Below are 72,089 nucleotides of genomic sequence, written 5' to 3'. Positions count from 1 at the left end.
TTTGTCTGTAGTAAGGTGAATGTGATGACTACATAATCAGTTTGAAAGGTGAAAATTCAAAATCTACAATTGAGAAATATTTACATTCAAGTATTCATAATGGCTTTCTATCCTAATTATGCAGATATTGTTCATTACTATTTATCAAATTATGGTATTTAACATTTATTAAACACTTATGTGCTAGGTGCTGGGCTAAACACTTTACATGTATTATCTTATTTTATTCTCATAACAGCCCTATGACCTTGAGCTTACTATCCCCATTTTACAGATTGGGAAACTAAAGCTTGAGGATTAACTCATCCAAGATCATATGAAAATAGGTCTGAGCCAAGATGCAACAAATGAGTGAGCTGGGTGCTCTAATTACAATAAATGCCAAGTCATGTGTGTTGACTGTTTAAAAGCAAAGGCACGCCTACAAAGACAAGCCTATAATATAACCTTTGGCTTATAAAAGGCTTTTACATATATTATATTGTTTAATCAAATAGGCCTGTAAATTATATATTTGCATTCAGTGAATTTCTTTTGGTTTCAACAAAAATCAATTATAGCTAGCTTATGCTTAAAAAGGAAAATTTGGAAAGGATATTGGTGCTATTCATAGAATCTAAGACAAGAACTGAAAACTCAAGCCTTGGGAAAAGCAAGAACTACTCCCTGCACCCCAACAATGGGAGGTCATAAAAATGTTCCTGAACATAAACTTGTCCAATAATCCTCAATTTCTGAGACACCGAGTAGTTTCAAATTCCCGGGAGATACTATATGATTGACTGAGTCTGTACCAGGAGGTGGCTCACATATGTCAATCATGGCCAGAGGGGCAGGACTGTGTAGCACAAAGGGGACAACTGGGGCCACCTCCAGGATCAGCACCTTCCAGAACAGAGACAATCCATGTGTGCTGTGCAACATCTGTTTTTTTTTTTTCTTTTCCATAAAAAAGGGACATCCTATTCCAGAGGCAAAATCAAGCCTCTACTTCATAGACCCTGCTTGCAACTTTTGAATGTTTTCTCCTCCCCATGTCCTCCTCCTCCTCCTCTTCATTGGTCTGGGTTTTAATGAATTCTTCAGCACTAAGTGCGAAGCTTTACAAATAAAGAAATAAAGCTCAGGAAGGCTAAAAGGTTGTCCAAGGACATTCACCTCATTTGTCCAGAGCTGGGACTCTTCTCCATGTCTTATGACCACAACCCCTTCTGCTTGCATTACAGGATCAAACACTGTTCAGTACACCAATATTCTGTGCAACAGGTGACCCGCTCTAGAGCAAGGAGCATTGGAACAAAGAATAAAGAACAAAGCTTTAACATTAAGCCATAGAAAGAGTCACCAATGGGAGCACTTCCTGACAAAATGTCTGGCACTGAGTAAATGCCCAGTAAATATTTGTATAATAATGCATGACTTCGTGGGATGATTGTGGGAATATATTAAGGAAGCAACATGGAAGAGGTGGAGGGATAAGAGACTTTCTTTGTGTGTGAGTGCCTTCCTTCTCCACTTTGATTTTTCGGTTGAGACTTAGAAAGACTGGACTTGATATTTCCGTGTCATAGTCACCATTGGTGTGAAACAAAAGACTTTGTCCAGATTGTCTTGGCGTAGAATTAACCCCTGGTCTTTTGCAGAATGTACAAGCATTGACCAGCCTCTAAAGAGTATCCAGAGAAAAGATTTATTGAAACGTCAAAAAGAGAGAGAGAGTTCTGTTTGGAACTGGCAGAAGTTTTTTTTTTTTTTTTAATTTTTTTTTTTTTTTAAAGATTTTATTGGGGAAGGAGAACAGGATTTTATTGGGGGAACAGTGTGTACTTCCAGGACATTTTTCCAAGTCAAGTTGTTGTCCTTTCAATCTTAGTTGTGGAGGCTGCTGTTCAGCTTCAAGTTGTTGTCCTTTCAGTCTTAGTTGTGGAGAGCGCGGCTCAGCTCCAGGTCCAGTTGCTATTGCTAGTTGCAGGGGGCGCAGCTCACCATCCCTTGTGGGACTCGAGGAATCGAACTGGCAACCTTGTGGTTGAGAGGATGCACTCCAACCAACTGAGCCATCCAGGAGCTCAGCGGCAGCTCAGCTCAAGGTGCCGTGTTCAATCTTAGTTGCAGGGGGCACTGCCCACCATCCCTTGCGGGACTCGAGGAATTGAACTGGCAACCAATCGATTCCCACGTGGGAATCGAACCAGCAGTCTTTGGAGTTAGGAGCATGGAGCTCTAATGGCCTGAGCCACCGGGCCGGCTGGGAACTGGCAGAAGCGTTGCCAGGGCAGTCTGAGAGGGAGAGCTGCAGAGACAGGGGTAAGAGAGAGATACTGGCAGAAGTTTGCCAGAGCAGTCTGATGGAGACTGATACAGAGACAGAGGGGTAAGAGAAACATACTGGCAAATGGAGTTGTGCCAGGGTAGAACCCAAAGGGGGACAGCTGCACCGATGAGGAGTGCTGGGGTTTTACATTTTTCCATGCAGGATGTAGGGTGCTTGTCAGCTTACAGGGGGGCTGCCATTAAAATTGTCTTCTCCTGGGAGCTGTCCTGTTCCCATCTATGATGGATGTCAGTTTGCAGGGGGTTGCTGTTGTGATTGGGAACTGTTCTGTTCTGTTCTCATCTATGATGGATAGAAGGTGCTTGTCAATTTGCAGATGCAGTGCTAGCCAAGGGAGTCAGAGCCAAACAGTTAATGTTTAAGCTCATTCCTGTCAGCTCACAAGCCTGTTCCTGTTAACTCTTTGCCTGTCCCATCCTGTCAGCTCACAAGCCCTCTCCCATTAACTCTTTACTTGTCTCATCACAGATCACAGGTACTTTTTAAAAAGGATTTTCTCTCTAAGCCACCTGAAACCTGCCTGTGACCAATGATGCATTTACCATGAACCTTAAGCTTCAAGCCCCTCACTCACACTGGCCCCTCTCAAGACCCTGGGAAGGGTTCTAGCAGGATTTTATGAACTCACTTGTCTCTGTAAAATTTTTCCAAAGTGGCATTTTATTTGATTAATTTTTTCAAAAACATATTATCTTTATTAGATATTTAAGATTTAAAAATTATAAAGTCAACCTAAGAACAAAACATATAATATAAATAAGTTGTTTAATATCTGTCAGGCACGGCAGTAAAAAAACAAACAAAAAATAATTAAGAGAAAAGCTCTATGTTTAACTTTTCCAAGTATGTTATTTTAACTGCAATCAATTAAGACTGCTGTCTCTTTCCATCCCATTTTCCCCTTCACACACTTCCCCTCTTGTGTGATAGTGTGGAATGCTGTGCTCATTCCTAGGATTCTCTGAAGGGAACTTAGTTTGGCAATACATTTAGTTTGGACTTCCTATAATATATGAATAAGGTTGGCAGTTACTTCCATGTATGGTAAGCTATTGCTAGCCACCCAAATGTGGTAATAGCTTCCAGAAGGCTCTAACTACCCACTGCACCAACTCACCTGCATCATGACATGAAGGTGCAGGGCCAGGGACTCTAGCTCAAGACAAATGTGACCTGTGTGTGGCACCCAGCACTAGGAGTATGTGGGAATGAGGGAAAAACAGGTTGGAAATGTTTACGACCAGAAGTAGTCTGTGGAAAACTTGTCCAGTTATTAAACTTGTAAAACTGCAAGCAGAGGATTTGGTTCTAGTCAATGCCTACCCAAACTGGAAATTCTCTCCTGTCAGGAGTATACTTGATAATCCAGCAATACAATAATAAACATACTGTACATTTTTTTCTTTCTTGTTGAAAATTGTGGTGTATTAGTTATCTAGGACTGCCATAACAAGTATCACAGACCGAGTTGCTTTAAAATAGAAATTCATTTTTCTCACAGTTCTGGATGCGAAAAGCCCAAGATCAAGGTGTCAGCAGGGTTGGTTTCTCCTGAGGCCTCACTCCTTGGCTTGTCTTCACATGGTTTTTCCTCTCTGTGTATGTCTCTGTTCAACTTTCCTCTTCTTATATGCAGATCAGTCATATCGGATTAGGGTTCCATTTTAACAGCCTCCATTTTAACTTAATTACCTCTTCAAAGACCATATCTCAGGGGTTGACTTCAACATATGAATTTTGGGGGAACAAAATTCAGACCAAAACATATGAGAAATAGAATGTATCAGAAATCTCGTGTAGCAGAACTGCTTAGAAAATCTGTGTGTGAAATAACATGTTGTATGCATCCTAACCATCAATAATAATAAAAAAGACAAATTTTGGTCAACTATGCTAGAAAGAAGACTGACTTATCTTTCTAAACTCTCCATAGAAAATATGACAAAATTGTTGGCATATGAAAAAAACAATCAAATAGAATACAACAAAAACTGCAAGACAAAAAATGTACAGAAATTTCAGGCAATTGTTTAATAAAAACAATGTGTTACTTATTTGGAGTTTTTTATATTTGTGGTATTATACAGCCTTTTAAAATGTGCAATTTTTAAAATTTCTTTTCTAATTCTAAAAAGATATGCAATTTTTCTAATTCTAAAAAAATATGCAATTTTATGACTAAATTGATATGTCTAATATTGCATTATTTTACTCAGAGGAGGACCACAAATTGTATAACCTTCAGGCCCCACCAAACCTGGATCCACCTATCTGTCACACAACTCAGTCAATTACCACATGTATTACCCTTGGAAAGAATGGTCATTTAGACCTGTTACACACCCTCTCAGAAGTTTCACCTGCACTGTAAACTTTGTAAGAGATTTCTAAAACATCGTCTAAGTCAACCCTCAATTTCTTTCAAGAATCATTAACTGTGGCCCAAAGAGTAAGAAAGAAGTGACTGGAAGCCTATGAAATGTTTCTGCTAAAACATCCAAAGAGGAGCTTCTTTGAATAAGTTGATCTAGTTTCAGGGAGCAAACCAAAGCAGCTGGCGAGAGCGCTCAAACTGCTTCCTGGATGTGGGTTTCTTAGAGAAGACCTTTCTCTATTAGCTGCTTTGAAACCACAGTCTTCTCCCAGGTAGAAGCTATATGGTCAAGAAATGAACAAAAGCATTTAAACAGAGAGTGTGACAACAACATGGTGGTTGAGTCTCAACTCAAACATCCATAGGCAGCTGGAGGGCACAGGAACCCTGAACAGGTGGCAGAGTTCTCGGGGCTCAGGGGACACTATGGGCAGTGCCCACAGCGTGGAGGGATGGCTTGAGTACTGAGGTCCATTTGATAAAAGAAATTTCACTACGGGTGACGTCATCAAAATGGTGGTGCGAGGTGAGCCCCTGGAAATCTCTCCTGGAATTTACAACAAATCGAACAACTGTAACTTCACAGAGGACTCCCTGCACAGCAGACAGGCAAGACGAAGAGGCTCACTACTGAATTCATCTAAAGGTGGGCAATTGCGCGAGCAGGGGAGAGGGAAGGGAGAAGTGCAGAGACGGAGCCATGTGGACGCAGGACGACGACCTGGCTCAGTGCTCTGAGCTCGCTGCTTCCCACAACTACCGCAGCTGTGGGAGAGGGAAGAACTCGGACTGCTAGGGCTCTGCTTATGGCCCACAGGGCTGAGGTGGCAGCATATAGCATGGCTGAACCCAACGCTCACGGCAGAGACCTTGGAGCAAAGACTGAGGGAAGAAGGCTGAAAACAGTGCTTTAACCCTAACTGCTGAACAGAGAATGGAAGCCATAGGCACTGAGACTAGCCGCCCCCTCCTAACCCCCTCAGAACTCACCCCGCCCCCACCTGCCCAGTGCTAGAAGCGGAACAGTACCAGTGTCAGATCAAAAGAACAGAATATTTGCAGTTCTGAGAACTGTGGTCTGCAGACACACATTCGCAGCCCAACTGGTTCCGGCAAACGGGAGGGAGCTGTGGAAGCAGGACTGTCTGTGGTGCTGGTCGCTGCCATTTCTCTGGGCCAATTCTCACAACTCACCCCACCCCTGGCCCGACCTATCTGGGCGGATCCCTGCAGGAGTAAACAGAACTGCTGAAACATATGGGCTCTGATTCTGGTGCAGGAAGAGCTTTGGAAGTTCAAAAGCTCTCCGCATCCCCACAGGGTCGTGGTGCTCTATGACCCAGGTGAACTGTTAACAGAGAAGAAGCCCGACTTCCAGGGAATCCCCCCATTGTGTGAGAAGCTGGAATAATGCAGAGAAAACATAACACTACAGTGTGAGAGAGAGAAAAAGGCTGCAGTCGGAGAGAAAATAAAACATTCTATCAACACATACTCGAAAACAAAAGAAAGACCTCTTCCTATCAACCTGTTGCACAACCCACTCCTGGAGATGTCTAGGAAGAGAAATAATCATTAATAACCAAGGCCACAAGACAGTTCAGAAAGAAAATGAAAAGTCTCCAGAAAATGAACTTAAAGTCACATGGAAATATGTGACTTAAATGACAGAGAATTCAAGATTGCAGTTCTTAAGAAACTCAACGAGATGCAAGAAAACACAGACAGGCACAAATGAACTCAGAAAAACAATCAAAGAGCAACATGAACATTTTACCAAAGTGATTAAAATTTTAAAAAAGAACCAAATAGAATTTCTGCAGATTAAGAACTCAATAGAAGAAATGAAGAATGAAATAGCCAGCTTAGGTAGTAGAGTTGACCAGATGGAGGAAAGAATCAAGGACATCGAACATAGAAACCTGGAAATGACACTGATGGAAGAAGAAAGAGACTTGAGACTTAAAAGAAATGAAAGAGCTCTACAAGAACTTTCTGATTCCATCAGAAAGAGCAATATAAGAATAATGGACACACCAAAGGAGAAGAAAGAGAGAAGGGAACAGAGAGTATATTCAAACAAATAGTCTATGAGAACTTCCCAAACTTGTGGAAAGAACTGGAAACTCGAATCCAAGAAGCAAATAGAACACCTAATTACCTCAACCCCAACAGGCCTTCTCCAAAGCACATTGTGTTGAAGCTGTCAAAAATCAACGACAAAGAAAGAATCCTCAAGGCAGCCAGGGAAAAGAAGACAGTAACCTACAAAGGAAAGCCCATTAGATTATCATCAGATTTCTCAGCAGAAACTCTACAAACCAGGAGGGAGTGGAACCAAATATTCAAACTATTGAAAGAGAGAAATTATGAGCTATCCAGCAAAGATATCCTTTAGATATGAAGGAGGAATAAAGACCTTTCCAGACATAGGGAAGCTGAGGGAATTTTCTAATACACGACCTGCACTACAAGAAATACCAAAGGAGGCTATTCGACCACCACCAAAAGGGACAATCAGTGGCAACCGAAACATAAAAAGGGAGAGAGTAAAGGTCTGAACCAGAATATGGGAATGGAGAAAGTAGGCATGCTGAAGAAAATGAAATACTCTAAAGATAAAACATTCTTTTACATAAACTTAATGATTTTCACTCCAAAAATAATAAATCCAGAGGTGAAATATATACTGTAATAAAAGAAGAAGCAGAGGGAAACATCATAGAATACCGCCACACAGAAATAACAGACAACAACAAAAAGGCAAAGAAAGAGTGGAGACACAATCTTACCAGACAACTAAAAATAGAATGATAGGAAATCCTCACGTATCAAAAATCACCCTAAATGTAAATGAACTGAACTCACCAATAAAAAGGCACAGAGTAGCAGATTGGATCAAAAAACTAAACCCAACTAAACCCATATACTGTCTTCAAGAGATGCATCTCAGCTATAAGGACAAGCATAGACTCAAGTGAAAGGGTGGAAAATGACATTCCAAGCAAATGGTATCCAGAGAAAATCAGGTGTAGCTATACTGATATCAGATGAAACAGACTTCAGGGTGAAAAAGGTAACAAGAGACAAAGATGGACATTTCATAATGGTAAAAGGGACTATACAACAAGAAGACATAACAGTCATCAATATTTATGCCCCCAATCAGGGAGCACCGAAATATACCAGGCAACTACTAACAGAACTAAAGGGAGAAATTGACCAAAACACAATTATACTAGGGGACCTAAATACATCATTGACAGCTATGGATAGACCATCCAAACAGAAAATAAAGAAAGAAATAGCAGCCCTAAATGACAGATTAGATGAAATGGACATAATCGACATTTATAGAGCACTTCATCCTAAAACATCAGACCACATTTTTTTCTAGTGTACATGGAACATTCTCAAGGATAGACCATATATTGGGACATAAAACTAACCTCAGCAAATTTAAGAAGATTGAAATCATAACAAGCACATTCTCTGATCACAAGGCTTTGAAATTGGATATCAACTGCAAAAATAAAGCAGGAAAACCCACAAATACAGGGAGATTAAACAACATACTTTTGAAGAACGACCGGGTCAAAGAAGAAATTAGAGGAGAGATCAAAAGATACATAGAAACAAATGACAATGAAAATACATTCTACCAAAATATTTGGGATACAGCGAAAGCAGTTTTAAGAGGGAAATTTATATCATTACAGGTCTATTTCAAGAAACAAGAAACATCCTAAATAAATAACCTCACGTTACACCTTACTGAACTAGAAAAAGAAGAACAAATGAAACCCAAGGTCAGCAGAAGACAGGAAATAACAAAAATCAGAGCAGAACTAAATCAAATAGAGAACAAAAAGACAATAGAAAAAATTAATGTGACAAAGAGCTGGTTCTTTGAAAAGATTAACAAAATAGACAAACCGTTGGCTAGACTCACTAAGATAAAAAGAGAGAAGACACTAATTAACGAAATCAGAAATGAAAAAGGGGAAGTTATCACGGACACCACAGAAATACAAAGGATCATCCAAGAATACTATGAAGGACTATATGCCACCAAATTCAATAACCTAGAAGAAATGGACCAGTTCTTAGAAACATATAGCCGTCCACGGCTGAACCATGAAGAACTGGAAAATCTAAACAGACCGATCACCAGTGAGGAAGTTGAATCAGTCATCCAAAACCTTTCCAAAAGCAAAAGCCCGGAACCAGATGGCTTCACTAGTGAATTCTACCAAACCTTCAAAGAGGATCTAATACCAATCCTGCTCAAACTCTTCCAAAAAATTGAAGAAGAGACAGTACTCCCTAACTCATTTTACGAGGCCAACATTACCCTGATACCAAAACCTGGTAAGGACAACACAAAAAAAGAAAACTACAGACCAATATCTCTGATGAATACAGATGCAAAAATCCTAAAAAAATCTAGCAAATTGAATGCAACAATGCATTAAAAAGATTATTCATCACGACCAAGTGGGGTTCATCCCCAGGGCACAAGGATGGTTCAACATATGCAAATCCATCAAAGTGATACATCACATAAACAAAATAAAGGACAAAAATCATATGATTATATCAATTGATGCAGAAAAAGCATTTGACAAGACACAACATCCATTCAGGATTAAAACACTTAATAAAATAAGTATCGAAGGAAAACACCTTAACATAATAAAGGCCATATATGACAAACCCTCAGCTAATCTCATAACTAACAGTGAAAAACTGAAGGCCTTTGCTCTATGTTCAGGAACACGACAGGGCTGTCCCCTATCACCTCTGTTTTTCAACATAGGGTTGGAAGTCCTCGCCAGAGCAATCAGGCAAGAGAAAGAAATAAAAGGCATCCAAATGGGGAATGAAGAAGTTAAATTGTCATTTTGTGCAGATGACATGATGCTATATATAGAAAAACCTAAAGACTCCCCCAAAAAGCTATTAGAAACAATCAACGAATACTGTAAAGTTGCTGGCTACAAAATCCATGGACAAAGTCCATTGCATTCCTATATACTAACAACGAAATCTCAGGAAAAGAAATAAAAGAAACAATTCCTTTTGCAATTGCGGCAAAAAGAATAAAATACCTAGGAATAAACTTAACGAAGGATGTGAAAGACCTATATGCTGAAAACTACAAGACATTCTTAAAAGGAATTGAAGAAGACACAAAGAAATGGAAAGACATTCCATGCTCATGGATTGGAAGAATCAACATAGTTAAAATGGCCGTATTACCCAAAGCAATACACAGATTTAATGCAATCCCCATCAAAATCCCAATGGCATTTTTTAAAGAAACAGAACAAAAAAATCACCAGATTTGTTTGGAACCACAAAAGACCCCAAATAGCCAAAGCATTCCTAAGAAAAAAGAACAATGCTGGAGGTATCACACTCCCTGACTTTAGCTTGTACTACAGGGCAACAATAATCAAAACAGCATGGTATTGGCAGAAAAACAGACACGTAGACCAATGGAATAGAATTTAGAACTCAGAAATAAAACCACATATATATGGACAGATAATTTTTGACAAAGAAGCAAAAAACATACAATGGAGAAAAGACAGCTTCTTCAATAAATGGTGCTGGCAGAATTGGAAAGCCACATGCAAAAGAATGAAACTGGACTGCTATCTGTCACCATGTACCAAAATTAATTCAAAATGGATTGAAAACTTAAGCATAAGAGCTGAAACAATAAGGTGCATAGAAGAAAATGTAGGTACTAAACTTATGGACCTTGGGTTCAAAGAGCATTTTATGAATTTGACTCCAAAGGCAAGGGAAGTAAAAGCTAAAATAAATGAATGGGACTATATGAAACTTAAAAGCTTCTGCATAGCAAAAGAAACCATCGATAAAATAAAAAGGCAACCAACTGAATGGGAGAAGATTTTTGCAAACAGTGCCTCCGATAAGGGGCTAATATCTAAATATACAAGGAACATGCAACTCAACCACAAAAAAAAAACAAACAACCCAATTGAAAAATGGGCAGAGGACCTGAAGAGACATTTCTCCAAAGAGGACATACAAATGGCAAATAGACATATGGAAAAATGCTCAACATCACTAATCATCAGAGAAATGCAAATAAAAACCACAATGAGATATCACCTCACCCCAATTAGAATCGCTATCATCAACAAGACAAATAGTAACAAGTGTTGGAGAGGCTGTGGAGAAAAAGCAACCCTCATACACTGTTGGTGGGAATGCAGACTGGTGCAGCCGCTGTGGAAGGCAGTGTGGAAGTTCCTCAAAAAATTAAGAATAGAATTACCGTATGACCCAGCAATTCCTCTCCTGGGTATTTACCAAAAAAAATCTGAAGACATTTATCCATAAAGACACGTGTGTTCCAATGTTCATTGCAGCTTTATTTACGGTGGCCAAGACATGGAAACAACCAAAATGTCCTTCAATAGATGAATGGATAAAGAAGTTGTGGTATATATACACACAATGGAATACTATTCGGCGGAAAGAAAAGATGAAATAGGACCATTTGTGACAACATGGATGGATCTTGAGATTATAAGGCTAAGCGAAATAAGTCAGACAGAAAAAGCAGAGAACCATATGATTTCACTGATATGTAGTATATGAACCAAAAACAACAAAAGAACAAGACAAACAAATGAGAAACAAAAATTCATAGACACAGACAATAGTTTAGTGGTTACCAGAGGTTAAGGGGGGTTTTAGATGAGGGTAAAGGAGGTCAAATATATGGTGATGGAAGGATAACTGACTCTGGGTGGTGAACACACAAAGGGATTTATAGATGATGTAATACAGAATTGTACACCTGAAATCTATGTAACTTTATTAACAATTGTCACCCCAATAAACTTTAATTAAAAAAAAAAGAAGAGAAAAAAAGAAGAAAAAAAAAGAAACTTCACAATGGAGCCTTTGTGTTTAAGCAGCTTAGTAGCCCCATTATATCTGAGGCATGGCACAAAGTCTTTACATGGAAAAGGGAGATTGACCAAGTAAATCATTTTGTCAGAATCCAAGTAATTAAAAGTAGTGATAGAATTTGTTCCTTCCTTGTTTGGAAGCCTTAAAATGATGTTGCAGGGTATATGGAAGAACTCAGGATGGAGGCAAGAAACTCTTCTAGACACATTCTGCTACAACTTTTGTGTGTGTGTGTGTGTGTGTGTGTGTGTGTGTGATCATAACCATAACCCCAAAATTTCCTCTCTCTCTCTGTCTCCCACTCCCGTTCCTAGGCAACAACTCACCTATTCTCTTCATTATAGATTAGTTGCCTTTTCTAGAATTGTATGTAGGGGAACTCATAACATGTAATCTTTTCAGTCTGACTTCTTTCACTCAGTATAATTATTTTGATATTGTCCCACATTGTTGTGCACGTTGATGATTCATTCGTTTTTATTAACTCAGTAAATAGAGATAAATGAGCAATTAGATAGTGCAGAAAATGCATTCAGGAACACTTATTTCAGAGCCTAGTATAAGCTCAGTGGAGATTCCGCCAGGTTGCCTATGCCATGTATTTATTGGTCATATGCTAAGTGCCAGGCATGAGTCTGATAGTAGGAAAACAATGGTGAACAAGTCACCACTCCATTCTCAAGGAACATGTAGTCTGGTGAGCGAGAATAAGTTTTCGTGGTGAAAAAAATCAGAATTTGTGAGATCTAGAAGGATCTCCTAAATAAAATAAAGATTAAATTACTTTAAATTTACCTTTGGTGATAAGCATATTTTATGATATTTTTATATTTTTGTAATAAAAAGAGTGTATTAGTTATCTGTTGCTGCATAACAAAATCACCCACAAATTTAGCAGCTTAAAACAACCAACATTTGTTAATGCATAGTTTCTGTGGGTTAGCAGTCCAGGAGCAGCTTATTGGGTGGTTCTGGCACAAGGTCTGTGTGAGGTTGAAGTCAAGCTGTTGGCTAGTATGACAGTCACATCTGAAGGCTCAAGTGATGAAAGAGCTGCGGCCAAACTCACTTACAGCATTGTTGCTGGGCCTCACTGGCAGCTGGTCAGAGACTTCAGCTCCTTATCACAGGAGACTCTCCATTGGCTGAGTGACCTCAAAGTGGTATCTGGATTATCCCAGAATGTGTGAGCTGTGGAAGCTGCAGTCTTTTAATAACCTAATATTGGAAGTGACATTTCTTCACTACTGCCATATTGCATTGGTCACATGGACCAGTCCCAGTTAACAGAGGAAAGGGACTACATAAGGGTGTGAATGCCAGGATGGGGGCCATCTTGGAAGCTAGCTAACACAAGAGATAACTTTGAACAGATGCATTTATTTAGCCATTGTACTGAATTCTGGAGTGTGTTCTGTATAAATGAAGTTTAATGTGACTAAATATGCCAAGAACATTACGGCTTTTAATATGACAGATTGATGGGAAGTGATAGGGTGAATATAGTTGCCATACATTACATTCATCCCCATTTATTTATTATTTACATGTCATGGATTTTTTTTTTTTACTAGGACAGTTCCCTAGTTACCATAGCAACAGTTCAGAGGTAAATTTCACTCAAGCACAAATGCAGTGTGAGAAGCAAAATTAAAGAGACTTGGAACAAAGAACAGAAAAACTGTCTTTGTTTTCACAAATGGAAGCAGTTGATTTTAAATTATGCAATCAAGGTCAAAGAGAAAGCCTCAAAAGATTATGAATGGCTTCTTTTTAAAAAATATATAATAGGAACATTTTTAACAATTAGAATCTTGATAGAAACTACTCAGAACATCCACAATACGTATTTACATTATGCAGAAATTTGAGTATGAGGCTGGGATGCAGTGGGAAATGGAGGAGGAATGAGAGATGGTAGGTGGAATAAAGGAGAGGAGACATGAGAAGGAACTGGTCCCGACAAGATCTCCTAAATTAATTTGGTCCAATGTTTTGTTACTGGTGTGGTTTGTTGTTTCACCTAAGTTGACCTCTCAATGTGAAAGACATTTTCCTTCTATCTTCTTCCCAAATATGCTTTGAAAAATATGAAACCAGCACTTCCAGGCTCTCAAAGGAAATACATTTTGCCAGAGGAGGACATTCAGATCTCTGAACAGACCTCCAAGTTCTCTCTCTCTCTCTCTCTCTCTCTCTCTCTCTCTCTCTCTCTCTCTCTCTCTCTCTTTCTCTCTCTCTCTCTCTCTCTCCCTGTTCATTTCATATTAAAAGGAAGGAAAGAGATCAACATAGGCCATGTAAATTAGGTTCATTGGGAAACAATCTTTGCCATGCATAAATTTAAAAAATATGTCTCAGGAAATTGAGGTAGGAACTTCTAACTGCCAGGCTTCCAGATTCCCCTGCATGTTCTCTTAGCAAGAAAAGGACAATTAACACTCTCTGACATGTTCATTAAAGTTTCTAGCTATCATTGTGAGTTTGTCAATTTCTCTTTGCAGTTATGTCAACTTTTGCAATTTAGGCTACATTTAAAGGCATACAAATTCACCACTTTTACATACTCTTGTTAGAGTGTTTTTTTATCATTAGTTAATGATTTTTTAAATCCCTCTTAGTGCTCTTATATATATATATTTTTGAAACTAACTTTGCTATATTACCTTTCTCTTAGTAATAGTCATTTTGGATTAGTAAATTTTAGATTTTTTTTTTTTTTTTTTGCAAAATCAGTTACCGGATTTTGTTTTGTATCTAATTTGAGAGACTCTGTTTTGAAATAGATGACTTTAATCCATTTGTATTAATTGGATTACTGATATATTTGGACTTATTCTATCATTTTCTTTTGTATTTTCTATTTACCGTGCTTTTTCCCTTTTCTTATTTTTTTCTCTTTTTCTGCCTTCCATTGAATCAAGTTTTCTTTATTCCTTTTTTCTTCTATAATTTTTGAAGTTAAACAATAAATTTCTATTCTCTTTGGTTATCTCATTTTTGACACGCATTCATAATTTATATTCTAAATAAAGCAAAGAACTGATTAACGTTTGTCTTATTCCTCAAAAATGCCAGGACATCTAATTCCCCTTCCATCTTCTGTTATTGTTGTATTAAAACTTCATGCTTTTAGCTTTCATTCCAGAGGAGTTATGATCAAAATTTGAAGAGCCTGTTTTTAGATAAACCTACAAGCAGATTATTCTGATATCTTTGTGCAACATTGCTTCCTGCATTCTACTTCAGTTTTGTGGATTTGCTTTTCTTCTTGATAAAGTACATCTTTTAGAGGTTCTTTGAGCAAGAAATCACTAGGTAGTAACACCTCTCAGATTTTGTTCATTTGAAAATGTATTTATTTTACTCTCTATCTTGAATGATAGATTTGCTAGTTATAGATGTCTGAGTTTTCAATTAGTCTCTCATCACTTTGAAGATATTATTCTGCTGTCTTCTGATACTTGTCATTATAAATGAGAAATCTGGTTGTCATTTCTTTGTAATAATCTGTACTTTTTCTTCAGCAATTTGTAAGATACCTCTTTGCCTTGGCTTTTTCTAATGTTATCTGTATTATTTTGTTTTTGTGTTTGTTTTCCTTGGGATTTGGCAGAATTTCAACATAAAGAAGTCTGTCTTCAATTCTAGAATCTCAACTATTTTCTACTTGCCTTAGGCCCTCCCATTTTTATCTATTCTCATCTCCTGAATTCCCATAATTATAACAGCGTTTCCCATTCTATCTTCTATGTCTTTCACATACATTTTCGTATTTTACATTTCATCACAAATGTGTTTTATTTCGGATGATCTCTTCAGCTGCATCTCCCAGTTAATCATGTATTGTTCAAGCTATCTCTTAAAGATTATTATTTCAATGACACATTTTCCTTTTCTAAAATTTCTATTTGGGTAATTTCTAAGTCCTATGTTCTTTTTTTCTTTTTAAAAGAAGGTCCTATTATTGCTTTATATATTCCATTACTTCCTTGTTTAAAAGTTGTCATTAAAACAAACAAATAAACAAACCAAGCTCATTGAAACAGAGAACAGATAGGTGGTTGCCAGAGAAGGGGGTGATGGAGGGGTGAAATGGGTGAAGGGAGTCAAAAGGTATAAACTTCCAGTTATAAAATAGATGTCATTGGGATGTAGTATACAGCATGGTGTCTATAGTTAATAACACTGTGTTGTGTAATTGAAAGTTGCTAAGAGAATAAATCTTAAAAATTTTCGTCACGAGAAAAAAAAGCTTGTAACTGTGTGGTGACTAGTCTTACTGTGATCATTTTGCAATGAATACAAATATTGAATTATTATGTTGTACACCTGAAACTAATATAATGTTGTATGTAAATTGTATCTCAATAAAAAACTAAATTAACGTGATCCTAAAAAAAGTATTTTCTCAAAGTATTTTCCCCTAGATAGTATTAATTACAAAGGGAAAGACAGTAACTTTAGAGTGGAAAATCCCAGCAGACACAACCCATAGACCAAGTGATCAAGGTTGATAGGAGTAATAAGACATAGTGACATCATGTACCCCTTAATATAACGTATTGAGGAGGAACATCGCTTCTGTGATATTCATGCCCAAAATGCATTATCTTAATCTAATTATGAGGAACATTAGACAAATCCAAACTGAGGGGACATGCTACAAAAGTAACTGACTAGCATTCTTCAAAAGTGCAAGGTTATGAAAAACAAGGAAAGACTGACGAACCATCAGGAAGTGGAAGAGACTAAGGAGACAAGACGGCAAATGCAGGGTGGGATCTTGGATCAGATCACGGACTAGGAAAAAATAGACAGTAGGAAAATATGAATGAAGTTTGTAGTTTAGTATTGTGTTATATTAATGCTTATTTCCTAGTTTTAAACACTATAAGATGTGAACATTAGAATTTGAGTGAAGAGTGTACAAGAATTCTCTGAATTATTTTTGAAATTTTCTGTAAATCTAAAAGTATTTTAAACAAAAAGTTTTTTGTTTTTGCATTTTTGTTTTGTTTTGTTTTTTGTTTTTAAATGGAGGCAAAATGTGTAGTTGTGAAGAATCTTCTGGCAGGAAAAAAGCTAATCATCGGGGTTGAGGCTGCTTGTGAGAGAGTGCACTGTGATTGTCATTTTCCTCTTCCTGCAGCTTCCCAAGCAGGACAGTTTCTTCTTGAGTTAGGGAACAATGAAGAGTTACCAAGGGAAAAGCATTCATTAATAAAAGGTGAGCAAGAGAGCTGTGGGATTTAGAATCTCTCATTTGGGGTGTTAAAACTGAACTTGAAAATGCAGCTGTGTGATGAAGCTTCTGAAAATCCCACCGCCTCACGCAGGCCACTTGGGGAGTGGGAGAGAAGAAAACAATAAAGGAGGAAAGAAAAGAAGAGAAGCACATTCATGGGAAGCTACAGCTAAGTGATTTGCAAGAGCTCTTTAAGGGCGGGGATACCATGAGAAAACATGATTTAACTTAACTGCTTGGTAATTGCTAAATTATAGATGATAACATAGAGTTTTAAGATAACTGCCTATAATTTAGTATTCAAAACTTTAAAAATTTTGCTCTAAACTCAATACTATATTTTTATTTCGTAGCATAAAAATATTCATGTTTAATTATTGTACTAAAATCCTCCGTTTTTAGTTTGTCGTAAAAATATGATTGAACTAAAAGGCGCTCGAAGCTTAGTTAACTGCACATGCTTTTGTGACAATGCGCCCTTAGCCAAGGTCTCCTCACCACCCTCCTGGTGGGGGCTAACCCGAAGAGAAGGCAAAACCTGTGCAACTTCATGCAAGTTGGTTTTGTGAATCTGCAGCTATAAAAAGACAACCAACAGCACAGACCAGAAGCCTGAGTAAAAAGGAGAGTTTGCTGTCCATTTGGTCGTTGAAAACATTCTGCTCTTTAACTCTCTACAGTTTTGTTTGTTCACGCTGAGGGGAGCAGAATTGAGAAAAGAAGCAGTGGCAAGTCCAATCTTCTCTCATTATCCTCAGCAGCCTGGGAGGATGGAGCCTTACACAGAATTCCCCTACTTTACTAAGGATTCTTGGGGCAGCCTCTTTGACCCCACTGGAATCTACAGAGGGTATTTTCCCCCCAAATAAGACATGTGTATATACAGATAGCTGGTCCTCCTCTGAACTCCATCAAAGATGGACCCCCCTCACTCAGTGGAGAGAGGTCCCAAAGAGAGAAGAATCAAGGAACTCAGGCCAGAACCGCTAGTTCATGAAATGGGTTGTCTTTTGCCTCTGGAATAAAATAAGTAATTCCATGGATCCATGAGATGCAGACAGAGGACATCAAGGGTAACACAACGACAGCTCTAATGACCCTTTCAGAAAAAAGAGTTTCAAAACTGCTTTGAAGGGTGGACTAGGTGCTGGTGTTGGTGCTTAACTTCCCAAGGGGAGTATTTGGAAGGAGACCATAGTGATATTCAGCAATGAGGTGTGTAGCATTTTTCCTAGGATAAGTTCACGAACTTGATTGTCTGACCTTTGTATATATAGAGGGTGCCCCAAAAATGTACACACTGTTTAAGAAAGGAAAAAACTGTATTAATTGAAATACTCAATATATACTGATAACAAAAGATGAATACAAGTCACGTTTGACTTCTGCAATTACAAGAGGTGCTCAAAGTGTTTACCATCAGTGTCCAGACACTTCTGATTACAGCGAACTACTGCTTGAACATAGATAACATCTCTTAAAATGTGTATACATTTTTTTGGCCCACCCCAGAAATATACCCAGGAGACCAAAAAATGACTTGTATTCATCTTTTGTTATTGGCACATATTGAGTATTACAATTAACACAGCTTTTTCCTGTCTTAAAATGTGTATACATTTTTTTTGGCATCCTCTGTATATGGTGGCTGCCCCCAGTATGGAACTTTTTGGAGGGAATAAGGTTGAAAGAAGTTTTCTGAGAGACTTACTCCACGGTACACTGGAAAGACCCTTGGTGGGGTGAAGTGGTGGGGGGCTCATTTGAAAAACAACAACGAGCCTGTAGCAAAGTTCTTCATTATTCTTTGGGCTTATATTCTTGAATTCCATTCCATGCAGAGAGTGAAACTTAGGAGCTCTGGAAATTTACATCAATTTACAAATGATGGCCTCCGAGGATTCTTTCAAATCTAATATCAAAGATTGTATGCTTTCTAGAGGACAAAGCTAAGACCATGCAAGCAGATAAAGGGAAGAATGGAGACCTTTACCTGAATATTTAAAGCCCTTAAATTCTGCTCTTAAAAGAGGTGGGTACATTGAACAGTCTGGATTAGACCAGTTGCCCATTTCTACACCTTGATTTCATCAGTCTCCCATCTGTTTACTACTTTCATAAACAGACATCACTTTTTTCTCTCTCTTTCCTGAGGCTTGGCCAAGAGCAGGGGATGATGGGAGTTTGTGAATTGAGCCTTCAAGGCTTTCATCAATTCCTCTTAGAAAACCTCGATTTCTTCCCTCAGAGTCTCTTCCGATGCCCCAATGTCTACTGATGCTCAGGAGGAACCACGGCTTCTCTCCCCACTTCCCTCCCTAATTGGCCCAAGCATTATTATTATTATTATTATTATTATTATTATTATTAGTGTTAGTGTTATTATTATTCTTTTTGAAGTCACTTTTTAGACTGTTAAGCATGCAGGAGAGAGACAACTCTTACCGTGTTTTACATTTCGGGCTCTTTTCCCATGACTTAGAGATAAGTTCATACCCCTTACTGGAATTAACTGTTGGGTCAGTTATTCCTCTCACCCCTCCTTCCCAAACTTCATGATATTCATATTGCAGAGGAGCTTCCATAGAACCGGAGCACGCCTGGATGAGTTTACAAATCTTCCCAGTCATGTTTTCCCAGCACTTACTAAAATGAAATGTGAGAAATGCTGGAAATATCTAAGGCCATAGAGCATTTAAGACCTTCTACAATCTGGTCCCAATATACCCTTCTAGTCTTATTTTCCCCACTACTCATTCACTTTGTAAATATCAATTAAGCAGTTCTAAGTGCCAGGCATCGAGCCACATGTTAAGGTTACAGTGGAACAAGAACAACTAAACCCGTGCTTTCATGAACCTATAGTCTAGTAGGAGAAATAAGCACTAAACATTAAATACATAAATAATTGCCGTTGTGAAAAGTGTTACAAGAACTGTGACATAATAAAAACTACAGAGGGTGCCAAAAAAAGGTATACACATTTTAAGAAAGGAAAAAACTGTATTAAATTGTAATAATATATACTGATAACAAAAGATAAATACAAGTCACGTTTGACTTCTGCAATTATAAGAGGTGCTCAAATTGGTTACCATAAGCATAATTTTAATACAGTTTTTTCCTTTCTTAAAATGTGTATGCCTTTTTTTGGCACCCTTTGTATATGGTGTTGTCCCAGTTCCCTGCAGAGTTTCAAAAATCTTTGGCATTTCCTTTAGTGACAGGAGTGCTTTTGTTATGCCAATGAGGTGATTCATGGTGAGCCCCTAGATAGTGTTAGGATGGGGGCGGTCACCAGAAACACCAACCAGCTGATTAGAGGATTGGAAGTTCAGCTGCTCAACCTCAGGGAAAGGAGGAACGTTGGAAATTGAATTCAATTGGCTGGCGAACCATTTAATCAGCTGTGCCTAAGTAATGAAACCCCAGTAAAAACTCTGGACACGAAGACAACAGGCTCAGTGGAGGTTCCTGGCGGGTGAACACATTGATGTGCTGGGTGGAGGGGGGTGGTGGTGACATCCCCAGATTCCATGAGGAGAGGGCACAGAAGCTCTGAGTCTCCCTGCTCCAACTTGTCCTTGCCCTGTGCCTCTCTTCCTTTGGCAGGTCCTGATTTGCATCCTTTATAATAAAATTGTATCATAAGTATAGCACTTTTCTGAGTTTTGTGTGTCACTCTAGCAAATTATGAAAGTTGAAGGGAGGTGGTGAGAACTCCTGAATTTGTAGCTAAGTCACAACAAAAGTGTGGATTGACCTAGGGACCCCCAAGGTGCAGCTGCCATGTAAAGTGAGACTGTGCCCTTTAATTTGTGGGATATGACACTAACTCCAGGTAGTTAGTGTCAGAATTAAAGTGACTTGCAGGACACCCATTTAGTGTCAGAGAATTAGCATCAGAACAAGAGGAACTAGCCTGATGGGAGGATTAGGAAAGGCTTGAGATGTGGCATTTTAGCTGAGACCCATGGATGAGGGGGAGAGGTCAGGGAATCCTACTTCTTCAGTGCTCATTCGTGCAGGTCTTATTGCTGGAATTCCTCTTCCCTTCAGTCTATGTAACTCCTACTCCTCTCTCTAGACCCAGCTCAGGCTCACCTTCCATTTACTTTCTCTGGCTCACCTTGACCCCATAAGTTCCCACCCACACGCCAGCTATCACGGCCCTCCTTGTTTGCTTTGCCCATTTGGTACCCATGAGTTATTCCTTTATTGATGTGTCTGTTTAGTTCAAAGGGTAAACAACTTGGATTCAAAGGCCATGCCTTCCACACAGTAATAATGGCAATAGTTAGTTATATACATAGCTAAAGTACGTTGAGTACATAATTTGTATCAGGCCCTATTCTAAACCCTCTCCATAGAGTGCCCTATTTAATCCACACAATACATTTTTATGAGGTGGACGTTAGTATTCCCATTTCAGATGTAAGGAAACTGAGGCTGGGAAAGGCTAAATAAGGTGACCAGGTTTTCACAATTAATGAGAAGAGAGCTGAGCTACTAGGGCCAATTCATGTTTATGAGAGTTAAGAGGGCTCTGTAGTTACAAACAGAGTTGTTTTTCTCATCCTTGCAGCATCTTTCTTAATGATGAAGGTTGCATCAAGGCAGTTGATGACAATCTAAAACTTGTCTTTCCAGTGGTCCCGTAGCAGAGGTAACAGAAGAAGAAGCTTCTAAAGGTCAGCCATTCTTCTCAAGTGGTGAAGCCACCTGTGACAACACCAGAACCCTCTGGACCCTTGTGCAGATGTCAGTTAGTATGCACTGTGTCCCAGGGTCAGGGTGGGGAAACCACACGGGGCTGCGAAAGTCTTCCTTCATTCAGCGCTCTTCATTCCACAGATCTGCGGTAAGGGCCTTCTATGTACTAGAGGTGGAAATACATACAGGCTGAACAAAAATCAGCCTGGCCCTTACGAAGCTAACAAGCCAGTGGGACAGCAGGACAAGTGAATAAGAAATCACAAATGCAGTAACAATTGCTTTAAGATGGTAATTATGGGGTGCTAATGCCGGAGCCCCTTAGCCCATACAGTGCCTTTGTATGAATTAGGAAAAAGCTTCCTCTGAGTGGACCCAGGGCTTGACAGACAGGATTTATGGAGTGGAGAGGCACCTTACCTTTGGGAGGTAGCAGCACCTACCCCTCTGTGGCACCAGGACACAGAGTGCCGGGCTGACTTTCAGCTCCACCCAGGCCCTCCGCTGCCTGCCTAGGAGCAGAGCACTGGTTCTGCAGGAGCCTGGAGGCACCCACAGCCCAGACTAGCCGAAGGTAGGCCTAGCGGACATGACAGAGTGAGGGGGCTGAGAGCAGGGCCCTGGAATCAGAGCTAGGATTGGGCTCAAGTCCTGCTATTTGTGTGAGCAAATAGCAAGCAAATTCACTACTGAGCACATTTTTTCCATCTAAAAATGAAAAAGAAAAAAAAAATCATGATGCCCCCCTATTAGCATTATTTTGAGGATTACTTGAGAAAATGCTTATAAAGCCCCTGGCATAGGACACACATAATAAACCTTAGTTCTCATTGTTTTTAATAAGCTGAGACTTGGAGGATTGATGACACCTGAAGAATACCCAGGAAAAGAAAGGGACTCTATGGAACAAAGCCAGACCCTCGCCATGCCCATGTGTCAGCTGGGAGCAGTCCCTGTCCAAGGCTTGCTAACACTTCTGGAAGCCGTCTTCCTCACCTGGACATGACACTCTTCCAGGAAGGGACGGAGCCCTAGCACCTGCCATCCTGTCTTCCAGAGAATGCAGGAAATTCTTCCCAGCCCCAACATGAGATTGTCAGTGAATTCTGAGGTCAGCCATACCTTCAAATTGAACTCAGCTGAGATCAGGTGCATGGAGAAGACGCAATGGCAGGAGCCAAGTAGCAGCTGGGAGAGACCTCGCTCCCCACACCGTTCCTCCTGGCTGTGGTCAGTCGAACTCCCTCCAGGCGCCAGGGCATTCTTCTGAATTAAAAAAACAAAACAAAACAGAGAGAGAGACTCCAATAGTATATCTGCTGTGTGTGTGTGTATGTGTGTGTCAGTGTGTTTAAAGAACAAGCAGGCTCAGAAGTGAGCCGGGAGTCACTTATTTAGACACATTCTTGTACAGCGGTACCTGAGATAGTGCACTAGTAACCAGAGTCTTTGGTGTGTTGGGATGACTTGTGACTGCTGAGCAGGCCCTGTAGCCCAAGAGTTGATTAACCTTTAACATGAGGGACTTCCTGCCCCTTCCAATTTCTTCTTTCACCATACTGCTGTGGGAACAGAATCATAAACAACTTTTCCTTAATAACTTCTCTATACTGCCTGGAGGGATACAGGCCCAGGGAGCCTAGCCTCTCAGATCAATAGAAAGTGAGTTTGAAAGTATTTAAGGAAACTTGGGTTAAAAATTCAATTTTATTCACATACAATAATGCATATATTCCCAGCTAAGAAAAAATCTGCTCTTTCCCAGTGTGGGGACAAAGCCCCAGAGAGCAGTTTCCAGGCTCTCGGCCTCACGTGGAAAGGTGCGGGCTCGGGTAGTAGATGGCCGTCAGCTGTGGCTAGTTGGCCGTCAGCTGTAGACGGTTAGCCAATTGGCCACTGATACAACTGCCGCGGGTGCGCTGGGGAGAGGAAGTCGGTTGGTTGGCAGAAAAGCGGACAGCAGGTCGCACGTTGTGTGAATCCAGCCTCCAGTGAGACCATAGTGGTGTGACTCCCCTACCTATGGCTCCGTGGGTGCTCCTTTTTGGCCTAGCCACATCCTGCGTTCTTATGTGGGGAGTGAGAGCTGAGACCCCGCAGGCCGCCCATACAACACCCAGCTTACAAGGCCACTTTGGATCTTGGAACCCATTCCCCCTTCAGCACTGTGACAGACTACTGCTGTGAGTTCAGGGAGCACTGTCAATGTTTTCCCGTTATGAAATACAGTGAGCCCACCTGTTTGCTGGAAGTAAATATACATGGTCTGTATGACAAACATGCAGCTTAACTTAAAACACCTGAAATCTGATGAATCTTTCCTCAGCTTTGTAAATTTATTCTATACCAGGCTCTGTGCTAAATGATGGGCCACAACAATGAACCAAATAGATGCAGTGCCCACATCATGACATTTATTTCTAATAGGCAGCAGACAGGTATTGCCAAGGGGCAAAAAAATATGAGGTGTGATCACAAAATATGACGAATGTTTACATTTTAAAAAATGTATTACAGTAAAAGACACATTGCCATTAATCCCCCTCAAAATTCTTCCCTTCGCTTCAAACACGTTTATCCCACTGTTCTTGCCACTTTCAGAAGCAGTTCTGGAAGTCCTCTTTCCTGAATGTCTTTACTTCATCGTCCATTATGACAACGCTCCCTGTCACACACAGCTTCTGGTACGGCAATTTCTGTCAAATAAAAACATTACAGTGTGTCCTCATACACCTTATTCACCAGATCTGGCACCGTGTGACTTCTGGCTCTTCCCCAAAGTCAAAATGACCATGAAAGGAAAATATTTTGAATCAATTCAGGACATCAAGGCAGCTGTGACAGCACAACTAAAGACATTCACGAAAGAGGACTTCCAGAACTGCTTCAAAAAGTGGCAAGAACAATGGGATAAGTGTGTTGGAAGTGAGGGGGAGTATTTTGAGGGGGATTAATGCAGTGTGTCTTTTACTGTAATAAATTTTTTAATTTAACCATTCAGTGTATCTTTTGATTACACTTTGTACATGCAGAATTTCAAATTGTCTTAAATGCTATGAAGGAAAAAGAATAATGCACTTTGAGACAGCTAAATGGGAACCTGTTTGAGATGGCGTTGACCTGAAGATGTGAAGAATGAGAGAGTCAGGTTGGCCAGAGAATGGTGGGGGTACATTTTAGGTCAAGGGAATTTTGCATACCAAGTCCCGGAGGTGGGACAAGGCTGGACCTTTTTGAGGAACTGAGAAAAGGTGACAGTAGCTAGAGAAAGAGGGTAGAAAAGTGTTGGAGAAGCTGCCAGCAACCAGGTGACACTGGGCCAGGGTGGCCAGGTCGAGGAGTTTGGATTTCGCTTCAGGAACAATGGGAAGAGATCAGGATTTTAAGCAGGAGACCAACTTAATTTTATTCTTTTTTAAAAAGATAACTCTAGCTATTGTCTGGAGAATTGCTTAGAGAGGGGCAAAAGGAGAAAGAATGCTGTACTTGTCCAGAAAAGAGATGGTGGTGCCTGGGACTGGCTGGCAGGTGGCAGTGGGGATGTAGAGAAGTGGTGTCACGCTGGTGTCATGCGGGGTCTCTGGTCCTGCTCCCCACATAAGAACGCAGGACATGGTGAGGCCAGAAAGGAACACCCACAGAGCCATAGATAGGGGAGTCATACCACTATAGTCTCGCTGGAGGCTGGGTTGGAGACACAGGAAGCAGGAGCCACACGATCCGCAACCTGCACTCTGCTTCTCTGCCAACCAACCAACCCCACTTGCTAGCTGCAACCCGCCATGCTAACTGCAATCTGCGCTTGCTAGCTCAGCCACCATCTTCTTGCTAGCCCCCATTTGCTGCTAGTATAGCCATGGCAGTTATATGAGTGGCCAATGGCTCGCTGGCTACAGCTGACGGCCAATTAGCCACAGCTAATGGCCATCCAATCACAGATGATGGCCATTTACTACCTGAGTCAGCACCTTTCACGTGAGGGCGAGAGCCTGGAAACTACACTCTTGGCTGCGTCACCACAAGTGTATAGATGTGAGATATAATTTGCAAGTAGAATCTACAGGATTCCATGATATTATGAATGTGGGGGAGGGAGATGAGGAAGAGTGTCAAGAATGGTTCCTACTATGCTGTAGCAAACGGCACTATTTCATCTTTTCTTGTGGCAGAATAGTATTCCATTGTGTATATATACCACAATTTTTTAATCCATTCATCTATTGAAGGACACTTTGGTTGTTTCCCTGTCTTGGCCACCGTAAACAAAGCTGCAATGAACATTGGAGCACACGTGTCTTTATGGATAAATGTTTTCAGATTTTTTGGGTAGATACCCAGGAGAGGGATTGCTGGGTCATATGGCAATTCTATTCGTAATTTTTTGAGGAACCTCCACACTGCCTTCCACAGTGGCTGCACTAGTCTGCATTCCCACCAACAGTGTATGAGGGTTCCTTTTTCTCCACAGCCTCTCCAACACTTGTTACTATTTGTCTTGTTGATGATAGTCATTCTGCCTGGGGTGAGGTGATATCTCATTGTGGTTTTTATTTGCATTTCTCTGATGATTAATGATGTTGAGCATTTTTTTTTGTTTTCATTTGTCTATTAGCCATTTGTATGTCCTCTTTGCAGAAATGTCTCTTCAGGTCCTCTGCCCATTTTTTAATTGTGACAACATGGACGGATCTTGAAATTATAATGCTAAGCGAAATAAGTCAGACAGAAAAAGTAGAGAACCATATGATTTCACTGATATGTGGTATATAAACCAAAAACAACAAAAGAGCAAGACAAACAAATGAGAAACAAAATCTCATAGACACAGACAATAGTTTAGTGGTTACCAGAGGGTCAGGGGGGTGGGGGGTGGGAGATGAGGGTAAGGGGGATCAAATATACGGTGATGGAAAGAGAACTGACTCCGAGTGGTGAACACACAATGTGATATATAGATGATGTATTACAGAATTGTACATCTTAAGTCTATGTAACTTTGCTAACAATTGTCACCCCAATGAAGAAGAAGAAGGAGAAGGAGAAGGAGAAGGAGAAGGAGAAGGAGAAGGAGAAGGAGAAGGAGAAGGAGAAGGAGAAGGAGAAGAAGAAGAAGAAGAAGAAGAAGAAGAAGAAGAAGAAGAAGAAGAAGAAGAAGAAGAAGAAGAAGAAGAAGAAGAAGAAGAAGAAGAAGAAGAAGAAGAAAGGTTCCTAATTCTGGATGGAGCAAATGGGTAGATGAAGGTGCCATTTACCAAGATGGAGATCACTGGGCAAAAGTAGGTTTGGGGAAGGAAAGAAAGAGATAAGCTGTTTTGGACATGTTAAGCCAGAGGAGGATGTGAAATCAAGGGAGGATTTTTTTCTTTCTTTTTTTTTTTTTGGAAACACTATGCCATATTTGCATCCAATAGATGAAGAGGTTGAAAAGGATGAAAAAGGAAACAGCAAAGGGAATGAAATGCTTGAGAAATTGAGAAAGAATGGGATCAGGAGCTCCATGTAGAGGGATCGCAGCTGAGAAAGACTAGCCCACAAAAAATGGAGGAGAAGACAAGGGTAGATGCAAATAGGTCTGTGCATTTGGTAGCAGGGGCTCCCTTCTGATGACTTGTGTTTCTTCAGCAAAATGTGGAAGAAGGTCATTAGCTGGGAATGAGTATGGAGAGGTGAAAGTTTGGAAAACATGAAGAAGGTAAGAAATAATCATTTTGGAGAGTGGAAAAGGCAACTTACTGGGAAAAAATGTAGGATTGTAAGCAGTTCTGAATATTCATTTGTGATAACAATTATGAATTTATTGTGACACCACTCTGCTCTGTTTTCTCCAGAAACATTCAACTGAAATAAGAGGACTAAATGAGTTAATTCATTTATAACTCTGTCTGGCTCATAGCAAGCACTCAATGCGTACTAGCTGTTGCTATTATCATAATGGCAGCAGCGTCAGCAGTAGCAGGAATTGTAGTAGTTCAGTAGTGCATTAGTTCAGGCAGATGGAGAAGGGAAAGCAGATAGTTGCGTACCTGAGCTTGTGTGAAGAAGAGAGAGGAGAAAGGGAGTTTGAGAATGTTTGCAGAAAAGCAGTAATAATGATGGACCATAGAGAGAACTTGAATAAGAGAGTTGATAGATTGGAAGAACTTTGTAAGTCCAAAAATTTTGCAAATAGAAAACCCATCTTAAAATTAATATGGAATTTTAAGGGACCCTACATAGCAGACAATCTTGAAGAAGAAGAATAAAGTTGGAGGTTTCATGCTTTCTGATTTCCAAACTTGCAGAGCTATAGTATTAATGGAATAGAGAAATATACCCTCGCGTATATGGTCAAATGATCTTTGCTGAGCATGCCATGACCATTCAGTGGGGAAAGGACAGTTTTTTCAGCAAATGGTGCTGGGAAAATTGGATGTTCATGTGCAAAAGAATGAAATTGAGCCCATACCTTACACGTACGAAAATCAGCTCAAAATGGATCAATGTCCTAAACTATAAAACTTTCAAAAGAAAACATAATGGAAAACCTTCATGGCATTAGATTTGGCAATGATTTCTTGGACATGACACCAAAAACACAGGAAACTAAAATAAATGGATACCTTGGACTTGGTCAAAATTAAAAAATTTTGTACATCAAAGGACACAATCAACAGAGTGAAAACGCAACCCACAGAATGACAGAATGGGAGAAAATTCTTGCAAATCATATATCTGATAAGAAATTAGCAGATATATATATATATAATCTACAACAATGAACACCCAATCAATGGGCAAAGGGCTCTTTACCACATCCACTGTGAGAATGAAGACCATTCTCAGCATTCAGACTTCGGACATTCCAGAAATCGTGGACGTCACTCTGAAGGGACCACAGTTACTGTGAAGGGCCCCAGAGGCACCCTGCGGAATGACTTCAATCGCATCAGTGCAGAGCCCAGTCCCCTTGGGAAGAAAAAGAAGAGGCTCCAGGCTGACAAATGGTCGGGAAGTGGAAAGGAACTGGCCACTGTTCGCACTGTCTGTAGTCAAGTACAGAACATGATCAAGGGGGTGACCCTGGGCTTCTGTTATAAGATGACGTCTGTGGGTGCTCACTTCCCTATCAACGTGGTTACTCAGGAGAATGGTTCTCTTGTTGAAATTCAAAATTTCTTGGGTAAATACATCCACAAGGTTCAGATGAGGTTAGGTATTGCTTGTTTCTAACCCAAGCCCAGAAAGATGGTTAATTCTTGAAGGAAATCATAATGAACTTGTATCAAATTCAGCTGCTTTGATTCAATAAGCCACAACAGTTAAAAACAAGGCTATCAGAAAATTTGGGGATGGTAGCTATGTTTCTGAAAAAGGAACAGTTCAGCTGGTTGATGAATAAAATCTAAGTTGTCCAACTACAACAACAGCAAGATGTCAGATGATTCCTCAGACTTATTTGTGATATTTTAAAGATGCAATAAAATGCATGTATTGATTTGGGGGAGAAACGGGCAAAGGATTTGAATAGGCATGTCTCCAAAGAAGATATACAGTCAGTAAGCACATGAAAAGATGCTCAACATCACTAGGCATTAGGGAAATGCAATCAAAATCATAATGAGAGACTGCTTTCAACCCGTTAGGGTACTATTATAAATAAATAAAGAAAGAAAGAAATAAGAAGGAAAGAAGGAAGGAAAGGAGGGAGGAAGAAAGAAGGAAGAAAAATAACAAGTGTCTGTGAGGATGAGGAGAAATTGGAAATTAGAAACTTTGCAGTTTTGATGGGCATGTAAAGGGTGCAGCAGCTGCGGAAAACGTTTTGCTGGTTCCTCAAAACGAAGGACTGTATGATTTAGTAGTTCTTCTCCCAAGTACATACACAAAAGAATTGAAAGCAAGACACTTGTACACACATGTTCATAGCACCATTATTCACGATAGCCAAAAGGCGGAAAAAACTCCAGTGTCCATCAAATAATGAATGGATAAACAAAATGTTTATGCATACAATGGAATACTATTCAGCCTTGAAAAGGAAAGAAATTATGACACATGCTACAACATAGATGAATCTTTCTTTTTAATTTTTTAAAAAATTTCAATTACAGTTGACGTTCATTATTGTATTAGTTTCAGGTGTATAGCATACTGTTGGTTAGACATTTATATAACTTACAAAATGATCCTCTAATAAGTCCTGCACCCACCTGACACCATGTATAGTTATTACAATATGATTGCCTATGTTCCCTAAGCTGTACTCTATATCCCAGTAACTATTTTGTAACTACCAATTTGTATTTCTTAGTCCCTTCACCTTTTTCACCCAGTCCCTAACCCCCCCTCCCCCACCTGGCAACCATCAGTTTGTTCTCTGCATCTATGAGTTTGCTTCTGTCTTGTTTGTTCATTTATTTTGGTTTTTAGATTCCACATATAAGTGAAATCATACGGTATTTATATTACTCTGTCCGACATATTTCACTTAGCACAATACCCTTTAGGTCCATCCATGTTGTCGCAAATGGTAAGACTTCATTCTTTTCATGGCTGAGTAATATTCCATTATATATATGTACCACTTCTTTTTCCAGTTGTCTTTTGATTAGGGTATTTAATCCATTTTTATTTAAAGTAATTATTGATAGATTTGTATTATTGCCATTTTATTAATTGTTTTCTGATTGCTTTGTAGTTCTTCTCTGTTCCTTTCTTATACTCTTGCTCTCTTCTCTTGTATGTTGTTGACTCTCTGTAGTGTTCTGTTTGGATTCCTTTTTACTTATTTCTTGTGTATCTCTTGTGTACTTTTGGTTTGTGGTTACCATGTGCTTCATGTATACCAAGCTATGTTTACAACAGTCTATTTTAAGTTGGTGGTCATTTAAGTTTGAACATATTCTATAATCACTACCAATTTTACTCATCCCCTCCACATTTGTTTTTGTCGTTATTTTTTCGTGTGTGTGTGTGTGTGTGTGTGTTTGTGTGTGTATCCTTTAATTTACTGTTTTAATTACACATGATCATCCTACTCTTGCCTTTTAACCTTTGTATGGTTTTACTAGTGTTAGTTGCCTACTGCTTTTATTACGTATTTGCCTTTGTCAGTGAAAATATTTTTTATGTGATATTTTCTTGTCATATTATTATTTTTCTTTTTCTTAAAGAAGTCCCTTTAAGATTTCTTGTAATACTAGTTTGGTGGTGAGGAACTCATTCAGTTTTTTTCTTATCTGGGAAGCTCTTTATCTCTCCTTTGATTCTAAATGATAGCCTTGCTGGGTTGAGTAATTTTGGTTCTAGATCCTTAATTTTCACCACTTTGAATATTTTGTACCAATCTCTTCTTGCCTGCAAAGTTTCTATTGAGAAATCAGCTGATAGTCTTATTGGAGTTCCCTTATAGCTAACTAACTGCTTGTTTCTGATGCTTTGAAGATTGTCTCTTTGTCTTTAACCTTTGGAGTTTTAATCATGATGTGTCTTGGTGTGGGCCTGTGGGTTCATCTCGATTGGGACTCTCGGCACTTCCTGGACTTTTATGTCTGTTTCCTCTGCCAGGTTAGGGAAATTTTCAGTCATTATTTCTTCAAATAGATATTCAATCCTGTCATGCAGGGAGTCATGCGGGGTCTCAGCTCCCGCTCCCCACATAAGAATGCAGGACATGGTGAGGCCAAACAGGAACACCCATGGATATGAGGAGTCATACCACTATAGTCTTGCTGACGGCTGGGTTGGAAACACTGGAGGCAGGAGCCACACGATCCGCAACCCGTCATCCACTTGTCTCTGCCAACCAACCTCACTTGCTAGCTGCAATCCGCCTCTCTGCAATCTGTAATCCACACTCCGCCACACCACGCCACGCCAGGACGCCACACCACCACGCCACACCTTGCTAGCTTAGCCACGGCAGTTATATCAGTAGCTAATGGCTAACCAGTAACAGCCAATGGCCAACTAGTCACAGCTGATGACCATCTACTACCTGACCCAGGACCTTCCCATGTGAGGCTGAGAGCCTGGAAACTGCTTTCTGGGGCTCTGTCCCCACAAATCCCTTGTGCTTTTTCTTCTTCTGGCAGCTCTACGATGTGAATGTTATTATGCTTGATGTTTTCCCAGCAGTCCCTTAAACTATCTTCATTTTTTAAATTCTTTTTTCTTTTTGTTGTTCTGATTGTTTTCCACTATCTTGTCTTTCAATCACTGATTCAATCTTCTGCTTCATCTAATATGCTATTGATTCTATCTAATGTATTTTTTAATTTCAGTCATTGCATTCTTCATTTATAACTGGTTCTTTATGTTTTCTGTCTCTATTTCTATGTTTCCTCTCTCTATGTTGAAGTTCTTACTGAGATCATCTAGTCTTCCACTAAGTTCATTGAACATCCTTATAACACTGGCTTTGAACTCTGCATCTGGTAGATTGCTTGCCTCCATTTTGTTTAGTTCCTTTCCTGGAGTTTCGTCCTGTTTTTCATTTTGGACATGTTTTTTTGTCTCCTCATTTTGGCTGCCTCACTGTGTTTGTTTCTATGTATTAGGTAGATCTGCTCTGTCTCCCAGTGTGGGGACAGAGCCAGGAGTGCAGTTTCCAGGCTCTTGGCCTCACATGGAAAGGTGCTGGCTCAGGTAGTAAATGGCCATCAACTGTGATTGCATGGCCATCAGCTGTGGCTAGTTGGCCGTCAGCTGTAACCAGTGAGCCATTGGCCACTAATATAACTGCTGTGGCTATGTTAGCAGAAAATGGGGGCTAGCAAGAAGATGGGGGCTGAGCCTGCAAGCGGTGCAGAGGGTTGCGAACAGTGTGGCTCCTACTTCCTGTGTCTCCAACCCAGCCGCCAGCGAGAGTATAATGGTATGACTCCCCTATCTATGGCTCCGTGGGTGTTCCTTTTTGGCTTCACCATGTCCTGCATTCTTATGTGGGGAGCGGGACTAGAGACCCCAGAAGAGACCCTGCCTGTCACCCTGCATGACACCCAGTCTTGGCACAGTGGTCTTATGTAGTAGGTGTCCTGCGGGGTCCAGTGGCACAGTCTCCCTTTACATCTGAATTGGGTGCTCCAAGGGTGTCCCTTGTGCCCTCTTTGATTGCTGCTGGCACTTCAGTGGATAGGATTAACCCTCAGGCTGACTGGCTGTGAGGACTGGCTGTGACTTCAACAGACAAACCGCCTTGTGTGGGCTGACCCAGAGAGCATGTTTCACTTCAGTGGGTCTCAGGTGCCTGCCCAGTCTGTGACACTTGAGGTATGTCATTTGTGGAGGTGGTTGAGTGGTGTTCTGGTATGGTCTGAAGCCAGCCGCCGGGTAGGTTCATTCTGGGGCCTTTTGAGAGGGTCTCCAGTGTAGGCCAAAGTCAGCCACTGCCTGTGTCTGTTCTGGGACCACTGGTAAGAGCTCCAAAGTGATCTGCAGCTGCTAGCTGTCTGTGCTGTACTTGGAGGCACCTGGGAGCAGTTATGTTGTGCTGCTGCTACTAGTGCTGAGCTGGGGGCCACTTAGCTAAAGATACAAGGCACATTGAGGCCAGCCATTGCTTGTTTTGGGTTTGTGGACCTTTGAGAGATTTTAGGAAAGTCTGCAGCACAGAACCAGCTGGCCCCTCGCATGGGTTAGACTCTGAGAGAGGTTCCAGCTGGTTGTATGAGTTGGGTCGGGAGGAGTCTCACAGAATCACCAGGGTAGGATGAGAGTGGTGTTAGCCAGGTTAATGAAGACTCAGAGTTGGTGCCCACTGTGCCTTCAGGCTGAGTGAGGCGAAGGCTCAAAAAGGAACAATGGCATCCTCAGGCACCAGAGAGAGCTGCCCCTCCAGCCCTAACCCTGCAGCCAGACAATTCAATTCCTCCCCATATGTCCCTGGTGCTTTCTGAGCTGCTATCTCTTTGCTGGAGCTCAGAGCAAGTGAGTCCATCAGCAAGTAAGATGGCCCTTTAAGAGGAAATCCTGCAACTCTAGCAGCCCTCTGTCTTACCTGGACTCAGTCCCTGCTGATTTTCACAGCTAACTATAGTGGGGATTTCTCTTCCTGACACTGGTACACAGAGCTGGAGAGCCTGTTGTGGGGCTCGGACCCTTTGCTCCTCAGGGGAGACCTCTGCAGCTGAGATATCCCTCCCAATTCTAACTGCCCCACGTGAGTGTGGTACCAGCCCATTTCGTGTCTCTGCCCCTCCTACCAGTCTCCACGTAGCTTTTTATATCCTTAGTTATAAGAGTTCTGTTTGGTTAGTCTTCAGGTGGTTCTCAAGATTAGTTTTTCTATCATTTAGTTGTAATTTTGAGGTAGTTGTGAGAGGAGTGAGCACAGAGATTTCCTACTCCTCCATCTTGACTAGCAGTCAACATAAATGAACCTTGAGTACATTATCCTAAGTGAAATAAACCAGTCACAAAAGGACAAACACTGCCTGATTCCACGTATATGAGGTTCCTAGAATAATTAAACACATAGAGATCGAGTACAATGGTGGTTGTCAGGGCTGTGGGGGAGGAATGAGGATTCAGTGTTTGGTGGGTAGAGTTTCAGTCTGGCAAGATGAGAGAGCTCTGGAGGAGAATATGGAGATGATGGCACAGTAAAGTAAGTATGCTTAATGCCACTGAGCTGCACACACACACACACACACACAATGGTTAAAATGGTAAACTTCATGTTGTGTGTATTTTACCACAATATTTATTTATTTATTTACAGTCAGATCAATAAGTAAATAACCTAACAGAAACAGGAGGTTGCAGCCAGAGGGTGATGTCTTTGGTTTTATTATTTGGAGCTGATACAATTTCAGATAGTTAGCGTCTACAGTGTGGCCATGGGAGTGGGTGGTGAAGGGGAGCAGAATAAAATGTCATTGGAGGGAAAGAGATCAAGGAGCTAGGTCTACACTGTTAATTAACATCCCTGTGACTGAAGGGAGTTGAGGGATGGCCCTGGAGGACAGAGATGAGCGTGAGTTAGAACAGTGCCTGACTTGTTTGCAAGAGGAGAGAGCTTATGGTCTGCCAGAGGTAACGTGCAAACCTTGGAATATATGGCCTGTAGGAAAACAAGCAGCCTCCACTGAAAGGGGTGCAAGAAAAGCAGGGTCCTGGAGCAGGGCCAGAGCTTTGTTAAGGTGAGGGGGTGAAGTTGGACAGGAGACTGGCACAGGGGCCTGGGCAGGCTGCTCCAGCCATCCTGTTGGCATATCTCAGAAAAATCCCACCCACCTTGTCAGCAGAAGGGTTCAACATTTGTCTTGGGATTGAGCTCCCTTTCCTCGGCTCTGTCAATTTTCAATTTCACACATTCTATGCTGGGACAAGAATTTGTGCCAAAGATCTGTTTCATGACTATTAAGTGAACACATTTCACAACAAACAATGAATAATGCAAACACATAAGAAATATTGGCAGAGCTACTACCAATTTGAGATCAAATGTAATCTGGCCTCAGGAGCCAAGGCTTGGGTGCAAGGAGAAGGGTGCACTTCTCCGTACCCCGAGAGTGCTGCCAAAGTCACTCCTCACATCAGCAGAGATGTGTCCTAACGTCAGTGTAAATCATCACTAAACGAGCCCCTCTGCCCATCAAGGAGACAGCAAGACCTTGTCTCTCCTACCAAACACGGTTCACACAACCTCTTGTTTACTGGTAAACCCACACTGCACACCAATTCATCGTGGTGAATAATTAATCCAGCACATATGAATAATTAAGCCTCAGTTGACACCTATCGCTGAGAAATGCTACAGTCACTTGGCTTTTTCATGCAATGTGACAGAAGAACCAAGAACTCTTTGACAAAGCTACTGTGACAAAGTAGGAAATGTTCATCCAGGTAGCCAAGCCAGTCCCACAGGGAACAAGTTGGGGCGACAAACACCTGCTACCTACCTGTTGGCTAAATTACGCATTTTCACTCCCTTATTGTTTTGTTGTTTTCCTTGAGCAGATAAGCTGGACATAGAGAAAGCAACATTTATACTTCCTCATTCTTTTTTCTTATTTTCTTTCTGGTTAGTGAGAGGAGAAATTCTTTTTGGTGAGGGACAAGTACAAACCACACCCACCCTGCTGGGACTACTAAATATCAAGTTGAGCTAGGTTCCCAGAGAAAAATAAATATTCCCTGGGGGCACTAGGGGTGTTTGGAGAAAAGGTATTGACCTGTTCAGGCCACAGTGACATGCTCTCTCCACACATCCTTGTAGGCAACTTGCATGTACGAGACATCTTTCTGGGGCTGGAATGATGGTGGTGAGCAGGACACACTAAGCCTCTGATCTCATTTAATTAGATCCAATGGGCCTGGAAGGAGTTCTTGGGACTTTGAGACTGCTCAACTCTTGTTTGTATGCCAATCACATACCAGTGGAGTCTGTATCTAAAAGAAGCTCCTGGGCTATGGAACTCTAACTCTTAAATCCGGCTGTGAGCTCAGACAGACTGAAGGATAAAGGATAAAGACCACACGGACTTGTGTATCCTGCCCTATGATCAGGAGTGGATTTAAAGTTCAAACTGTTCCGTGAGTTGACAGCTATCTTGAAGCTAACCAGAGACTGAAATAATCAGGAGCTCTTTCTACCTCCAAAAGCCCTTCCAGGTAGCCTTACCAACACTTCTCTATCCTTACTTTACTGTACTTACTTTTCTTTCTTCTCCTGCTTTTCCTTCTTACCTGTCTCTGTCTCCTTCTCACTTTACTCCTTCAGGTTCTGTTTTTTCACATACCAACTGATGCCTACTCAGGACTGAGACGACACCTTATACATCTCTGCACACTCAGTGCTTTGCACAGTACCTGGGCATAGTAGATGCTCAATAAATGTTACTTCTCTTTCTCTTCTTCTTCCTGCTCCCTGTCAAGGGCCTTCCATGGCTTTTGAGGCCTGGATATGGGTGACAACACTCATATCATAGCAACGCTCATGCCTCAGGGGCTGAGAAGTCGTTGTCAGCTATCTGCCTAAACTCTCAGAGGATGAATTGCAAGATTTTTACTGTGGGTTTCTCTCCACAAAATAGTAAGCTCCTGCCCTGATTCAATCAAGTCAACTCCACTCATGAAATGAAAAAAATTAATTGGGTGGGGGATAAAGTTCAAAAAGACTTTTTTTTTTTTTTTTTTTTTTTTTTTAAGGAGGCTGCAGCTCACAGTGGCCCATGCAGGGATCGAACTGGCAACCTTCGATCCAGCACCACCCTCTAACCAACTGAGCCAACCGGCCACCCCAGGAAGATTATTTTTAATGAGTCTAATAGCATCTACCCCCATCCTCTTTCTTTTACAGACCATTTCTCACTGGGGAACGTTTTAATCCAATCAGCCAACTGTTTGCAGTGCCTTTCTGAAAGCCCTAGTTTTGATGTTGTCTGTTTCCATTTAAACACATTAGCACCTAAAATCAGCAAAAATTAAACTCTTCCTGCTGGGTCCTGTGGAATGCCAGAGGGATACCTAGTCATTCAAGCTCCCTTTGCGTGAAAGAAAGCAAACTGTTCACAAAATAAAAATGCATTTTTAAAACCACAAAAAATAAGTGCATCCCACTTTCGGAGGCAGCCCCTCCCCTGGGTCTCACAGGCTCTGTCACTCTCACAAGATCTATCTCTGTCCAGAAGAAATGAGCTTCAGTGGAAAGATGCTCATAGTCTAGACCTGAAACTGTGTGACCAGCTACTTCAAACCCAATCACCGGCCTGGAGACCGTAACTTATTTACCTCCCTTCCTAGCATCCTACCTTGCTTTATCAATGAAAGGGACTACAGTGATAACCTAAATACTTAAAACAGAAAATTAAGGTTAGGAGATGTGGTGAATTGGTTATGATAATGGCCCCACCTTGTTCATACCTCCCTGTACCCACGTCCTTGGTCGTGTGTTCCCACATTGACTGAAGCCATTGGCTTACGCCAATGGGACAATAACAGATGTGCTGGAAACAAACTTGGAAGGCACTTGCACATTGGGCCTTGTCATCTTTGTGTCCTTAGAACCATAAGCTGTAGTGTAAAGAAGCCCAGGCTAGCCAGCGAGAGCAGGAGATAGCCTATGGAACAGAGGTGAACCATCTTTTGAGCTCTCCTATACCAGCTCTCCCCCAGTGAGCCCCGTTAAGATCAGCCAAGCCTGGTCCCAACTAACTAGCAGAGCAACCCCGTTAAGCCCAACCCACATTGCTGACTCACAGAACTAGAAGCTAAATAAACAGCTGTTCAGTCTCTAAGTTTGGAGCTTGTGTTATGCAGTAAAAGCTCAGTGATACAAAGGCTAATTACCTTCAGAGAAAGAACTCCTTTCACATATTTAAAAAAAAAAAACAACTCCTACAAATCAATAAGGGCCTGATTCTACAAATATATCCTTACTCATGAGACATTTTGTATGTTCAGGTATATCCTTTCTTATTGTACAATGTCAAAATACTTGAAACAATCTTCTTTCCTATCAGGAGAGGCCTCGCTATATTCACATGCATTGTTGGTGGGTATACAAACTAGTATGACTCCTCTGGAAAACAGTTTGGCAATGTCTACCAAATTACAAATTAACTTACCCTTCAACCCAGCAACCCCACTTTGGGGGAATTGTCCTACACATATACTACCTGGGTATTGTGAAAAAGTTAGTCACTGCAAAATTGTTTATAATAAGAAAAGATTAGGAACAACTCACATGTGTATCAACAGAGGACTGGTCAGAGAATATCCACAATGAAATGTTGTATAGATGCCAACCAAGAATAAGGAAGTTTCCTCAGAACAGGTATCAGAAGTGTCTGGACACTGATGGTTACCACTCTGAGCACCTCTTGTAATTGCAGAAGTCAAATGTGACTTATATTCATCTTTTGTTATCGGTATATATTGAGTATTAAATTTTAATACATTTTTTTCTTTTCTTAAAATGTGTATACATTGTTTTTGGCTCTCTCTGTCTCTCTCTTCTCTCACACAATTAAGTTGGTGAACTCATCCAAGTAAAAGTACTACATAACTCATTGCTGAATATCACTACAGTCACCTTCGAAGTACTCCCTTTGGGAAGCTATGCACCAATGTCCGCTTGGGAAGCTATGCACATTCAAAGCCATTTTGGAGCTCTTTTACTGGAATGGCCATCAGAGCTGTCGTCGTATTACCCTTGATGTCCTGAATGTCATCAAAATGTCTTCCTTTTAATATTTCCTTTATCTTCAGGTAAAGAAAGAAGTCATTGGGGGCCAGATCAGGTAAGTAGGGAGGGTGTTCCAGTACAGTAATTTGTTTACTAGCTAAAAACTCCTGTATACACAGTGCTGTGTGAACTGGTGCATTGTCGTGATGCAAGAGCCATGAATTGTTGGCGAAAATTCAGGCTGTTTTTGTCTAACTTTTTCACACAGACTTTTCAGCACTTCCAAATAGTAAACTTGGTTAACTGTTTGTGCAAATGGTATAAATTCATAATGAATAATCCCTCTGATATCAAAAAAAGTTGGCGACATCGTTGCAACCAGTTTGCAAACTTAATTGTCAGACCTCGTATATTTACATGTGTACTTCTACGTGCATAAAAACTCTTGATCTATAGAAAAAAAATAAAAGTGGTTATTTGGGTGGGGATAGGGGCTCAGGGAAATGGCATATGGTTGACAGGAGGAGGAAGGAAAACTTTTACTCTTTTATTCCAATCAAACTTTTATTCCAATCAAATTCAAGTCTTTGTCCTGGTCATTCCACCGAAACTGCCCTTGACAAGGTCAACAATGACTTTTGCTGTGCTGAAATGTAATGTTCCTTTCTCCACCTTCATCATACTTAATTATCAGGAGTACTGGACATGCTTGATCCCTTTTTGTTCCTTGAAACCCTTTCTGTTATATGAAACTCTTTGTATTACATGAAACCCTTTCATATATGTTTCTGATGTGTATCCAAGAAACTGGTTATAATGATTGTCCTTAGGTCAAGGAACTGAGTAACTGGAGGACAAGGGTGGGCAGGAACTTGCTTTTCAAGGAGCATCCCTTTGTCTTTTTTAAATTTTTGTGTCATCTGCAAAGAATACCTGTCAAAAAATAAAATAATAATAATAAAAGATTGTCATTGTGAGTTATACTCCAAACTTACACTTTATTGATTAGAACTGAGACATACAAATTCTCCTTGAATAGGTAGAATGGATCCCAAGACTTGACTGTAAGACTTGTCTGAATGTATTAAAGTGTCTGAAGAAAGAATGTGTCTGGGGAAAGGGCAGTCAGCCACAGTAGCATTGCAAACTTGTTCGGTGCCCGTTGAGGACCACCCAGTGGAGAATCTTACTGACCCAACCAATTTGGAGACCTGAGTCCAGTGCTAAGCCATAACTGTTTCATCCAAAAGGACATGGGGGATGGAAACATAGTGCCCCACACCCCTGCCAAAACAATACTCTTGGAGTAGTATTTCCCTGCTGAGCAAGGATGCTGCCTCCTTCCCACAACCCTGGCTTCGGACATGTTACTGCTTGGATTTCCATTGGTGAAGTCAACCCTATTGTGTCTTCATTTCCAATTAACTCATTACCTGTAGTAACAAATTTTCATCTGTCCATGGGGAAATGAGAATTAAGACAAAAAAACACAGAATAGTCACTTTTTTCCCCATACATGTGGATATATTTTTTTAAGTAATCATTTTTTTTAGTAATCATTTATTTTACACTGTTAATTTGTTGACTTTTTGTGGTGTCAAAAATGACTTTCATAAAACTCTAAAGTCTTGGTACTGATGGTATTTCCAGATATTTAACCTAATTTCCTCTTTTCCAGTTTTCATATTCATGGAGCCAACTTTAGATCATTAGTCGAATTTTCCCATTTGCCATTCTCCATGGGGAGTGAATACACTGGTTAGCCACAACTTCTAAACATTCTGATTTCTGGATCAGTTGTTTCTATTATAAATAAATAAATGGCCAGTCATTATGGTTTTAGATATCTGCCTCAAGGCTGTTTAATCTGCATATGCTCACAGGGGAAAGATTTGCTCTCAGAATTTCCTAACTGGTAGACCAAGATCATCCCCTAGCTTGTGGCAAATTCACAAGCCTCTGCCAGCTTCTGCTACCCCTATCCTTATCCCAACCCCCAAGACAGACAGGAGTGAATAATAGAAATTGTAAGACTTTGCCCAGAAACCTAATAAAATCAAACATGTTTAAGATTTGATATTCTGCACATCAACCAACCTTTTGATTAGAAGCAAAACTTACCAAGTTTGAGTGGATCACCTATTTCTGAAATGCTTCAAGTCACATTATTATTGACCAAGAATGTTAAATTATACAGAGGAATTCTTTTAGTTATTGTTTTAAAAGTGCATACTCATATTTGTTTGGTATTTGCATAAAGAAATATTAGGAGGATACACTGGAAACTAATTAGTGCTGGGAGGGACAGGACAGGGACATGAATAGGAATGATACTTTCTGCAGAAAACCTTGTAAATCATTTTGATTTTGGACCGAAACATATTACACATTTAAATTAAGAAAAAGTAGCATCTATATCTTTGTGGAGCCTTGTTCTTGTTGGAAGGAGGCATAAAGACTTTTTGCATGAGATGTAAAGACATGCGACACTTCTGGTGTTTCCTGTGCCCTCAGTAGGGGATAAAATCAGATCCCTTCACAGGCCAAAGATTCCTAGGGATAGCATGTTTCATAATTCCATCTTCTAGTTTCTGTATTTGATGCTTAGACATCTTTGGACCTTGCTGACCTTGGAGGGACTGCCCCTCCAAGAATTAGCCAATTCCTAGAAATAGTAAACAACTTGCCTTTGAGCATGGTTTTCCTACGCAAATCGACCAATTCAGAACCCACACACCCTCAACCTCCCTATGGGGCTCTCACACACTGGACCACTGTCCGCCTGCCCAAATCACTCCCCAGGGCCAGGTACCAGACAACAAGGGACAGCCTCTGTGCCCCAGAGCCCACTGAAATTATTTAACTGGCCAAGTCTAAACCTGCTTCCTCTGCCTCGCTGGCTCCTCCTTGTAGAAATCACCATGAAGGCTCTTGCCCACAGCTCCCTGGTCCTCCTTTGCCTCCTGACCAGCCCTGATGCATGGTGTGCTGTGCCCCTTTTTTGGGGATCTGTGAGTCACAAACTGTCTTTTCAATAGCAATCTTTCTGATCTGTTGGCCTTGCCATACCCATACAACAGTAAAATCTACATTTTAAAACAGCATGAGCCTACAGGAGAATACTGTTCTGCAGGAAGTACATTAGCAAAGCTGACATGGGACAGAAATTTCACTTGCAATAAAAATGCTTGTAGTTTAAGAGAATGCCTTCTTAAATGAAGACCAGAAATGCATTCTGGGGGTGGGGTGGGAAGGGTGGAATGGGGAAGTGGCCAAGGTTAGGACACATCGCTCAGGGCAGTTTGGTTGCCAACACCTCTGCATATATTTCTATTAATGAATGTTATATCCATGAGAACTGTGCTTTTTATTAATGAGTGCCCACTCTGTTCAATTACGAGGTAACTTGTGCTTGTCTGCTGGCCCACCACAAGATCAAGTACCACATAGTGTGTGAATTCTGCAGGTATCATTAGAGGGCAGACCTAGATCACGTCCACATTGTGCATCTTTCACATCAAGCAAGTCTCATCCATGAAACCCAGCATTTATTTACAAAGCACACAAGGAGGCCATGATTCCTCTGCCTATGATTAGAATTTGCTGAAGGTTCGTTTTCAAATAGTAAACTTAAGCAACTTACATGATTTGATTTGCCAAAAAAAAAAAATTGTCTTAATTGCACACCACTTTGCAGTCACCTATCTAATGCAGTGAATAAGTTTGACCACAGTAGTCTTTACAATTGCCAGTCATAGTGGGGAGTGTTCTGGCCACCACCACCAAGGGTCTCCCGGTTACCAGGACTGCATGAGAGTTATGTCACAGAGCAAATAAAAAGAGAAGCAGGTTGTTCTAAAGCGGTCTCTGGGGAAATGTGTGGGCATGAGTGCACTTCACATGTGAACCTGAACTCCTCTGGTATTGATTCTCAGAAGTGACGGTTTAAAGGCTGAAAACTCCTGATTTTTTTACTTGGTTAAGTTTCTTGTTGCTGTTGTCTTTGCCACACTACAAACTTGGGATATTGCACATAACAATTCAGATTTCCAGCTTCTGTTGAAAAGCTGGGAGAAATGGCCACACTGGACCCACACTACCAGTCTAGTGGTAATGGCTCCCTTCACGTGGCGAGTGAGCTTTGTGTTTGCCATGGTCCCCAGCACTCCATATTGCCTGCCCACAGGAGGCTGGGGGCTGGTAACCGTCCATCACTGCACATGCAGAAATCTTTGTCTGTACTTCTGGTGCTTTCAGGTGTGAAAATGTGCTGAGTGGGCCTGGAAGTTCATGTTTCCACAGAAAACAAGGGAAGCCAGATGATGCACTGATGTTTTGTAAGAAAACAAATATCCAGACATCTCACCCCTACTTTAAAGATCCCATTGTGCACTGATTGGAAATAGTGAAGCTTCTGGAGCAAAAGCTGAGAGGCCTTGGGGAGCCAACACTGAGCCCTGATGGGGAAATAGAGTCCAAGTGAGCAGATGAGCTCGGGACGCTGCCTCCGCACAGGCAGACAGCTGGGGAGAAGCTCCTCTGCGGGACCTGGGTAATGAGGAAATGCCATGAATCAATCATTGAAACTTGGATGGTCATTAACTGAACATGGTGATGGATCTAACCTCAACTGCTAAGAAAGCAGCCCTATCCTTGTGCAGAACTGAACTTTACCCCACGAGAGAAGAAAGGCAAGTGGTTGACACATCAGCCACCTAATGGCCTATTTGAAAGCAGGATGCAGGCAGCTCGAAGGCAGGAGGGAAATCCAAAATCCACGGAAATCCCATATGCTGTGCAGCTGGGTCACAGAAGAGGTTTCCTGTGACTGCCAAAGAGGAACATGGAAAAGGGGAAAACCCTAAAAAAAAAAAAAAAAAAAAAAGCTGTTTGGCCACTTTTCTTTTGGACAGATTATTCCCTGTTTCTTTTGGACACATGCCTAAATAACACTGAGAGGAGAGTGCTCATGGCCAGAGCTAAGTGGCAGTGTTTGGTTTCCACCCCCTCCCTGGCAGGGAATATAAAAAGCCACACCTGAAATCCATAAAAGTAGAGTAATATATTTTATTTAATTAAAATAGATTAAAAAACAGACTGTGTCAAAGAATTAGGATTCTCAATAATTTACTATTATTTACATTAGCAAATGTTGGTGGTTAGTAGACATGTGAGGAGATAAGCGTGCAGAACCCAGCCCCGCCCCGAGCGCAAGGGGAGGTGGGGAGACCCGGTGCTCTCCTCTCGTTCCTGCCCTGTCAGGTCAATAACGGCAGTTACAGCCTGAGCGCTGGAGATAGCAGGAGAGGTGCGCCTCCACGCCCAGGGTGGCTCTAGCACTATTACCCTGAAGAGGTGCTGGCGGGCCAGGCGGGAATCCTGTCCTCCTGGGGAGAATCATTACCTCAGTCCCAGCTCAACAGGCACCTGATCGTCAATGGTTTCCCCTGTCTCTGTTCCTATTCACAATTAACCTTCTGTAAACACCCCTCTGGCTGACACAAAGCCCACAGTTTCCGGATAGAAGACGAAAAACAGAAATGAAAGCCACACATCCTGGTTCCCAAGGAAATCCTGATTATTTAACATACCCTGCCTCTGTCGTCCAGAACTTGGCAACTCAACAAAATGTCACAGGGTTATTTTGTGCGCTTGTCATGTGAGGGATGATAGGGAGTGAAGGGGCCGGCAGCCCTGGGCCACTGGACCAAGAGGAAGTCTCCTCTCCAGAAAGCAGTAACAGGAGAGGAGGAACCAGTAAGGCCCTGGGCATCCTGCCCTTGCATTGCTAGTCCTGCAGGCACTTGTGGCTTCTCCACACACCGGCGTGGCGTGGAGCGCGTCCCAGGAACGCAGCAGCGGGCTGACGGTGTCGAGCGGAGAGAGAAGATCCTTCAGCAGCAGCAGCAGGCTGCACAGGACTCTGGAACCTGACTCCTGCTCGTTGGAGACCTTGGCGGGCCTCAGGTTCGTGCTGCTGCATGAGGCCTGGCAGCAGAGCCATCCCTGGTCACCACAGGCCCCGTCTAACCTGGGCCTGGAGCTCGTGCAGTGGACAGCAGCAGATCCAACAGTCAAGGGCTGGGGGCGGATGGGGCCCAATGGAGACTCAGTCCAAAATGTCCGTCTCGAAGGGGACCAGGTGGTAATAGGACAGGTTGGTGACATAAGCTTCCGGGTCATCGTCACCCTCTAGCTCTGAGGTAAACTCACCGCCATTCTCAAACCTGAAAGAAAAAGCACAGAGCTGAGGGCTGAGGCTGGCTCACTGCCCCCACCCCTGGGCAGAAGGTCATTGGTCGGGGGCACTTCGGGATCAACATCAAACAGCATGGAGGGCTTTCCATGATGCTCTTCCCGGGTGTGGAGCATCGCACCAGTGGACACGGCCTTTTCAATGCACGCTGATGAAGTGTGGAAAGAACCATGGTTACAAATTAGGTGAAATGGACCCTGCTCTAAAGACTGTTTTGTTTCAGGTTGGTTTTTACTGCCTTCGACACTGCTATTTATTATATTCCTTAACTAGTAGTTATCGAGGCATTCATCCATTCATTCACTCACAGAGTGATGATTTTTCCGTATCTAGGGACTATTCTGTGTCAAGCTCTGGGGAAGCAACAGTGAAGAGGGCGGGTGAGGCCGTCTTTGGGAACAGAAGCCCACCGTGTGCCGGGCCACACACACTACAGCAAAGAGGAGTGAGAAAAGCCATTGTGGTCACAGGCTGACATCCTCACTGTATCCTTGGGCCACGTGCACAGGTGAGGAAGGAAGGACTCTGCAGGAGCCCAGAGAGGCGCTGGGTGAGGCAGTGAGGTCGGCAGAGGGAAGGCTCGCTCCAGCGACAAGCCTTCACTGGATGCCGAGTCAACGTGAGAGTTTACCTGCGGGGAGGGAGAGAGGAAGAGCTCCCGGAAGAACATGGGCCCCGAATGTGAGGTGACACAAGTACCTTCCTCATACGGATTCCCCCATGAACTGAAACCATTTTAGCTCCTTTCTAACTCAGGTGCGGCCTAAGGTAGGGAGAAAAAAAAAATCTCCAAACTTTAAAGAATGTGTAACAGAGGAAGAAGTGCATGAAGCACATTCTTGCTAGGAAGGGAGACTGAGACGCTGCTTGTGCTTTTTCCATTTTCCTCAACTAAGCATCAGTCCAGGCACAGCAGGGCTTGGCAGAGGTGGGTGGGGCAGCTCCTTCCAGAAGGCTGTCACAGGAAAGTGGGAAGGAGCCTTCAGGCCATAGCGCTTACTAGCTTACCATGTCCCTGCTTGCTTCCTAGTGGTTCCCAGCGCTTGGAGGTATCACCAGCTACGTACTTGTGGAAGCTCACTACACCTGGAAAGCTTTAGGAGAGACTGGGAAGGCCACGAACTGACCAAACGACACAGTAATGAGCTTCTGACTTGGCTCTGCTGGCTGAGGAAGTGAATGGGGATTGCAGAGATGTGGGCCCCACCTTTGCCTCAAGAGCATATGGTGCATTCAAGCCACTGCTGCTGTCACAGAAAAAAATAGAGCACACAGTACAGAACCCCGCTAACTTCAAACCTGGGCCTTCGAGGGAGGCATGCTTCCTCCAGGTCTAACCTGACAGCTAAGAGGAGAGGAGGTGATTATAGCTTCAAAATGAGACAGAAGAGGCAGCAAAGCTGGGTTTTCCTTTAACTCCACAGTGAGGGTGTGTGGAGATGCAGGGGAAGGACTCAGGGCCCACCTCCTCCTCCTCATGTGCTGTGCCCTGGGAGCACAGGCTGCAGACAAAGAGATGGAGCTGTGACAGAAGTGTTTGCAGCCTGCGAGGCAGTGTGTCTCATGGAGACAAGGCCACCTCTCCAGCTTTGTTACAAGATGGTGCATCTCTTCCCTCAAACCAGCATTGGAATGAAACCAAAAGGAGATTTGGGTACAGGGACAGGTGAAGGACAGGGCCACAGTGACAGCCAAGATGCAGCCCTGCCCAGACAGCTTCCTATCCCCTGGGTACAACTCCTTCCCTCAGGTCCGATGACCCTGAGGACTCAGGAGGGAAGGGGACCGACCCTGGGATGCTCAGGAAAATGAGTCACCTGGGCCCTCGGCAGGCCTGGCAAACGCCTCTGCTCCTAACCTATGAGGACAGAATGAGGGTTGCCAGTCTGGGAGTGAATTTCCCAAGAGCCTGGCAACCCCTCCAGCCAACTAGGCAGAGGTCCAGCTGTCCCACAGACTCATGTCTCCATCAGCCACACACATCCATTCCCTGAGTGCAGTGGGGTCTGTGGCCCTGGGTACTGGTACCTGCCCTCCCCCAGGGGACAGTGGGGGCTGCCTGCTTGGCTCCATGGCACAAGTCCTAATAAGCAGGCCTGAGGATGTTGAATTCACAGACTCGGGGCCAAATGGTCCCTGGCAAGTACCACTGAAGACAGCTGCGGCCAGGAGGTAAAACCTCCTCCTACTCAAATGCCATCTCTTCGTGACCTCCCATTCTCGGAGTCACCCCACAGCACCCTCCTGACAGCCCTGTGGAGTGCTCCCAAGAGACAGACAGCAGCAGACCATCAGTGTAGCCACGCTGCCCTAGATTTGGTACCTGGCAAGTCCCAGGCAGGAATTCCCTCTAACTGCTCCCCTGAGCTGCTTGGAGGCAGACGTTTCTTTGTTAAGCTTTCCTAGGAGGTTTTCCCTTGTTCTTTCTCTCTGTGCCAGCCAGGTGTCCTGGAGCAGGTAGCCGCATACTGAGACTGTGTCACTGCCATCCATGCAAAGCTCCAGGCTAGCTGGGAAAATCATGTTACCAACCTTGCTTTCTCAGCAAAACTCTTCACAGTTGAACTTACTTCTGAAATCTAGCTTTATGCCAGGGTGCAGAAGACCTCCTGAGGCCTGTTGAGGTGGAAAGGGTTCCCCCAGGAATATTAGGATCCTGCGGCAACTATGAGAAGGGAGGGTGTCCAGCAAGACAAGCCCTAGCCAGACACTCCTCCCATGAAGCTGAAGGACCTCTCCTTCCCACCACCCATTTTGTACACATCAACCTTGTACCCTGTGGTACCAGCCCTGCATTAACACAGAGAACCCACAGGTCGTGAACTCATGTACTATCTATATACATATACAGTGGGTACAATGCTGCGTTGTGTCACGGCAAGGCATGCAAAGGGACAATGGCATTTCAGAGAAAGAACACCCCCTCGGCTTTGCCAGCACATCCTTTTATACCAACATTTCATGACATCTCCACTGGGAAGGATTCTTGTGCTAGACACTCAAGAGACATCTGAGGAACTAAAAAAGTGAGAGCTGCTGGCCAGAGCCCATTCTCTGGGACTGACAGGGCTCCCACCGTGCTCTGTCACAGAGCAGAGGCCAGCAGAAGTGGCTCGAAATGCCTGCCAAAGCGCAGGCAGACCCTGGGGTCATGCTTTGTCCTGCAGTCAACTAGCCCAGATGTGTGTCTCGGCATGTGAGTCTGTCCTGGTCCGTTTTCAGTTTTGGCTGAGTGGAGGGACCGAGACCTGGGACGCCAAGAGGCCCCTCTCGCCATGGGCTGTGCTTCTCATGTGCCCACAGGGCCTCAGCATTCAGAGCCACCTCAGGCGGCTCCTGCCCAGCATTTCACACTCAGTACCTGAGGTCTTCACAACCACTGGTCCTGTGATAGCAAAGGGGTCCCAATTTGACAATTAAGAGAAGCCAAGAGAGGTTAAATAACTCCCAGACACACAATCATGAAGAGCCCTGGGCTTGGCCTTGACAGTTAAGAGAAGCCACCTCAAGCTGCGGCCCCATAATTCCCAAGGAGATGGCTGGAAGCTCACAAAGGATGAAGGCGGCTGTGCCTCTTGGGCCTCCAGGTGACGGGCTTTCCTAGAGCACTTACCACAGTCAAAGTTCTGTTATCAGAGGAAGGAAGAAGGGAGAAGTTCTGTCTTTGGGTTGTCCCACCTTCACTAACCAGACACATCGTCTCTTCCCTCAGAGCAGGCCCGCTGGGCCAGGTGGCAGCCACCTGGGAGTCTGGGGGACCTCCAGCTCTATGATGTGAGACCAACATGCAGGTGACACTTCTCCCCATCCCAGGAGACTAGGCCCTAAGAGAGAGGAGGCTTGTGGCCCCTGTACCCCTCAGGGCTCAGCACGGACCAGACCCAGAAGCCTGGCAACTTCTCCACGATGGTCCCTCACAGCCAGCTACTCAGGAAAAGGAACTCTGTTCCCATAAGGTTTATGAATCAAGGTCTCACTGTCCTCTAGAAAAGGCAAATTCTTTAAATAAGTGTCCAAATACAGGCAGGATGTCTCCGCGTTTCTGGGCACATCTACTTCCTGCCTATAGAGTTCCGTACGTCAGTGCACCCCTACCCCTGGCACTGGCTGACAGCTCAGGGATCCCATCTGTAAACCTATATTCAAATCAGTGTACTTACAAATGCTCTGTCGGATCCACACCCAGGTGTTGCTCTTTTCCGTTTGGTATACTGTGGTCAATGACGATAGTTTCTGTATTTGCTAAACAAAATCCATTGGATCTCATGATTTCTGAAAGTGAAAGCAATAGGTAAACATTCAGAAGGGGTCAAGTTTTGAATTATACCAATCTCCACACTTCCCCCTCCACCTACTGCCCCCAGTCTCCCCCACATTTTAAGAGAACACTCTGCACCCCAGAGGCCCGTTCTAGAAGTCTGCCGCACAGACTAAGGAGCTGATGCCAGCTTCCACAGGAACGCCTGCTGACCCTGTGCAAGCTGACAGGCATCTTTCCCCCCAGAAAGAGGCTCTGGTTGTTCTAGCGCCCTCCCTCTACACCCTGCCCTGTGGGGGGAAAGCTGGGGCAGAAAGGGCACTGAGCTTGCATCTGTCAGTCTGGGCTTACGACCATCCATCACACAATGCTGGGGACTTTGTGCAGGTCTCTCGATCTTTCTAAGCTCTCACCTGTGTCTGAGATGGGCTGCTGTGAGGATCAAATGAAATCAGTGTACATTTTAAACCAAATGGGCAACTTCACTGTTTTACTTTATATAATTCTGTATATAAATTGATTGTTTTTTACCAACAAGCACAAAGTTTGCTAATTTAAAAAGGCCAACAAAGACAACGCCTACCTATGTCTATGTTGGCTGTATGGTGTTAGCTTTGCCAGGATGCAGGTCTGATTCTCGACCAGAGCTGGAAGAGGTGGGGATGGGGGTGCCTGAGGGTGTGGCAGCTAAAACAGTGCCGGTGGGAGCTTGGACCCTGCAGCTCAGCCAACAATGAGCTCCATGACCTTGGGACTAAGTACCCTCAACTGGAACATTTCTGGTGCATTCTCAAATCCAAAGGATTATCATCTTCCCACTCAGGGCCTAACACATGGATATCCGCAGCTCAAAATAGCCCTTCCTCTTTTCTGGCATGGCAGGGGCAACAAGAGCACAGTTACTGCCCAGTCTCTTCGGGCATCTCATGCTACTGTTGTTTGGGACATTGCTTTATTTTTTTTCTTACATCTGACCATTATTTAGATTATTTTAGTCCCTTGTGTGATTTGCTGTTTTATGAGTGGAATTTTTTTAACTTTCTAGGTATTAGGTTCTCAGTTCTTTGAATTTTATATGAAGAGAATTAGGGAAACTACACAAAAATGAAGAAAGCACAACAGAAGAGTTCCTCCTCACCCCCACAGGATTCAAATGACTATTCATCAATTAGATTTGCCAAGTAACTGCTAAAATTTCCACTTGACTTTCTGGAGAAGTGATAGCTCATGTTTCATGGGTTTTCTGCAACACCAGCTCAGTTAGTCACACTCCAAGTGACATCAGCACAGTGCTCTTTCCTGCCCTGCCCTGCCCTCCCCACCAGAGCCCACCCAGAACCCACGGCCTTCTCTGCTTGAGAACCAGCAGGGACAGCCTTCAAGTGATGCGAAGGAGCACTGAAAACAACAAAAAGCCTCTGCTTGGAACCTGCAGGGTCAACTACATTTCTAGGTGCAAGAAGAGCAAAAAGAAGACATTTACCAAAGTCTGAGTGACTCTGAAGATGACTAAATCTTAACAAGAAAGATTAAGATTCCCTCACCTTTCAATTTTAAACGTATGGCAGCACTAATAAAAGCAATTAAAAAAAAAAAAAAGAACCAGTTTCTTTATTGCTTTCATTAACTCTCACTCAAATCTGTCTGTCTCAGCAAGCACATAAAACCTCGGAGTGACCTCAGTACAGGCAGCGGACAGCCCCATTCCCCTTCTCCCACCCCTTTGCCAAAAGAATTTTTGTAGGGAAATCCTATACATGGAAAAAAAAATGTCAGTGCCTCAAAACATTTCTGAACTGGTAATGAGAGATACCATGGACAGGAACTTTCTACTCTCTTAAGTGTGAAATTTGGAACTCTAGAAAATGGAATCTTTCCAGCCCTGGAAAACAGATCTGTAACAAATCATTCCTTAGGTGCCTATGTAAGCATTTGTGCACAGGAACGTGCTTTAATTGTTTGCAAGGACATCTGGACCACCGAGTTCTGCTACTTAAGTCTGGGAAGGTTACTTCTTGCACAATTTCTTCATGGGTAGAATGGGGACAGTATCCATCCCAACAAGAACAGGTGCAAATTAATGAGATGGTATTTGTAAAGAGTATAACAAGTGCCTGGAACTCAATTAATGGTAGTTATTACTATCATTGTTGCTAATGTCTTTATATCTGTTGTATCATGCAAATAAAAAGGAAATATGATTACAGAAAAATTATAACTTCTGAAGTCTATCTTCAAACATACTTAAAATGTGAATTTCTTAGAAGTCAGCTTACTACCTATAGCAAAAATCATTGGCCAGTTTAATGACTTTAACCACATACATGATTGATTCCATGAAATAGTTCATTTGCAAGCTACTTTTTTGCATTCATAATTTTTTCACATGAAGTAGAGTCCTACTTTGGCATTTCTTCTTTTTTTAAACGTTTTATTTTGAGCTAGCTTTAGAATTACCGAAAAGTTGTGTAAACAGTAGAGTTCTCACATATCCCTCGTCAGCTTGTAATGTTAACATTTTAGGTAACTACCATGTTTCCCTGAAAATAAGACCTAACCGGAAAATAAGCCCTAGCATGATTTTTCAGGATGACATCCCCTGAACATAAGCCCTAATGCGTCTTTTGGAGCAAAAATTAATATAAGACCGGTCTTATTTTCGGGGAAACATGGTATGCTACAATGATAAAATCCAGGAAATTAACTAAACATCTCCCTCACCTGAGTTTCACCAGCTTTGCCACTAATGTCCTTTTTTTCTGGTCCAGACCCAGTCCCAGATCCCTTGTACCATTAAGTTGTGTGACGTAGTCTCCCACTTCTGACAGTTCCTCAGTCTATTCTCACCTCTCATGACCATGAGACTTGAAGAGGACCAGTGAGTTATTTTACTAACTATCCCTCAATTTGTCTGATGTTTTCGTGAGCTTCGACGGAGGTGGTGCATTCTGGGCAGGAATCCTGCAGAGTGACACCACATTCTCCTCGATGCATCGTACCAGGGGTGTGTGATGTCAACAGTCATACTCCTGGGATGTCGGTCTGTATCACTGGGTAAGGAGGTTTCTGCTAGTTTCTCCAAAGTCAGGTTACTCTCTTGATAGTTAAGAAATATTTTTGGGGAGATGCATTGAGACTATGCAAATTATATTTCTCCTCAAACTTTCACCCACTAATTTTAACATTTACCAATGGATCTTTTCTGCAACAATTACTTCTGTGGTGTTTGCGTAGTGGTGATTTTTCTTTTCTTTTTAACTGCAGCTATGTTTTCATATGCCCCATATGTCATCAGTCCTTCCCCTCATTAAAGCACATATTCCTTTTTTCTTTTTATTTTAGCATTTAGTCTCAGCCCTGAAAGCATTCATAGCATAGCTTTCCTCCCTTTTGAATTCTCTGCCATTATATTTTCAATGTACTCCAGCAATGGAACAAAACCTAAGGCAATACCTTTTTATTAACTGGCTAATTGGACTATCTCTTACGATGAAAATTAAGATTGAGATTGTACAGATGGCTGGTTAATGAAAATTGAAATTATAATTCCTTTCCAGGCCCCCCAAACCTGAAGAATCAGATTTCTGTGGCTGATATTTGCTTAGTCCAAGTCCCCAGATCAAGGATGAGGTTTACACTTCCTATAAGGCTGCACAGACAGAGCCACAGTGTAAAAAAGTAAATTTAAGTTTTCTTATATTTGATAAGCATTTAAATTAACATAGGCTGAAGAATGTTTAAGGTTGTATTGACCCAAAGCATTACCTGAGAGGCCACAGTATTTCCTGACTGTCCTTGCCCGTGGGCCCAAATCATGGCGTGGTTCTCACACCACTAGCGCCTGGCGCCACCTAGTGGAGCTCCTGACCAAGACACTGTCTCAGCATTTGAGAGAAGAGGCTACAGGAGCATTCAGAGGCGGGATATGGCACCGTCCCTTGTAATGCTACATCAGCACCAGGAGAAGGCCTTAAGAAATCTGTGGGGAGGGAGCGGGTCTGGGGGTTGGGGTGAGTAGCAACAGGCCAGCGCGTTTTCACCAATGAATGGAATTTAGCAGGATGGGAGTGGACTCGCAGGCTTTGTGTGAACAGAGAGAAGAGCAGCGGCCACAGCACAAGCAAAGCCCAGCCAGGAGGAGGCTGAGGGTCTGCAGTGGAGGGTTCTATGGTGACAAAATCAAAAAGCTAGAGTGAGTCAGACTCTGACATGCCAAGAATGAGGAGGGGACTTGGGCCTCAGTGTGACCATAAGGTTTTGAGAAAATTAACAAACCCAGGAAGTCAGAGTTCTGGATGACATCAGTATACAGGGTATATCCTGGGGAAAGGGTGAGGCTGACATGTGGATGTTCGCAGGGGGTGCTCTCCAGGTCCTGAGGCTCAGAGCCTGGGGATCCCGGAATCCAGCAACACCCTGAATATGGGACCAAGGCTGAGTGACATGGCTTGCCCATGTGTGAACTAGTTCTTCAAAGGGATGTTGGTGTACTGCAAATGACAGTTTCATTAAAAAGTATTTTTGAATTTACCATAGTTTGTTGTCTTCAGATATTTATTTCCTCACTCAGTGAATAATGACGGTGCATCTTATATCCCGTGGGAATCCCCCCTCACACTTGCACACTTACACACTAATTTATGTTGGGAAGCATTTGCTTAGACAGAGTGAGAACTGGCTAGTCCAGGAACAAAGAAGGGATGGCTGAAAAGCTTCAAAGGGAGAATCCCCAGACTTGGTGCCCAATCGATTAGGGCAGAGAAAGAGGAGGAAACCTGCCAGAGTCAGAGAATCTTAGCTCTGGAAGGATGCCAGAGGCACTCCCCCAGCCTACCACCTCATGCAGGGACACCTCACACAGGACCCTGGCTTGAGGCTTTGGGAGACATACTGACACCAGATAGATGCTTACAAACTCCATTGTTAGGCAGCCCCATTTATTACAACGTGTTCTGTGCTGAGCCAAAATTGGCAGCAGTTACTTCCATCCATAGCAATGTCCCAGGGGTAGAGCACGCTGCCCAGATGACCTGGGCACCCGGCTGGCACAAGGAGGTCAGCATCCCTGCCTTCCTAAAGCTGGATGCTGCGGCCCTAGCAAGGCCTCACCGAGGCACGTCTGCAGTGCAAGCTAAAACCTCTGTCTTCAGTCCTCGCAAAAACACCGAGAACTTATTTAAAACCTCAGCATGGGAGTCTCCAGTTATCCCTGTTAAACTTCATCGCAGTACCCTCAGCCCTTCAGGATAAACATGGTCATGCATTTATCCAAGTCACCGATAAAACAGGACACTAAGACAGAGGGCTGGAAATGTTCTGGGTCGTGGCACTCTAGGAGTTACTCAATCATAGAGAGGCAACTCCATGCAGCTGGAGTCTGTCCTTCTCACACTCTGGGGCCACCCGAAACCTACAGTCCGGCCCCTGACACCAGCACAGGCCCAGAAAAGATTGTGCTGCTCTTTGCTCTCCCATTTGCTCAAAACAAAATGAAATAAAGCAAACCACACACACTAGTGCTGGGACTCCTCCACTGTGCACTAAATGACAGAAGCTTGCGCCCGCTCCAGGTGACAGCATGTGAAACCTATCACGGTGGACAATTAGGGTCTCGGAACCTTCTCCGAGCCTCCAAGACTAGGGTCCACGACATCCACCAGGATAAATGACTGCCATTTTTACTTTCCTATAAAGAAGGTTACGGATATTAGGTACCAGCTAAGGACGGCTCCTGAACTCCCCTGCTCTTCCTTCTAAGAATACACAGGCAGCTACCGTGAGTAGGTATGAAAAGTAGCAGACAGACAAACCCAGGTTTAACATCCATCTTGCTCACACACAGTCATATGTAGAAGCACATTTTCCAATCTAGGTTCCCAGAACTTGGCCACTCTATCCACCTCACCCAGCGCAAATTAAGACTCTTATCCCCGCTACAGCACAGAACTCAATAAGGACACTTTTATACCAATGACATCATCCCAACCTGTCCTCCTGTCTCCGTCACCATGACCACCAATTTCTCCTCAGGAGCTGCCTCTGGGCTCATCTCCCGTCTCATCTACTGACTCTCCATCAGCTTCCTTCTGAGTCTTGCTCCTTCATTCCTCTTCTTTCCTTCCTCCTCCATTCAGAAACGGAGTGCTGGACACAGAATCCCACCTTCTCTCCTTCCTAAGATCAGGATGCTCTGTGGGCTCTCGCCTGCAGCCAGGCTGCATTTCGTCTTACAACTGCCTCCCCTCCCTCCCACCCAGCAGTCTCCTGCGAGACCTCACTCAAATGCTATGTCTTAGAAAAACAAGTTGACTGCCCACTGCCTGGGGAAGCCCAATACCTGAGATAGTCCCCACCCCCCACCCTGCCAGGCCAGAGCTCCTTTCCCTGCAGAATGCTCCTCAGCAGACCTCACCAAAACTGCACTGCAAAAATAGTGTCCTAACAACATGTGCAACCCAGATCTTAGAGAGCTACCCAAAAGGGTCAAGTCCAGGCTTCCCCTTCCTTTCAACCTGACACAAGGATGAGCTGGCCAGACACTCTGCTCAGTTGACGATTTGCTCTTAATGCTGCTGACTTTGCCTCTGTAATTTTTTAGTTTAATTTATCACGCTAACGATACCTAAATTGTATGTTTCCCTTTTCATCCTGGCTGCCCTAAAACCAAGAGTCTAATTCAATGCCACGTTATGTGAACTATCTTACTTTAGCAGGCTAGACTATTGATTCCAGTATTTTGCTTCAAAATGCATCATTAATGTTTTCATCATTGTACTATTTCTTAAGTAAGTTCCAATTTATACGCCAAATAACTCCCTGTGGAAGTAGGAAGAGTGTAAACCCACTATCTCAGCATTCTGTTGTGTTGTCTTTCTGGATCCCAAGGGTGGAAGGTGTGTACAACCACACAGACAACACACTGGAAAGCTTTCTAGAAAACCACAGCCTTCCACAGCAGCACTTTGTCCCAGCCTTCCCTGGAGCTCTTACCTGATATTTTCACCGGACTTTGAAAGCTGGGTTGAATTTTGTGTACATTGTCATTTTTTAACACCTGATCTAGAGGAGATCTTTCAAAGAAGGTGAGCACAACTTCTGACCTAGAATACTGGGGAGAGATATGTTAATTACTAAAAATTAATGCTCTGCAACATGGGCCCATTGAAGCCAACGCCCCTGAGCTGTCCACATCGCCTGCGGGACGAAGCACAAGCGCAGGCTGCAATCACGGAACTTTTCGCCATTTGTCGCCCCGCCTGGCTAACATGCAAGGCCCCAGGATAAGAGGGATGGGGTGATGGAAACAATGGCTAGTTTTTCTGAGTGCTTGGTATGTGCCAGCTCTCAGACACTGATCCCTTCACTTTACAATAACCTGTGAGCACGTCGACCCTTCCCATTCACAGAGGAGGAAACGAAGCTTACAGGAGATAGGTGGTCTGCCTGACTCAAGCACAGGTTCTTTATCACTACGGCACACAAAGCTTGCAAACTTCATTGAAAGGCCACCTACAGATGTTTATGGTAACACTCCCTTTGGCTCCCACACGCCCTCTTCCCAAACCCTCAGCAAGACCAGTGGGTTTCTGCACGGAGGCAAGAAAGCAAAGCCCACCACAGTGGAGGGACCATGTCTCTTCCTACTCAAAACCTCCTTGGCCCCTCACTTCCACTACTTCACTAGGGAGGAAAAAACAAAAACAAAACCCGGAGTCCCTGGAGCCCACAGGAGTCTTCCCTTCCCCTGGTTATATCCACCCACCTCCCTGCGGCCTGATACCTCCAGGGAGAGGCAAACGGCAAAGGGGGCAAGCCGGTCAGTGATTTGGAAGCGGCCAGGGTGTACCGACGTCCCACCCAGCCCGGACCTGACGCACTTACTTTACACGGCATGCTGATGATGGTCTTAAGCAGCTTCTCCACCTCATTCAGCCTGGTCTCTATATCGTGGGCATCCTTTATGGCAATCAGTCCTAGGATTGAAACAGTAATGGCTCAAGTCAGCAAAACACACCAGGAAATGTGCTTCTATGTTAAATACAGGCCATAGGCATCCCATGATGAAGGATGAGGATGCCATCCCCGTGTCATCACGCATGAAAGGGGTCTGGGGATCTATGTACTCAGCCACATTCTGGTATGCATAGCCCTACCCCGAGAGCTCTGCTCTAAACCTCATGCTAAGTTTCAAAAACCCAATGAATGATTTGTTTGTGTGCTGGAATGGACACTGGCCATCCAAGGAGAAGTCTGGCAGGCTGGGGACAGTGAATGAGTGGGGCAGGCAGGCGTAAGCCACAGATAGAGCATCCAAGACCCATCTGAGAGCGACAGTCTGGGCCAGCTCCATAAACACCATGGACTCAGGCAGAACTCAGCCGGGGACCACTCAGCCCCTGCCAGCTGAGTGGCCCAGGCCCCACCCACTCCCAAGAACACAGTGGAAGGACTCGCATGTTGCTGGCCACGGCAGACCTGACCACAGGACCCATGTACATGGAGCCCGTATTTAGACAAGTCATTTAAATGCTGTGTTTGAAAGGCAAATAATCAGATCTCTACCCAGAGAAAACCCCAGTGGCCATGACTCACAGCTCTTTTCAGGAATCTCAGTGTCCTTGTTACAGTTACCGGAAGCCCTGACTGGCTGCTCGCTACAAAGTACAGTATTTTGTTTTAAAAAAACACCCTAGTTTGCAGCATGGAGATTTGGGGTGTATTTCTGCGTCCCCATGAGCAGTGCAGGACACAAATCTTCCCATTACAGTTTCTACACATCGGCTTCTTAGGGATGGGAGAAAGCGTTATTCGTTTCTGAGGCAATATATTGACTGAGTCTGCATAAGTGGTAAAATTAACTTCCTAAACTACATGATTGAAATTAGAGGCCCAGAACATATAGTCCCTGGAAACCAGGAGCACCCCCAGACATAGGGTGAGGGCATCTCAGAAAGCCTGGGGAACCCTCCACAATGTCAGCTGGAGTGAAGGCCAGGCATCCTTCTCTTGACCTCCTACAGCACAGGCCACCGTGGGTGCAGGCATCCCTGCTTGTCCCTGCCCACCGTCCTCAGCACACAGGCCCAGGCGGCCAGCTGGCAGCTGTCCAGGGAGCAGGAGCCCCCGAGGCTGCAGGGTGGGCCTTGATTGCCCACTGGGAAACCCTGGGCCTCTATCCACACAGCTTCCGCACACACCCCAGCACAAGGCCCTAGCTGCCATCAGGGAAATGGATGGGGGCCACCTCTCCCTCTCTTCCCCATGTTGCCTGGCCCCACCACACCTCCCTGTATGTTACGGGAAGCAGGGAAGAGAAGGAAGAAAATACCAGAGAGCCAGATTCTCAGGATGCCTCTTCTCCAGGCCCTGAATTCCTCGCATAGACTTTCAGACACACACACACACACAACACACACGCTTTCCACAAAAATGCTTTGATCTGCTTGCTACAGGGAAGTCTACAGAGGAAAAGTGGACCAACGCAAAATCCTCTGAAGAGTTGTTTTCAAAGGACAGTTATGTAAATTGTCCCCAGAAAGTGCTTCATTATTCTAAGACGAGCAAAACTGTAATTATATGTTAACTTTTATTACAGATAGAATACAAGTTTTAAATTAATCAAGTTTATGACACAGTAGTATTTTATGTTCTGTAGGTACATTTGTAGAAAGATTAGCCTCTTATATAGTGAGCACACAGCATATTTACACCCATTTTATAGGTGATAAAGCATAATTTAACAATCTTAAATCAGGATAGACGTTTATAGTTCTTGTATTTTTGCTTTAACAACATATTTTTGGTCACATCTTTGATTTAATTAATGTTCAACCCATGATTTGGTTAATAACCTCCAAGGGTAAGATTTAGTCAGATAAACACCTTCTGCTCTATACTGGTCTTTTAAGGTGGCCAGATTTGTCAACTAAACTACAGGACACCTGGTTAAGTTTGAATTGCAGATAAACAATGAATAATGCAATAATATAGATAGACTTCTACTAAAAAACGTATTTGTCGTTTATCTGAAATTTAACCTTAACTTGGTGTCCTGCATTTTATCTGACAACCCTATCTTCTTGGTGACCCATTTTCCAAAATGAACTAGAGAAAGACAAGAAGTATGCGTCAGGCCTTTGGAAACAGTATCAGTGTTTTAAGTCAGTGCACAGAATCTCCCCGATCTGACCCCTGCCCACTTTACTGGCCCTGTGCCCTGTGACTCTCCCACACCCTCACACCAACCCCTGAGGAGCAGGTCCATGCTGCCAAACACAACCCCCGACTCTCATGCTGCACTGCTGCTGGGAGACCCCGTCCTGCTGACCTCCCCCCACGTCCGGGCTCATGAATGAGAAAAGCCCACCCACCCCTTGAGAGGTAGGCACCTGCCCTCTGCTTCCGTGAAGCCATCAGAGAATGGGACTTGGTCTGCTTCTGGGCTCCCAGAGATCTTTCCTGATCTCTGTGGCATTCACCACTCTACACCGATGGGTCTCCCCAAGTCCACTGTCTAAACCTGAAAGGAGGAAGCGCCTTTGGTTCGTCTCGCTTTCATCAGCATCAGCACAGGGCCTGACACATGCAGGGAGTTTAATGTGCTGGCTGTTTGTTGACTGAGTCAAGTTGCCTAAGAGAGCACAGAAGTTAAGTATTAGCTATTGCCTGTGTGTGTGCTCCATCTTGCTCATGGGTAGTAACCTAGTTCACACGTCACATCACACTGAGCCAGACCCCAGCCAGAGCCGACAGGCCAGCAGCTCAAGGTCAGGAGAGCTGCCGGAGGACGGCTAAGTGGCATTCAGTGTACTGAGTCACGGGCCGCCCAGGTTTGATGTTATCTGTGGAAGCACACAGAACCATATTGCTTCCTTTCTTCCGTCTTTCTGCTGCTGAATGGAAGCCAAATGGTACTTGGAAATGGAAACATACTTCAAAACAAAAGGAAGCTGAGGAAACTTCAATGGGGAAAGGGAGGTGCTGGAATCCCTCCCTGTAAGAACAGAGATGACAGATGATAAGTTTTTAAGCTCTGGGCTTTTAGTTGGGAGCACTTTTTTATTTTGTATCATTTATTGCCCCATCATGGCTCCCCGGGTGACAGTCAAGCTGGCGCTCTGGATCAGCTTTCTTAAGGCGCTGTCCTCCTTTCTCCGAGGAAACTCATCCACGTGAACAACAACGAGCACTGGCCTGTCCCCCAGGAGGGGCCTCAGCTGATTAAAGGCAGATTCATGAAGTGGTGGATTCAGTTAAATTTACTGACACCCACCTAACAGCAGCAGACCGGGGCTGACTGACACTGCAGCACCCCTGCTAGCGCGAGGAGCACAGCAGTGAGGGGCACAGGCCGGCAGCTGCCTTGTCCAGCAGAGCCCCCCAACCCCCCAGATGAGCGCATGAAGGAGTCGCAACTGTCCAAGGGGCTACCGACAGCCTGACTCTTTTAATACTCCAACGCTCACATCTCCCTCCTCTCCTGGGCCCTGGAAACAACCCTACTTCCATTGTTGGAAGTGTTTCTTCCCATCCAATAATGGGTACATTAAATGTGTTAGGAAAACATTTTACAAAGACAAAGAAATCCAAAACAGCTCTCTGGGGTCACAGTTGGGAAATAAAATAAATTTTCGTTTTTAATTTCTAATTGTTTTGTGCTCACTGGAGTTCCTTCCTTCAGGTTTCTCAATTTCACAACTGGTGGAAACCTCAAATGCCTGCTGGCGACACCCAAAATTATTATATATTCTAAAATGACACAAGACTGAAAGGTGGAGTCGTGAGCAGAACACACATTTGGGACATTGTATTATTTCTCAGAGACAGATGACAACTCTGAGTCCACGAAGTACTCTTACCCCAAACTAATTATAGGCATTCAGGTTGCTTTCTAGTCTATCTGTTGTATTTTTTTATCCTATCTATTGTATTTTTCCTTCGTGACCCAAGAACTTTGGCTTTTAATGGCTGGTACAGCTTTTGCAAATATCAATTGTTTACAGCAAGTAATTTTAAACTTTATTTTTAAAAATGTACTTAAATACAATAATTTGGAATTATCTAAAATTTTGGGTTTATATTCCAAATATTATTGATGGGAGGAGAATTTTATGGGGATCTTTTTTGATTCAGTTTTACTACCTGAGACCGTAACAATAAATACTGTAGGAGGGAAATGGTTGAGAATTTGCACAGTTGATGAGGAAAAAAAAAAAAAACACCTCTTGGTTATGAGACTGTCATGCCAGGACTGGCCAGCAGAGGGTAATAGCATTCTGTGGAAGCCCCGAGATTTAGTACAGTGACAACATAGGAAGTGAAATCCTTTAACAGCCACATTTAGATTCCTCTTTCGGGAAATTGACTCAGTAGACTTCACAGCCCCGGGAAATTTTTCTAATTTCTGATAAAAGCATAATCACTAATATAACCTCAATTTTTAAGATTTCACTCTGCACAATTTGTGATGTGAAAATTTTATCCAGATTTAGCCCCAGTTAAAAATTTGAAACCAAAAGCTTGATAACATAATTATAAAAAATTTCAGTGTGCCGATTTTATATACATTTGAGGGCTAAAATCAGCCTAGAGCAGCCAGGGTGCCCTTTCCTTCGAAACTAGTTTAGCCTTGAAAATTGAGAACACAGATGTGTTTCTGTCAGTTTCAGGATTAGTTTCTTTTACATAAACACAAACACCTGATTTATTCTTGGAACCCAAACTGAACATGCTGGTATCAGCACAAAAATCCATAAGTGAGAGCAAATATAAACAAACCTGTTTCCCAATCTCAGAAACCTGGGTCCAAGGTCCCCTTTTTTTTCAGGAAGTGGAGACTTTGAGCTGAGCAACTCACCTCTGGGAACTGTCCCAGACTTCCTCTGAGGACAGACCCTGGAGATCTGAACCTGAGTGCCTTCTGCCACTCACTATAATTCTGGAAATAAAGATACGAGGCTTCTTGGGTCCACCGGAAAGGAAAACAGTCCTTTCCAAAGGAGTGTCCATTACTCAAAGAACACAAGTCTCTTAAGAGGAGACTCCACAGCAGATTCCTAGGGAAATTTTCTGTAAATGAACTTTCAAATCAAGTCAAACAATAAATTGCATTTACAGGGTTCCTTTTTTCCATTTCACAAACATGTCCATCAACACCGCACCGGGAAGAAGGCCGTGGGGATGAGCTGAGGAACGCAGGGCCATCTTGCATGCGGAAGAGACACATATTCTTTAAAGGTCAAGCTTGATGAAATCTTAGAAACAAAATAGTTTAAATTTTCCAGGAAAACCATCTAGGCTTACTTCCTAAGTACCTCTTTTCTAAATAGATAGTCAAAATTCAGGACATGGAGAGTAAGCAGTGATGAGCTTGAGAATGTGACGGAGTTGGTTATTCTCTGCATACCTCAGCACCCCAGGGGAAGTCCCAACCCCCTGGAAATCCAAGGCCCCTCTATTCGATCCCCTGTGCTGCCATCTGCAGGTGTGGCACAGCGTTTGTGAATGGACAGGAGACCTTTCTGCCCTTTGCTCCCACCTGCGACACACAAGGTGGTGCCCAGCTGGCTCGCCCTCCCTTCGGTTGGCTGCCCTGGCTCAGTAGTGCTCCCACCTGACTATAAGAGTTTGGAATGCTGAGCGATGTTTAGTTCTCCTTGCATCTTTTCAAGAATGAAAAGCACGGCAGAGACAGTAGCAGGAGGAGACAGAAGAGGTAGAGACAAATAACACTTTCTGAAGACCAAAAAGGGGCTGAGAGGACATGTTCTTACTTCCTCTGCCTCTTCCCACACCTGTGAGATGCTCCCTTGAGAGAATGTTATTTCATCACTTGAGGAAATAAGTTTGACTTAAAACTACTGATCTTTACTGTGTCCTTCCCTTAATCCCTCCTTCTCTAAGCCTCTTCATTATTCTCCCACTAAAAGTGGGATTCCCTCACTAAGCTTCACACTTACCATGTTTAGGAAGCCAATCACTTAGCCAGTCTGTGTTAGAACATCCAAGTACTTAAGGACTACCACCCCATTCTAGGCTCTCAAAACAGGAAGCACTAATCATGCACTCACTGCAAAGTACGGCCTATGCTCCTGCTCCATGCTAGGCCCCCTACCAGGCGCGGGACACACCTCGGACAACAAACCAGGCAGCACCCCTGCCTCCCAGTGCTTTCATGCCAGCTAGGAGGATGGATGTGAGGTCAACACTGGCCACAGTGAGTGGCGTGTCACCTGGGACGACAGGACGAGTCACAGCAGGGACCCATCCTCTCAGGGTAGAAATCCTGAAGGGTGAGCAGACACAAGGAGGCCTGGGATCAGGAAGAGCGAGCAGAGGCCCTCGGGAGGCCCAGATGGCGAGGGTGGGGCAGGGAGGGCTGAGACAAGCAGAGCCTTACAGACCACATGAAGGGGTTTCCCCACAGGAAGCAAAGGGCAGCCAAGACCTCCCATGCAGGCTCTGGCCCCAAGAACTCTGCCCACCTGGCTATTCTGTTTCTTAGGGTAATACGCACACCAGCCCCAGGTATTCCACATTGACCCGCCCCTTGTGAAACTGCCCCCTTGAGCATATTCCCCGGCCTGACCGCTGTCAAGCACCAAAGTCTAGTCTCTGGCACAGCAAAGCCCCAGGCCTGGTCCGCACAGATCCCACTCAGATGACGCAGGGAACCCCTTTACAGGATCTCTCTTTAGGCCGGGCAGGGGCTATCGCCATCCCTGCCTCCACAGGATGAGAGGATGGAGGGCCACACCTGGAGAGATGGCTTTCGGTGAGGGAATGCTGGCATAGCATGCTGAGTCCAAAGCCAACCGTTCTCATGTGTCCAGCATGGGGCTGGGTACTCTGAGGAACCACTGCTTCTGTGCTCACAACCCGGCCATGCAGATATCATTATTGACAGTTTATCAGTCAGGCGCCCAGAGATGATGAAATAAGCAACTTGCCTGAAGTCACTGGGCAAGTGGCAGGTGACAGAGTCAGAATCTGAATCCTCACCTGTCTGGTTCCAAAGCCAGTGCTTTTGGCCACTTCGCCTGAACTCCTCCCACCTGACCTGTGTCCTCAGGTAGGTCACCCAATCTCGCAAGGGCCTCGATTTTCTGACTGGGGAAACAGGGCAGGTTTCTCATTGGATTAAAGATACTGTGTGTAAAAGATTTAATTACTTGTTCATTCCTTCCCTCCTCCCTGTCAAACTGATACTCAGTGTGTTCTTCCTACTGATTCTGTTACATATCAGCAAAGCATGATTGTTTTGTTCTAAAAACAAATAGGAAGTAAAAAGTGCTGGCGTGAGTTAGCAAATGAGCTGCATGGTTGTGTCCACCACTGTGACTCAGTTTAGGGGGTGAGGTAAGGAGGATGTTCTGGAGGTGTCTGTTTGGAGAGTAACGTCCCAGCACGTGCATGCGTGCTGTCATGTGATACCCTGCACTGCCATCATTTCAGAGGCCACAGCTGGACCAGAAAAGCACAGAGAACAGACCCTTTGCCTCTGCTTCCTCCCTGCACCTGCCATCAAAGAGAAGATTCAGATCAGGAGCTCTGGGGGTACTTCTCAGGCTTGTTCCGGAACAAGGGGACCACCTTTCTAATGCTGACGACCGAAAGTGGCCAGTGGACATCTACCATCACTCAAGAAAAAGTGAACAAAACAAATATACCAATAAAATATGGCTTTCAGTGGGACAGAAATGCCAACCGCTGCTGAAAGGATGCACTGTCCTATTTATGTACTGTCCTCCCGAAGGATGCCTCACCCAGAGGACGCGGTGGCCTGGGCCATCTGTTACTGGGGCCACATGGGTAAGATGCATGTTGGGTTCATAGGACATTATCAGCCTCTCCTCGGTCTCCCAAATTCCACGAGCATTATGAAACTCTAAGCTGAGTTTCACCCAGAAATGGCAAACTGACCAAATGCCTAATATTTTATTAGCTCTGCATAGTATGGTCACCTTGCCCTGGCACTCTGAATCTTCCCTTATCGTGAATGGTCACAATGCAGAAACATCTTTCAGCTTTTGGAAAAGTGTTTATAAAAACAGACCACAGAGTGACATAAGGCCTAGACTTGTTTTAAAGAGAGATGGGAACCTGTGTCCCTGGGGGCAGCCTGAGGGCGGCCAGGGTGCTAGCAGTGGGTGTGTGGCACTGATCCAGAGCAGAACCAAGTTTCTCCTTTGAAACTGGTGGAAAGTACCGTGGCCTAGAGGCCAGCTACTGAACTACCTGTGTATGTACAGTTCTGGCCAGCACCTTCTCCAGCTGAGAGGTTAGCCCAGGTCACCAGGGCCCACGGCGCAGTCTGAGATCTGATGGGATGAGATCACAGGACCACAAACCAAACTCAGCCGAGTGGTCATTCACGGGAAAAGGAAAGGACACCAGGAGCCCTGGGATAAGGAAACCACAATGAAGTCTGGGTGGAAACAGGGTGTGGATTTGGGAAAGATAAAATAGGAGGAGAGAGAAAGAGCAGGCTACATGGAGATGATGGTCCTGGAACCAGACTGGGACAGCAGAGCACGCTGTCCGGGGGCTTGGGAAAAGCAGCCAGCCCAGGAGCCCTATATGTGGAAGAGATTCATACTAGTTCTGTGAACCAGAAAGGGTACCCCAAATCTCCCTGAGAAGTGAAAACTGCCCGTTAAAAGAGGCAGGATACCTTAAGGTGAACTCTGCATGGGGGTGGGGCTGTGTCAGAGGCGAGGGGCAGGCCCCGCCAATCACCCGCCAGGCTGCAGAGGTGGCCTATGTGCCCCTGACGTGCTGCCCAGGACCCACATGGCCTCTGCTCTTTCCTCAGCAACTTCCACTAAGAAAGTCAACTTGGTGACTGCGCTGTGCCCCTGCCTCAGGTGGTGTCCTCGCCGCTGGTTTGGGGGTGGCACAGAGCTTCTCCCATCTGCCCATGTGAGAATAAGTGGCCAGGCTCAGAGCCTGGGAGCAGAGCACAGGTCTTCCTTGAGCTGTCAGGGCTGTGGGAAGTCTGGTGGGCATATGTGTGTCCATGCCTTCCTGGAGGCCTTAACTCCAGCTCCTCGGATCTCACACCTAAAAATAGACAGTCTACAAGTGCGCAGGTAGATTCATGTACTCGGTGATAAAGGTGAGCACATGTGTGCACTAGCACCACACAGGCTCTCAAGGGTGAGCCTTATTTGGAGAAAATGCTAAAATAACTGCATTCAAAGCTGGACCCCTTCACCAGCTTCACATCCTCCTGCAGGCGTCACATCTCAGTGAGCGGCAATTCCACTTCTCAGGCTGGCGGCCCCGACACCCCTTTACACCCCACATCTCGTCTCAGTACATGCTGTGCCTCTCCCTTCCAGACATATCAGTGCTTGGCCACTTCTCACACCTGCTCTGCGACACCTGGCACAACGTCCCAGCAGCTCTCCCAGTCCCCCTGCCTCCCCGTCTTTCTCAACATAGAGCTGAGAGTGCATGTCAGATCAAGGCACTCCACTGCGCAAAGCTCTCCATCTCTGCATAAGAGGCCAAATCTGAGAGTGACCTGCCCATACCCTACCTTCCTGGTCTCCTCCTACTACACTCCATCTCCTTCTCTCCACTCTACTCACATGGCCGCCTTACTATTCAAAGCCACCAGGTGCATGCAGGTCTCAGGGCCTTTGCACTTGATCTTGCCACTGCCTGGAATGTTCTTTCTTTCCCAGGTGTCATGCAGTTTGGTTCTGTCCCTTCCCTCCTTTTGGTCTCTCTACTCAGAGGTCACTTCCTTTGAGACCTTCTGGACCACCCTACCTGAAAGTTAATCCCTTCCCTGCACCCACAAGGCATAGCCCCTTTCCTTGCTTACTTTTTGTTCCTTCTGAACATTTATCACTACCTAATATATGTTTTACTTATCTTGTTTATTACTGGGTTTCTCCCGACCAGAATATAAGAATTATGAGGGCTCATCAGGGCAGGGATACTTGTTTATTTATTTATTTAAGGAGGGTGCAGCTCACAGTGGCCCATGAGGGGATCGAACCGGTTACCTTAGTGTTATCAGCACCACGCTCTAACCAACTGAGTTAACCAGGCACCATATATATATATATATGGGGTTTTTTGTATATTTTGTTCTCTACTGTGTCCTCAACACCTAGGAAGAACCCTGGCATGTGGTAAGCATTCAGCAGAAAGTTGCTGAATGAATGCAAAAATGAAATGGTGATTTTCCAGTAATCAAGAATCAAAGATCACTGACTACTTTGGAAATGGAGTCTTGCTACAGTGGTGACCAGGTCTGAAATAGGTGCTTTAGAAAAAAATCAAAATAGTCCAAGAGCCCTAAACAGTCAATGAGGAAGTTCTGCATGTTTATGTTCTAAAGTGTAAACCTTCCCAGACCTGAGAGATGTGACAGGCAGGAGACCTTGGCCGTGGTCTGGTCAGGAAAACCTGAACCACGTTAAGTATTGCGCAGAGGGGATTTCAGTTACAGACTTGGCGTCACTGGTGTCAGAGCATTAAAAAAGGGAAAATGGACACTTTGGTCACTCGGAGCTAATATCCAGCAGGAAGCATCCATCTCTGTCCCCTCGAAAGGAAGAGATGGGTATATCAGACCCAGATGAAGAAAAGGGTAAGGTGAGAGGCCAAGATTCCAAGGAGAAAGGATGGAGGACACACCCAGAACAAGTCCTGAAGTCAGCCTCGCCCAAACAGAAGGCCAGGAAGGAAAGCTAGTGAGCACTGTGCCTCCATGCAGCGGTTCAAGTACCTCTGGACAGGTGTCACCATGCAACATACAAGGCCCACTGACGGTCTCCAAGCCCAACATTACAGTGTGTGTGCAGAAGGGAGAAAAATCACATTCTCTCCCCGTTGCAGTATAAACGTCTCCCCCAATGCAATACTTCAGGGACTAAGAAAGGGCTCTGCCTCCCTTCAATTGCAAGCAGATTCAAAGAAAGTACGGGTCAAGGTTCCACACCCTCTGAGGGTGTTCAGTGGTACATTTACAGGAGCTACCAGTATGCTGCCAGCGTCAGCTCGGAAACCCGGGTTTCCTCACAAAGCTTTGTAACGAAACTAGAGAGCACCAATCTAACCCAGCCCAGAAATATTTCAATAAATTTAAACCAAGGAAATCTGATAAGGAATTATACAGAGAAAACCTGGCATTTCCAATACAACACACATATATCTTGTTGCCTTTTGTATTTAGTTTGTATATCCAGACAATTGTTTTATGCAAATTATAAATCTGCAAGAAAATAAGGTAGACTGTTCTTTTACATTACTGTGATGTATTTCACCTAGCAAATGATTTCCCTTGATTAAATGGATCTGAGAAAGGAAAAGGACTTCCCCTGGCATTGTACAACAAAACTCAGGTGGTGCTGGAGGAGGGACCAGCTTGCCTCCATGCAGAGAATCAAGAACTAGATGGAGAAGTAAGGTCCCAGAAGTAGGGTCCCATCTATCTCCTCCCCTCAGGGGGTGCTGAGCCTGCTCTTGCAGGAGTTCAGCCAAGGCTTATAAAGTCCTTCACCCAGCCACTGGTCCCCATCCTCACCACCCCTGCCGCTGCCCCCACCGACTGCCACGTCTAATACCTAGTTCTAATTTTCCCCCTCTTTTAGATAATTGAAAGCAACTATCATATCCCTTCCAAATCTTCTTTTCTCCCCAGTAATCACCTTGTTCCTAAACATTTCTTCACTTGCAGGTGGTCCACTCTTCAGTGGCATTCTCTCTGTCTACACCTCAGGAACCCAGAATTGACCCAGCACAAATGAGCACAGAAGGAACAGAGCCAGGGGCACGTGCATGGCAGGTCAAGGGCCTCACACCCACCTCCCTTCTGCTCCAGGTAAGACTTTCACTATGATGTCCCAGGGAGGCGAAAGCCACACCCTCCTCCCCACCAACTGTCTACAAGTCCCCAGAAGCAGCTGACACTCAGGGGAACAATAACAACTATCATCAATGGAGGGCTTACTAGACACTCTACTCTGCATTTTAATACTCACACACAAAAAAGTAGCCAATAGGTACTATGTTACAGGGCAGGAGCCAAATGGAGCGCTTGGGGTGACAGGTGTGCTGGGCCACCTGAGCAGTGAGACCTGGAGGGCAGGGTGGAAGGCAGGCACTCCGGCAGCTCTCAGGGACTCCAATTTGTTTATGACCCACCTTGTTCCAGAAAGGATGTTAAGTCATTGAATAAACTGCTGTTCCTTCATCTAAGCTTTCCTGACTTGGGCATTCATTTGTTAAATTTAAAAATATAATAATATACACACCCAAATAGCAAATCCAAGAAAAACTGCTGCCATGCTTAAAATAATACTAAACTATCTCCAGAATGGCTATAAATGGGAGAATCTAAGGAGCAAAGAGAAGCCTGAAAGGCAGGGCATCTCACTCAGGGCCTTCAAACTTGGAGCCTAGCCAAATGAGGTGTTTGCCAGAGGATGTATCTTGGGAACTGACCTAATGATCCATATAATTCACCCTCTGGGGTGGGGGGGCTATCAGCAAGGGGAAGTAGAGGTTATCTTAAGACCTCAGGCAAACCAGCAGCTAAGGAGACTTTGTCCTGGCCACACCCTCATCTTCAGTAAATGGCCCCAAAGGTGCCACTAGGCTACTGCTTAGAGGACTGCAGAAAGGAAGACTTCAGGGTGAAGTGTCACCAAGCTGCAGGTGATCACACAGTGGGGGTAAAGGAAGGGGAGCTGCTCAGAAGCTCTACAATCTTCCCTGGGGCTTTCTCCCCCCTCCATAATCCTTCCCATCTCAACTTTAGCCTCTCTGGCACTTGCTCCCCTCTTCCAACCTCCTCTCTGCCTGGCCTCCAAAGGGCAGCCCGAGGGATGGGCGTCAGCCAGGCAATAGGAAATGGGAAACCATAGCAGTTCTCTGAAAACTCGAGTCCCCATGAGCCAGGACGAGTCACAAGGCCAGGGAGGAGACTGCTGCAGTTAATCAAACCCGAATGTGGACACACCCCTGGGGGTGGGGACCCCAGCTTACCCGTGCAGCTGCCCGTGGGCCTGCCCCGCCCAAGGAGTGACAGAAAGCTGCGTGGCACTTCGCACTCAGGCTCTTCAGTCACCGGAGAAAACAAGAGGCGCGGTCCCTCCCAGGGGAGGACTCTGAGGGGCGGCTCCCAAAAATGACGCGACCCCCAACTGGACACTGTTGTTAATTCTTCCCAAGCGTTTCCCCCGGCCCCTACCGCCGCTGTCTGGGCGTGCCGGGGGTCGCAACCGGCCCTCCGGAGGGTGGGAGGGAGAATGCTGCCACTCCAGAGCAGGGACTGAGGCTGAACGGCCTGGGGACCCAACTGACACTGGCCGCCACACTGGTACTGGTCAGTGACTCGTCCTTGGTGACGATCAGGGAACTTGACCTGCCGATCTCGGCCGGGAAGGCCTCAAGTCTCCACGGGCCGACTCCCTGTCTTCTTACCATTGGCGTCCTGGGCGCCTTTCATCTGGGGACGGAGGGTAGAAGTGTCCCCTGTCCGTCCCGGAGACGGAAGGAAAAGGTCAATCTTGCTTTAAGTAACTTCCCCTTTCCTTTTACCGCACTTTAAAATGACCTCGCAACCACGTCTCCCCGTGAGATCCCACCCGGGTGCCCGCGGCCCCCGCACCTTGGCGCAGCGGCGCGCGGGCCAGCTCGGGCCGGTCCTCCGGGAAGGCGTCGCGGAGGCGCTGCCACAGGCGGCCCAGGTCAGCGAAGCTGCGATGCAGGTACAGCACGCTGCGGTCCGACCACTCCGTGCGGATCTCGAAAAACTCCTCCTCGTCGCCGCGCCGGCTTACGATGAGCCTGCGGATACCGTTCACCCAGCAGCCGCGCACGAACATGTTCACGAGCGAAGTGCCCTCAAACACCGCCGAGGCCATGCCGCGGGCCACTCATGCCCCCGCCGCCGGGCCGCCCTGGGCCCCCGCCGCCCGCGGGCAGGAGGCTCGTCTGGGCCCGGCCGGGTCTGCCTGAGATCGGGGTCCGTCCGAGGTCTGTCCGGAGCCGGAGTCAGTCTGGGGCTGCCCGGGATCGGGGTCCGTCGGAGATGTGTCGTGGGTCCGCACCCCGCCTCCGCGCGCACTCGGGAGACAGCGCTGCTAGAGTCGGTCGGGCTGGCGGAGCTGCGGCTTTATAAGGCACTTCCCACCGCGGGCGGCGCGGCAGTCGACGTTGGGGCCGCTGCAGGTCCGCCTTCCTCCGCCTACGGGTGAGAGGACGAGCCTCGGCCAGCGCGCAGAGGGGATGGCCAGACCCGCCGCCCCCGCCCTGTGCCGCTTACCCCGATCCCGCGCTGCTGGGGCTGCGGGGACCCCCGGCCGCCCAGAGCAGGCCAGAAACCCGAGCGCTCGGCCCCGCCTCTGCACCCCCCGCCCCGACCCGGACCGCCCCCGTCGCTTCCTTCCCCCGCGGCCCCTCAGCCGCGGGCGGGTGACTGGAAGGAAAACTGGAAAAGGAGGGCGTGGCGGACCTACGCTCAGGGGTTCCCCCGGGAGGCATTTTTCTCGTTCCGTTTCTCGATCCTCGGGCACTCTCAGGGTCCGGGGGCCCCGCGCCCCACCCGGCCTGCGACGGGGATGGGACTGCACGGGTATCGGGGCAGGGAGCCAGGGCCGGGGGGAGGACGGATGGGGGGCTTCGGGGCGCACTCCGTACCCCTGGACCCGACGCGCCGGCGGTTGGGACTGTTTGCCTGGTCCTCTTCTCCGCGCTGCCGCGCTCCGACCGGGGGAGCCGGCGCCCCGCGCCCCACGCCCTCTCCCTGCTCCGCGTACCCCCGCGCATTCCAGTCGTGCCACTGCCGGGCCAAGGCCAGGACGCCGGCTGCACAC

At 44.3% G+C, this 72,089-nt stretch overlaps 1 protein-coding gene across 1 annotated transcript; it reads right to left on the bottom strand.

Moving 5' to 3' along the window:
* Window positions 1-43,780: 43,780 nt before the first annotated feature.
* Window positions 43,781-71,384, bottom strand: PXDC1 (PX domain containing 1). The gene is made up of 5 exons (XM_033114215.1): window positions 70,883-71,384; window positions 57,133-57,224; window positions 56,242-56,359; window positions 49,154-49,265; window positions 43,781-44,964 (listed from the first exon to the last, which is right to left on the bottom strand). The coding sequence occupies exons 1-5, from the start codon at window positions 71,136-71,138 to the stop codon at window positions 44,847-44,849; spliced, it is 696 nt and encodes a 231-aa protein (XP_032970106.1). The 5' UTR covers window positions 71,139-71,384; the 3' UTR covers window positions 43,781-44,846.
* Window positions 71,385-72,089: the final 705 nt, after the last annotated feature.

This window comes from Rhinolophus ferrumequinum, chromosome 9 (genome assembly GCF_004115265.2).
Source record: "Rhinolophus ferrumequinum isolate MPI-CBG mRhiFer1 chromosome 9, mRhiFer1_v1.p, whole genome shotgun sequence".
NCBI lineage: Eukaryota > Metazoa > Chordata > Mammalia > Chiroptera > Rhinolophidae > Rhinolophus > Rhinolophus ferrumequinum.
Note: the sequence above shows the minus strand (reverse complement) of the source record. Positions and strands in the feature narration are given on the sequence as shown.

Excerpts from the sequence above, each read along its gene's own strand:
- PXDC1 (XM_033114215.1), bottom strand. The coding sequence starts at position 71,138 with ATGGCCTCGGCGGTGTTTGAGGGCACTTCGCTCGTGAACATGTTCGTG. Across the intron at positions 49,266-56,241 it reads AAGTCCGGTGAAAATATCAG|AAATCATGAGATCCAATGGA; the intron begins GTAAGAGCTCCA and ends TTTCACTTTCAG. Across the intron at positions 44,965-49,153 it reads GTGGATCCGACAGAGCATTT|GTTTGAGAATGGCGGTGAGT; the intron begins GTAAGTACACTG and ends TTTTTCTTTCAG.